We start from the raw sequence: 72,089 nt of genomic DNA on the forward strand, positions 1-72,089 counted from the left end.
AATTGTATGAGAAATGTTTTGGTGTATACTTAATGTTTTGTATATAAAGTTTTGTACAAAATATGCATAACTGTAACAGGTTTTGTTATGTAGCTTTTTTTGTTAAGGAATGCTCAGGTGTAGGTTCTTCTGTTTCATTCCTAGTTAGGCTTGTTTTTTCTCAGTGTTGAGGTTTTTTTGTTAAGTTTTATGTATAACAACATGTAGATTGTATACTGTGTCCTTAAATAAAAATATAAAAAAAAAAATTCCATTGGGGTCCTTGTAATATTTTATTTAAAGCCTAGCTCTAAGATATTAGCTCAGCCAGGCCTCGGAAAATAATATGAAGGTCAATGAAGACAAATTTCAATTACTGCCCTATAGAAAACTCGAGGAAATAAAAACTGAATCAGAATGTAAAACGAATTCCAGCCACATTAGAGCGACAAAATTAATGTGAAGGTCCTGGGAGTGATTATATCAGAGAATCTCACTTTCAAAGATCACAACAACGTCTCTACTGCATTGTTAAGAAAATGATAGGATGGATAATGAGAACATTCAAAACTAGGGATGCCAGGCCAATGATTCTTTTTAAATCGCTTGTTCTCTCTAGGCTGGAATATTGCTGTACACCAAAAGACAGTACCTGATCAGCCGGGCTGTGGTTCGTACGTCGGTTTACGTGCGACCAACAGAAAAAGCCTGGTTGATCTGGCCCTGATCTACCATGAGGTCTGGTCACAGACCAGGCCGCAGGGGCGCTGGCCCCCGAAACCCTCTCCAGGTATTCACTAATGGCCCCTTTGAAGGCAGGCGAAATTGCAAACCTGGAAAATATACAGAGAACTTTCACTGCACGTATAAGTACAATAAAGCACCTCAATTGTTTGGAATTGTTGAAGTTCCTTGACCTGTACTTCTTGGAACACGAGCGATAAAAAAGCTGGGGTGCCACGAGTTTACCTGGAGGGAGTTCCGGGGGTCAACGCCCCCGTGGCCCGGTCTGTGGCCAGGCCTCATACATTAAGAGATAATTCATTAAGTGTCAGGGGCCCAAGATTATTCAACTGCCTCCCAGTATACATAAGGGGGATTACCAATAGATTCCTGGCTACTAAATGGCTTTAAATATACCCATAATTTTTAAAGGGGTGGACCGGTAAGCCAATAGAAGGCCTCAGTCAGATGATCAAAAGCTCCAACGGTGGGTCATCATCTGATTAAAACCCGCGCCAGGAAACACTTGTCCTGTTTCCTGACAAACCTTACCTAGCTTAACCTAGACTCCTGGCTGTCTTCAAGAGGGAGCTGGACAGGCACCAAAAGTAAGTACCTGACCAGTCTGGCTGTGGTTCGTACGTCGGTCTACGTGCTGCCAGCAGGCCCTGATCCACTACGCGGCCTGGTCATGGACCGGGCCGCGGGGGCGTTGACCCCCGGAACATCCTCCAGGTAGGTTCTTCCTGGGTGCATTCTAGCGTATGTGAGTTTATATTCAGTGGGATGCGCTAAATCCTTAGGGGATAAGCAGCACCAGGGAAGGGGACATGCATGATGGCATTATTATGGCTATCATCCAGAATATTTATTTGCACGGTAATTATTTTTGCAAGGTATGGATATCCAGCTTGACTGTATTAAAAGAGATAATGGCCGAGTTCAGAACCGGCCGGAAATATTAGCCATACATTATGTAACTTAAGATAGCCTAATGAAGTCAAATAATTTATCTTATACCCATTAAAAAATCAGAGTAACTTACAAATACCACAGACAAAAGGAACCATAACATTTGTAGTCAATTCATAAAATGTAGTAAGATGAGTGGAAATATGACTTGCAATAGACAATAATAAATGTGACCGGGCACAGAACCTCGATGTAGTTTTTTTTTATTCTTCAAAACAAAAAATGCCCAGATACGAGTAATGTGTACACAGATGTAATAGTTCCAAATGACTCTCAGCATCTACCGCGTGGAACATTCTGTAGAAGACCATGTTCATCCTGTGATAACATCTCTCAATATCCGAAATAAAATCTGATACCACAAATAAGTAGGAAAGTTTGCATTAAGAACGCATTTCAGTGTGAGTTTTTCATTTCAAGCACACTTGCATTTAGCATCAAAAGCTATGCTCTTTTGTTTCAACAGTCGGCCACCAGCCACAACATTCACTGTGTCTATGTTTTCGTCTGCACGGTGTAGAGCATTGGTGCCTTAATTTTTCTCCTGATTTAAAGTGGCGATCAGGACTAAATTTGAATTTTGGCATTTTTTTTTGTAGTACTTGAGAAGGATGTGGTCTGACCAGGAGCTGGTGGAGATGCTCCGGAGCAGCGTGCCCTACTACCTGGTGGTGGCACTGCCTCTTCTCATCCTCATGTCCCCGGTGCCAGTAGATGCCGCTGCTGAATTTACTGTCTACCGTCTCCAGCAATATGACCTCCATGGTTCTCCCCATGGTCGGTACTACTATTTATATTCCTTATACCGTGCCTGCTAACTCTATACCTAGTAATTGCTGTATGACCCTTACGGGTTTAGCGCTTGGTTATGATTATAATAATAATGATAAAATAAAACTAGTAATTAATAAAGTTGAAATCCCTTAAAGCTTCCCTAAACGAGTGGAAATGTTGGGCATGTTTCTTTACCTCTTCTTCCCCCGTTCATATGGCAGTAAGTAGGTACCTGGATGTTAGGTAGCTGGTTTGGGTCCTCCAGGATGCGACCCCAATGGAAATAAATCACACAGTCCATTGGCCATTTCTTCATTGGATTATTCTGGGTTACAACCCTCTGAATTAATCTAAATAAAATCTTTAGTGCTGGTGAAGGCTCTTGATCCAAAGAATTAGATTAACCCTTCCCTTGTGATCAAACCTGATTACTTAAGAATGTCATCATGAGACTGAACTCTCATGGACCATTGACAACAATAAGTAAACCTTCGAGAATGACCCGCCTATTATGGCTTAGGATTCTTACTATCTTTTCAGATGACTTCATTGGGTTATCTCAGATTAAATCTGTGTATTGTAAATTTTATGTGCCCCTAACATCTGTATGCCATTAAGACCATTGTAAAATCATCATATGTATGCAAAGCCTAAATAAAAACTTATTTTATAGAAAGAACTCACACTGATTTCGATAGATTATCCTAGAAGAATACTGTACGTATATGGATTAGAAGTAGCATTATGTGACCCATGTGGGTTTATTGCTTAATTTGAATTTAATAACAATAATAATATGGATTGGTTTCCTGAAGTCTTGGTATAATAACCCAGACTAGCCCAAGCCAATTTTGCTTATTTCATTGGGATCTCTCTCAGTTCTTCCTTAAAGATGCCATCCACAACAGCCAACGAACTCTGTTTGCTGCTAGGTAACAGGCAGCAGGTGTTGGGAGACCTGCCCATACAACTCACCATGCCTAGGATTCAACCTGAATCCTTTTGGTTGAAAGCCAGATTCTGCCACAGAGCTATGAAGCACCATAACTTGGTTTAATCCCCATCATAATTATCTCCAATCAGTGTCTATAACACTTGTGTTCTTCATGCAACCATTGTAAACAGAATTTATATTGTAGTGTAAAACCATTTATAAATAAATTAATTTAGGTTTTAAATGACCCACATTAATTTTTTTATTTTTATCTTTAGATCAAAGGTTTTACATATAATACCAACAAATTGAAGAATAAGACATGTGCGACACCTGGGTATCATTATTGAGAATACCCAAGCATTATACATATATCTTATTCATTATAGGAGTTTTTTAAATATAAAAATAATTAATCTTATATTTTGCCTATATTAATGTGCTCAACTTAAATTGGGATTTCCCTATAATTCCTCAGAAAAAATAATAATAATCTGTTGGTAATGCAAGCAGTGTAGATATTTAAAACACACACAAAAACAATGTCAGTGTTTTTAACCTGAATTACATATAACTTACCTGGTTACAGGATAGGCTGCAGGAGTATAAAAAAAAAAAGTCAGTTTTGCCACCTCATAGCCACACATACAAGTAAGCAGGAAAAAAAAAAGGCCTATGGAAATGTGCATCAATGATCAGTTTCATATGAGTTAGGTAAATGCATTTTCTTAATGGCATGAATTGACTTGTGTTGTGGGTGATACACATATTTCTGTCAGTTAGGTAACCATTTTTCAGCCTGCACAATAATGGTTATAGAAATCTCAACAAGTCATTTCAGGTCTTCCATCTGATACATATGTCCTGTGAACCAGTCAGTGATCACTTGCTATTTTTAATTAAGTACAGTGAAACCTCAGTTTTCGTATGCCCAGGTTTTCGTAGGATTCGGTTTTGACGATTTTTTTTGTTGAAATTTTGTCCCAGTTTTTGTACATCCCCTTGGTTTTTGTAGAGGTGATGATGGTCCGCCGTACCAAACGCGTCCCCCTGCCTGTGCCCACACAAAGCATCCCACACGTTCTGACTCAGTCTGGTTTTGTTTCTCATTGAGTGAGCATTGTGAGAATGTGCCTTCTCCAGTGATTAAGGGCATGTGTGCAAAGTGGAATGAGTTGCAAAGTTTTGTGGAGAAATATCACCCTAACAAAGCTGCTGCAAGCCGTGTCTGCAACATGTTCAATGACAGTGCCTTGTCCCATTTTAGGCAAATCTTAGAGATGCCAGAAACAGACCTCTCTGAACAGATTTTTTGTGCAACAGGGGTCCAGTGAATCTCAAGCTGGTCCTAGTGCCAATAAAAGACAAAGAATGGAAGTAACCCCAGAAAGGGACTTGATACCTGAAGTCCTTATGGAAGGGGATTCCCCTTCCAAACTATAACCTCCTCCTCCCTCTCCCTTCATTTATCCATTTCATTAGTCATTTATATTTATTTTTCATTGCTTTCTGTATGTAAAACTACATATACATTGGACCCTCACCTAACGATATTAACCCGTTCCTGAGAGCTCAACGTTAGGCGAAATTATCGTTAGCCGAATTAATTTTCCCCATAAGAAATAATGGAAATCAAATTAATCCGTTCCTGACACCCCAAAGTATGAAAAAAAACAATTTTTACCACATGAAATATTAATTTTAATACACACAAACTGAAGAAGACATGTACAGTTACATGACACTTACCTTTATTGAAGATCTGGTGATGATTGATGGGATGGGAGGAGGGGAGAGTGTGGCTGGTGTTAATGTTTAGAAAGGGAATCCCCTTCCATTAGGACTTGAGGTGTCAAGTCCTTTTCCAGGGTTATTTCCCTTCTTTTAATGCCACTAGGATCAGCTTGAGAGTCATTGGACCTCTGTCGCACAACATATCTGTCCATAGAGCTCTGTACCTCCTGTTCCTCTAAGATTTGTCTAAAATGGGCCATAACATTGCCATTGTAATAGTCACCAGCATGGCTTGCAATAGCTGTGTTAGGGTGATTTTCATCCATAAAGGTTTGCAGTTCAACCCACTTTGCACACATTTCCTTAATCTTTGAAGTAGGCACAATGGATTCCACAACTGGCATAGGCATCTCAGGGTTAGCCCCAAACCCTTCAAAATCTTTCCTAATTTCCATACTAATTCTCACCCTTTTTATCACAGGGTTGGCACTAGAAGCTTTCTTGGGGCCCATGGTGACTTATTTTGCACGTGCAATCACTAAAAATGCTGTGATAATATGAAATGTTCCAATTGTATGTTTGGATGCAACCGCGGTGGCTGGCTTGTAAACACTGGCACCCACGGGACAAGTGAGGCGCGCTTAGGCCACACGTGGACGCGTCTCGAACAAAACGAATCGCGTTGGGCGAGTTTTTTAGCACTAGCCGAGGCAAAATTTTTGCGTTAAAATGTATCGCTAGGCGGATTTGTTATGCAATGCGTTTGTTAGGCAAGGGTCCACTGTAGTTATTCTCTATAAAATGTATTTTTTGTTAATATTTTTGGGTGTCTGGAACGGATTAATTGGATTTACATTATTTCTTTTGGGAAATATTGCTTCGGTTTTCATACAGTTTGGTTTTCATCAAACTCTCTGGAACGAATTAATCACGAAAATCAAGGTTCCACTGTCTTGATGGTGGTGAAAGGCTTGATCTAAGAAAATTGGAGCTATTTTCCTTTCCTCGGAGCAAACCTGATTGCTCCCTACCCTTTCAAGTGCTGAATGACCATTGCAGTTTAGTGTTTCCTCATGAGCAACAATAATAATAATACTTTAATGTATATTTACATGTTAACAGTAAGATCTGGATAATACTTGTTTTACTAGCAGGTTCTCAGATTGGTTAAAATATAGTTCTTTAAAACATTTTTAAATTATAACAAAAAAAGGCACAATACCGTGACTGGAACGATACACAAATAACCCGCACATAAAAGAGAGAAGCTTATGACGACGTTTTGGTCCGACTTGGACCATTTACAAAGTCACACTAACCAGAAGTGGAGTAGGACGGCTATATATAGGCAGGAAGAGGTGGTGGTAGTAGTAGTAGTAGTACAAGAATGGTATATAATACCGACAAGATGAAATTAAGACACATGCGCAACACCCGGGCATCCCCATCGTAGACGTTTCGCCATCCAGCCAGCCACTGGATGGCGAAACGTCCACAACAAAGACACCCAGACACCGCACATGTGTCTTAATTTCGTCAGTAATAGTAGTAGTAGAAGTAAAAGAGGTAGTAGTAGTGGTAGTGTTAGGCTTGCCGACAATAACAATGCTCTTTTCTATTACGTCAGAGATCATAGCCATCCTATTGACTGGTCTGCTAAAACTGTCTTCCCTACTTCCAACTCGAACAGTCGCCGTCTAGTTGAATCCTCTCTAATACACAACTTTCCTTGTATCAATCTTAGTCCTGGCTTTGTCTCTGTAGATGCCTTCCTCTCCCACTACATTGTAAAATGCTCCAAACTTCAGAACACCCGTGACTTAACCTGACTCCTCATTTTTCCTTTTCTTTTTCTTCTTCTCCCTCCTCCCCTTTCCTCTTTCTTTTTTCTCCTCTGGGTTGTATTTCTCTCTTCTGTCTCGTGTTTCTGTTCCTTCTTCATTTATTTCACCACTTCCCCTTTCATGCACCTCTGTGTGCTTGCTCTCCCTCTGTGGCCACCTAGCTCTCTTGCAGTGCTCCCCTTCCTTTGTTTTGGACTGGCTCGTCCTCCTTATTCACCACTTCTACCACTACCACTACTACTACCTCTTCTACTTCTACTACTACTACTACTGATGAAATTAAGACACATGTGCGGCGTCTGGGTGTCTTTGTTGTGGACGTTTCGCCATCCAGTGGCTGGCTGGATGGCGAAACGTCTACGATGGGGATGCCCGGGTGCTGCGCATGTGTCTTAATTTCATCTTGTCGGTATTAAATACCATTCTTGTACTACTACTACTACTACTACCACCACCTCTTCCTGCCTATATATAGCCGTCCTGCTCCACTTCTGGTTAGTGTGACTTTGTAAATGGTCCAAGTCGGACCGAAACGTCGTCGTAAGCTTCTCTGTTTTATGTGCGGGTTATTTGTGTATTTTTAAATTATTATGATTGATGGCACTAATTTTTACCTACCAGCTGAACCTAAGCCGAAATATATTAATTTAATTAAACAAAAAAAAAATATTTTGTAGAAATAATCTTCATTCACAGAATATCAACCCAATAACATAATAGAAAGTTTGAAGTAATGGGTTCACATGAATAGCAGAAATATTAAACATTAATTAGATAGACAACTTTTTCCTTATGTCATAACTGTTGTTTCAGTGCAGATAAAATTGTACAAATATTGTACTGTAATTAAATCTTGATTTCTGCTAGATTCCATACTAAGAATACTGTATTCGGTATTAATTTCAGGGTTTGTATTTATACTTCTATTACTCTATACAAAAAGAGGAAATGCCCTTCTTTACTTGTATACATGTTTAATGAATTATAAGTTAAGTTGTTTGATATTTTATAAGATTCCTATCCTTTTGGCCTAATATAATGTGTCTCAGTTTGTTTTTTCTTTAGGTACAGTATGTTACATTATATTAGAGAAGTAATTCCTGCTGAAGTGTCATAGCTTTATCCTGCAGTATCAGATGTATTTATATCTAGTAGTTTGTACTGTATGAATAACTAGTGGCTGTTGTAACCAAAGACCATATGGTTCATGTACTAAGTAGTTTTTATGCTTTTGCTACACACAGGCAGTCGGAGCAGTTTAGTTAATGTAGAAGCTCGGAGTTTAGATGCAAGCTCTGTAGCGCGCCGGTGTGTGCTGGCGCGGCTAGCTGACCTTACTCCATCTCACTACCAGAGGGTGGTCAGCCAAGGTGCCGCAGCACTGCTAATTCTCCTACCAGTAAATGTGACTTCTTTCTCTGTGGACCAACGTCAGGTATTAGATACTTTACCCTTTTATCATGTTGAGAATTATTGTAGTTTCATATCTTAGGCTCAAGTGTGATGTTAATAGGGATTTTCTTTTTACTAAAAAATGCTTGTGGGTCTCTTTTTTATAAAATAGCTTTTGTTTTAATATCCTAACAAGATTTTAATGTTTACACTAATATTATTGCCAGTCTTTATTAGTGAGTAAGAATGAAATGCATATGAAATTACCATGTTGAAGTTTTTAAGGTGCTCCTACTTTGAAATAATGTGGATAATACATAGGTAATACATATTTTAAGAAAAAGAGGATAAATGAGTATACAAGATATGATGTAGGGTGAAATGACAGTAGTTTGTTGGATTATGTATTGGTAGATAAAAGACTGTTGAGTAGACTTCAGGATGTACATGTTTATAGAGGGGCCACAGATATATCAGATCACTTTCTAGTTGTAGCTACACTGAGAGTAAAAGGTAGATGGGATACAAGGAGAATAGAAGCATCAGGGAAGAGAGAGGTGAAGGTTTATAAACTAAAAGAGGAGGCAGTTAGGGTAAGATATAAACAGCTATTGGAGGATAGATGGGCTAATGAGAGCATAGGCAATGGGGTCGAAGAGGTATGGGGTAGGTTTAAAAATGTAGTGTTAGAGTGTTCAGCAGAAGTTTGTGGTTACAGGAAAGTGGGTGCGGGAGGGAAGAGGAGCGATTGGTGGAATGATGATGTAAAGAGAGTAGTAAGGGAGAAAAAGTTAGCATATGAGAAGTTTTTACAAAGTAGAAGTGATGCAAGGAGGGAAGAGTATATGGAGAAAAAGAGAGAGGTTAAGAGAGTGGTGAAGCAATGTAAAAAGAGAGCAAATGAGAGAGTGGGTGAGATGTTATCAACAAATTTTGTTGAAAATAAGAAAAAGTTTTGGAGTGAGATTAACAAGTTAAGAAAGCCTAGAGAACAAATGGATTTGTCAGTTAAAAATAGGAGAGGAGAGTTATAAAATGGAGAGTTAGAGGTATTGGGAAGATGGAGGGAATATTTTGAGGAATTGTTAAATGTTGATGAAGATAGGGAAGCTGTGATTTCGTGTATAGGGCAAGGAGGAATAACATCTTGTAGGAGTGAGGAAGAGCCAGTTGTGAGTGTGGGGGAAGTTCGTGAGGCAGTAGGTAAAATGAAAGGGGGTAAGGCAGCCGGGATTGATAGGATAAAGATAGAAGTGTTAAAAGCAGGTGGGGATATAGTTTTGGAGTGGTTGGTGCAATTATTTAATAAATGTATTGAAGAGGGTAAGGTACCTAGGGATTGGCAGAGAGCATGCATAGTTCCTTTGTATAAAGGCAAAGGGGATAAAAGAGAGTGCAAAAATTATAGGGGGATAAGTCTGCTGAGTATACCTGGTAAAGTGTATGGTAGAGTTATTATTGAAAGAATTAAGAGTAAGACGGAGAATAGGATAGCAGATGAACAAGGAGGCTTTAGGAAAGGTAGGGAGTGTGTGGACCAGGTGTTTACAGTGAAACATATAAGTGAACAGTATTTAGATAAGGCTAAAGAGGTCTTTGTGGCATTTATGGATTTGGAAAAGGCGTATGACAGGGTGGATAGGGGGGCAATGTGGCAGATGTTGCAGGTGTATGGTGTAGGAGGTAGGTTACTGAAAGCAGTGAAGAGTTTTTACGAGGATGGTGAGGCTCAAGTTAGAGTATGTAGGAAAGAGGGAAATTATTTCCCAGTAAAAGTAGGCCTTAGACAAGGATGTGTGATGTCACCGTGGTTGTTTAATATATTTATAGATGGGGTTGTAAGAGAAGTAAATGCGAGGGTCTTGGCAAGAGGCGTGGAGTTAAAAGATAAAGAATCACACACAAAGTGGGAGTTGTCACAGCTGCTCTTTGCTGATGACACTGTGCTCTTGGGAGATTCTGAAGAGAAGTTGCAGAGATTGGTGGATGAATTTGGTAGGGTGTGCAAAAGAAGAAAATTAAAGGTGAATACAGGAAAGAGTAAGGTTATGAGGATAACAAAAAGATTAGGTAATGAAAGATTGAATATCAGATTGGAGGGAGAGAGTATGGAGGAGGTGAATGTATTCAGATATTTGGGAGTGGACGTGTCAGCAGGTGGGTCTATGAAAGATGAGGTGAATCATAGAATTGATGAGGGGAAAAGAGTGAGTGGTGCACTTAGGAGTCTGTGGAGACAAAGAACTTTGTCCTTGGAGGCAAAGAGGGGAATGTATGAGAGTATAGTTTTACCAACGCTCTTATATGGGTGTGAAGCATTGGTGATGAATGTTGCAGCGAGGAGAAGGCTGGAGGCAGTGGAGATGTCATGTCTGAGGGCAATATGTGGTGTGAATATAATGCAGAGAATTCGTAGTTTGGAAGTTAGGAGGAGGTGCGGGATTACCAAAACTGTTGTCCAGAGGGCTGAGGAAGGGTTGTTGAGGTGGTTCGGACATGTAGAGAGAATGGAGCGAAACAGAGTGACTTCAAGAGTGTATCAGTCTGTAGTGGAAGGAAGGCGGGGTAGGGGTCGGCCTAGGAAAGGTTGGAGGGAGGGGGTAAAGGAGGTTTTGTGTGCGAGGGGCTTGGACTTCCAGCAGGCATGCGTGAGCGTGTTTGATAGGAGTGAATGGAGACAAATGGTTTTTAATACTTGACGTGCTGTTGGAGTGTGAGCAAAGTAACATTTATGAAGGGGTTCGGGGAAACCGGCAGGCCGGACTTGAGTCCTGGAGATGGGAAGTACAGTGCCTGCACTCTGAAGGAGGGGTGTTAATGTTGCAGTTTAAAAACTGTAGTGTAAAGCACCCTTCTGGCAAGACAGTGATGGAGTGAATGATGGTGAAAGTTTTTCTTTTTTGGGCCACCCTGCCTTGGTGGGAATCGGCCGGTGTGATAATAAATAAATAAATAAAATAAAAATGTACAAATTCAGCTTAAAATAATTCAAGAACTGAGACAAATGAACTATGAACAGAAGGAAAAAAATTCTGATAAATATCTGCATTGGCCAATGGGAAGAAAAAAAGGAAACATGAAGCCTACATCCAGTATACCATAAGATTATGAAAGGATGTAAGAAAATTGACCTGTGATTTTCTAATATTCCTAAGAGGGATGACATGAAACCACAACTGTAAACTTGAGCACAAAAAGGTTCCAAAAGGATGTTAGAAAATATTTCTTCACAAAGGCTGATAGACTCCCATCAGAGAAAATGGCGTTGATAAGAAGAATAAAACTAGTTCTTGTACATGAAATAAATCATCAGTTTTCTATAAATGTTTCATGCAACTTTAGATACAGTGTGTTAAATTGTCGAAGTTTGTTTTGCAGGGCTTGAAATTAATAATAATACACACAGCAGTAATTTTTTTTCACCTATTATTTTTGCAGCTGGTTCATGATGTAGAAGCAGCTATGTTGGAAGCTGACTCCCAGTTAGCAGTCTATGTGGCATATGAGACACAGGAGCTGCTTGATATATATGAAGCTGTTCGGACAGCTACAAACACTGATGCTGTGACATCAGCTGCAGCTGGTAGGTGTGCTCACCATGTTGTGTTTGTTCTAGTTCAGAATGGCACATGACCCCACCTCTTAATTAGTATGCATTATGCCAATGAATACATTGGCACAATATATCAAAGATTATGATATCCTCCAGCTCCTGTGAAGCTGGGTGTGAACCAAATATGCAGTGAGCATTTCCCTCTGTATAGTCATGCTGAGGTGCTAGAACATGAAATTTCATTTTGTCTGCTGTAAAAAATGCAATATTTAATAAAATGATTTGGTTTATATAGGCTTGAATTTGAATTACAGTTGCCCTGTCTTGTAGCTAGTTTTTATAATGATAGTTTTTCCATAGCCATGATGAGTTCTCTGTCTACTGATGGGTACCAGATTGTGGTTGGAGGGAGTCAGTCCAAGCTAATGGCAGATATGACCATTGCTAATGTCCAAGTTAGTCTACATTTCTTTTTTTACTTTTGTATTTTGATGTGTGTGTGTATAGAAGATACTTATGAGATTGAAATAATGAATCTAGAAGCATGGGTGGAAGAGAATGGAGGTATAAGTAAGTGATAGTAATATTTGACGAAGCTTTATTACTTAAAAACTTTATTTTTTATAGAAGTATGTAATGTGAAACTGGGTGAATTGCATGGTAGATCCAAAAGAACTTATTCTGTTTTTTCAGGGTAAACTTAGTGGCTATGGTGTGGAGGAGCAGCTGCCAACTATAGCAATTGTGGCCCACTATGATGCCTTTGGGGCTGCTCCAGTAAGACATTTTTTTATTTAGTTGTATAAGAAATTAGGATCTAAAACTGTATATAGAAGCAATGGAAATATAATCCTTTCATTTTTTGCGCATAATGTATTAAAATATTTTTTTAACACCGGCTGTCTCCCACTGAGGTAGGATGACCTGTAAAAGATGCAATAGGAAATGTTTGACTGATGAAGGCTTTGGTTAATCTTTAAGTATGACTTTTGATAGCACAGTATAAATCACCATTTCAGTACCCTTCCCATGATCTGTGAATTTTTCAAGCATATACTCCATGGGGAAGTGGAACAGAATTCTTCCTCCGTAAGCCATGCGTGTCATAAGAGGCGACTAAAATGCCGGGAGCAAGGGGCTAGTAACCCCTTCTCCTGTATATATTACTAAATTTGAAAGGAGAAACTTTCGTTTTTCCTTTTGGGCCACCCCACCTCGGTGGAATACGGCTGGTACATTGAAAGAAGAATGTACTAAACAGGCAAACTCGGCAGCCTTCAATGGCAAACTGTATATTAAGCCTGCTGAAGGGAAGGGGAGATCTAAAACTAATAGTTCGAACCCTTTATTTATAAATGTAGTACAGATGTGATCTATTACTCAGTAAATAACTATCAATGCATTTAACAGCTCATCATGAATATTATATTAATCATCAGTCATCTTCTCCATTAAAATATATAGTATTCCAGTAAGATAGGATGCTGTCTGTCTTGGTTTCTCCTCTTTCATGTGCAGTGAACATTTTCTGCTGTGTGTAACTAGCATATTCAGTTTCTTGAGCAAATATGAAAAAATATGAGAGAAAATCCTAGGTAATAGCAACCGCCCAGGGAGGTACTACTGTCCTGCCAAGTGAGTGAAACGGAAACCTGTAATTGTTTTACATGATGGTAGGATTGCTGGTGTCTTTTTTCTGTCTCATAAGCATGCAAGATTTCATGTATGTTTTGCTACTTCTACTGGTCATAGACCAGGCCGTGGGGGCGTTGACCCATGGAACTCTCTCCAGGTAAATTCCAGGTAAACACTTAGGTCATGCTACACCTGCATGTACAAGCATATATATACACATCCTGCTGTGTTTTCTTCTATTTTCTTACTAGTTTTTGTTTATTTCCTCTTATCTCTATGGGGAAATGGAACAAAATTCTTCCTCTTTAAACCATGTGTGTCATAAGAGACGACTAAAATGCTAGGAGCAAGGGGCTAGTAACCCCTTCTGTATATATTACTAAATTTAAAAGGAGAAACTTTCGTTTTTTCTTTTGGGCCACCCTGCCTCGGTGGGATACAGTCAGTTTGTTGTAAGAAGAAAAGGTGTGAGAAAGTGATCAAAGAGTAAGCTGCAAGAGTGAACTGATCAAAACAGACTTTTTTTTGTTTTTTTTTTTTTTTGGGGGGGGGGGGACAAAGAATTTAGAGATGACAAAGTAAGTGCTACATATGCATATATTGCAAATATGAAAATATAATGAGGCAACCCTCAAAGAGACAGCAATCAGTGGGAGGTTTGTCTATAATGTTTAGTACTTTGTTAAAAAAAAAAAATATATGTATGTGTGCAGGAACTCTCATGGGGAGCTGACAGCAATGGCTCTGGTGTAGTAGTGTTGTTGGAGCTAGCCCGGATCCTTTCACGGCTCTATGCTTCTCCACGGACACATCCTCGCCTCAACATGGCTTTCCTGCTCTCAGGAGGTGGTTATATTAACTACCAGGTCAGTTTATGTTGTTTTTTTTTTTTAATAAATATTTTCAGCTTTCATCAGTAGACTAGCTAGAGATATGAATTAATCTGAATATCTTTTAATATGAAACTACTGTTCATCTCTTATGTAGGTTACTTAGGTATGGCTGAGATAACATTTTTAAAGGACGCATAGCTATTAAGTAACTTAATAGTTAACAGGAATGCAAAATGTATTTTTTGGTTTTTTACTTTATCAGGGATCAAAACGGTATTTAGAAGACCACCTAGATGCTTCCGATTCTCCCCTGCTCTCTGAGACGCATTATACACTTTGTTTGGACACATTAGGGAGTGGAGACTCACTAAGGCTTCATGTATCTAAGCGACCCAAGGAAACCTCTCCAGGTTACCAATTCTTCCAGGTAGAAGCACAAGTTATGGCTTTCAATTTAAGTTTGTTGGGTATATAAAAAGCTGGTGTAGTGAGATTTCACTGTGCTTGGGCAAGTCATTCTTCACGCATTATATATATTTTGCCATCTTTTCTAACGTCATAAAAACATTGAGAATTCTGTAACGCTTTCCATTGTTACAAACCCTTATTTACAGAAGTGCACATTGGTGTCATTTGCACTGCTTTCTAACCTTGCAAATTTACAAGTTCCTAGAGGTGTGGCAATTTTTCCTTTAAATGTTTTCATTGCATATGAAATACTTAGTTACTTACTTCTGACTCATGTCAAAAATTAGCCTTGGTTTCAGAGCACATCCTTTGAAGCATTTTGTCATTCAAATAGGGGCTAGATCCTAAATATTCATTTGTATCTGTAATTATCCCTACACAGTTCCTCATATGTGTGTGGATTCTAGGCCTTGCAGGAAGCAGGAGCAGCAGTAGGCATCAATGTGGATATGGTGCATAGGAAGATTAACCTTCAGGAGGACACCCAAGCTTGGGAACACGAAAAATACAGCATGCGTAGACTCCCAGCCTTCACACTTTCCAGACTCCTGGTAACTATCATTGGCCCTTACATCTGACGTAGTTTAAATTTTATGTTAATGATAATGTTTTATTTCTCTGAGTCATACAAATAGTAGGCACAAGAGAAAGCCACCAATTATGCAGGCCATTCTAGGCAACTAATCATAATAAGGCTTATGTGCTACTGAAGAATTAGACATAGCCTATCATGTAAGACTTCTTGTGTGGTTAACTACAATCATAAGTACAATAAGAAAGGAAGCTAATGACTAATAATCAGTTACAAAAGAATTGCCAATCAAAATTAATATCGTGTAGAAATTTGGGCAACTCTTCCTCTTAATATTAAGAAAGTACTTCGTACATTCCCTTCTTTGCCTCCATGGATGATGTTTTTAATTTCTTTTTAGTAGGCTATACGGGAAAAAGGATTACTAGCCCATTGTCCCGGCATTTTAGTTGACTTTTACAACACGCATGGCTTAGGGAGGAAAGATTCTTATTCCACTTCCCCATGGATATGAAAGAAAAACACTAAGAACAAGACCTATTAAGATAAAATCAAAGAAAACTCAGATGAGTGTGTATACATAAACGTGTATATGTATGTGTAGTGTGACCTAAGTGTAAGGTAGAAGTAGCAATACGTACGTGAAATCTTGCATGTTTATGAGACAGAAAAAAGGCACCAGCAATCCTACCATCATATAAAACAAATACAAGCTTCCTTTTTACACTCACTTGGTAGGACGGTAGTACCTCCCCAAATGGCTGCTGTCTACCAACCTACTAAGTATAGTGGTGCCAACACTCTTATATGGGTGTGAAGCTTAGATTGCAAATGCTGCAGCGATGAGGCGGCTGGAGGCAGTGGAGATGTCTTGTCTAAGAGCAATGTGTGGTGTAAATATTATGCAGAGAATTTGGAGTGTGGAAATTAGGAGGAGGTGTGGAGTTACTAAAAGTATTAGTCAGAGGGCTGAAGAGGAGTTACTTAGGTGATTTGGTCATTTAGAGAGAATGGATCAAAGTAGAATGACTTGGAGAGTGTATAAATCTGTAGAGGAAGGAAGGTGGGGTAGGGGTCATCCTCGAAAAGGTTGGAGGGAGGGGGCAAAGGAGGTTTTGTGGGTAAGGGATTTGGACTTCCAGCAAGCATGTGTGAGCGTGTTAGATAGGAATGAATGGAGACGAATGGTTTTTGGGACCTGACGAGCTGTTGGAGTGTGAGCAGGGTAATATTTTGTGAAGGGATTCAGGGAAATCGGTTAACCGGACTTGAGTCCTGGGGTTTGGGATATTGGCAGTTTGGAGGGACTTCTGAACTGTCGTATCTGAGCGCCTCTGCAAAGACAGTGGTTATGTATGAGTGAGGTGAAAGTGTTGAATGATGATGAAAGTATTTTCTTTTTGGGGATTTTCTTTCTTTTTGGGTCATCCTGCCTCGGTGGGAAATGACCGACGTGTTAAAAAAATGAAGAAAGTATCTGCATGGGGAAGCGGAATAGAATTCTTCCTTTGTAAGCCATGTGTGTTGTAAGAGGCAACTAAAATATCAGGAGGAAGGGGCTAGTAACCCCTTCTCCTGTATATACATATTACTAAATGTAAAAGGAGAAACTTTTGTTTTTCCTTTTGCGCCACCCTGCTTCAGTGGGATATGGCTGGTGCATTGAAAGAGAAGATTAAGAAAGTATGATTGTTGATAGATAAATGGATATTACTTTAAATGTTTGGAAAAAGGATTTTATGTAAAACTTTGCTATTTATTCTTGGAGGCTCAGTGAATTCTAAATCAGCAAAAATTATTCATCACTATCAGTGGATTGAGAACATCCTAGACATGAATTTTAATACTTAAAGTTTACCTAGTAGCTGCTCCTCATGTATACAACATTAATACTCATGAAGTAAGTCTTTATTGATCATTAATCGATACCTAAGGTACCTAGAACTACCTGCCATTTGCTGATGAGGCAAATTTTATAACTTCGGGCAGCTGCTTCTGTCAGGTGGTGCCAGTGGTCTGATTTTTTTGTGTGTATCTGTGCTTAACTCACTATATATTGTTTACCCATGTAATTTCATTGTTGGGATTACTCATGTACTGTAACATTAATTCTTACAAAAATCAGCATCTGTCTTGTCTGTCACTTGTATACAGTCTGTTGTAACCTTACTTGGCTTTGCTGCTTCTATTTTATATACTTGTTTACTTCACTAAACCTTTATTTGTGATTTTAGGTCACCTTATTTTCACTTTTGTAGTAATACACCTCTGTAGGAAGTAGTGTTTTGCCATCCTGCCATGTGACTGAAATGGAAGCCTGGCAGGATTGCTGGCCTTTTGTGTCTAATGAATACAAACGATAAGTAAATGTTACAAACTTCTGCTTATATTTGGTATATACTTTACTGGCCTACATATTCTTTCTAATAGTTCTCATTCCCGTAATATTTTCTTAACAATTTAGTTGGACTGGTCTGAGACAGAGCCGTGGGGCTGATGATCCTCAGAATCGTTAACATATATTAACATAAGTAGATTTTGTAATAAATCACTCAAAATCTTAATCTATATTATGCTTTCAGGGACCCAAAACTGGGGAACGTGGAAGCATTTTGGACACATCAGAAAATGTAGACTTAACTTCTCTGACTCGCAATACGGTAGTGGTGGCTACTGCGCTTCTCCGACACATCTATAACACTTCTGTAGATGGGATCTTTGACAATGGTTTGGTGAGTAGCTTTTGAGCTATCTCGTTCCAGTAGTGACTCAGCATGTTGCATTTACCGTATATAGTTCTTATTACTTCTACCCCTGGAGGTGGTAAGTACAGTGCCTGTGCTCTGAAGGATGGGTAGGGATATTGCAGTTTGAAGAATCATCTGAAGAGCGGTGTCAGCACACTTCTGGCAAGACAATGATTGTAAGTTTGACATTATTGATCACTAGCACCTTGCTCATTTCTTGTTACTTCTACTCAGCATTATACCCCCATCCCCCTTTTTTTATTTCAGGCTGTGACCAAAAAGAGTGTAAAATCCTGGTTGGATCTGTTGACATCACAACCAAGGTCTCCTCAGCTCCTCTCAGGAAAAAATAACCCACTTGTGTCCACACTTCATCAAATTCTAACTAGGTAGGAAGATTGTAACTCGTTGTTTTATTGTACAGCTTCTCCTCATTTAACGACGGAGTTTCGTTTCTAAGACCACGTCGGTAAACGAATTCATTGCTAAGTGAGGAGCATACTATAATGGTAGTGGATTTGTGTTAATCATATTTCATATTGTTTAATGTCACCTTTGAAGCATTTATAACATATCTGGTATATTTTTAAATGTTTATACTGTAGTGTACTGTATATTGTAATAAACAAAATAGAGGAAATCAGCTCTAATATACATTATTTAGGTGTGCATACTGGTCAGAGAGCCCAGTGTAAGTCCAAGTCGTTGGTAAACGAGTACATTGCTAAGTGAGGAGAGGCTGTACTGTATAATTATTTACCCTTTGAATATTAGTGCTGATGCTGCATTTATAAAAATCTGATAAATAATGCCAAACTCATTTGTTTACCAAAAAAAACACATTTTAGTACTGTAATTTTTTTTTCAACCCATCGACCGTCTCCTACCAAGAGGGTAACCATAATTATATGAATAAATATAAAATATTATTTTAGCAGCATGATGGGAGAACATATGGTAGATGTTCAGTACTGTAGTTGAAAGTCAGTTTTAAGCTTATCTTAGAATTATAAATTGTAATGAATTTTTTTTTTTTTTCAACAAGTTGGCCGTCTCCCACCGAGGCAGGGTGACCCAAAAAGAAAGAAAATCCCCAAAAAGAAAATGCTTTCATCATCATGCAACACTTTCACCTCACACATAATCAGTCTTAACAGAGGTGCCCAGATACAATAGTTTAGAAGCATATACTGTATAACACCCCTCCAAACTACCAATATCCCAAACCCCTCCTTTAAAGTGCAGGCATTATACTTTCCATTTCCAGTACTCGGGGTCCAGTTATTTTCATATAGTCGGACTTGAGTCCTGGAAATGGGAAGTACAATGCCTGCACTTTAAAGGAGGGGTTTGGGATATTGGCAGTTTGGAGGGATATGTTGTGTATCTTTATACGTATATGCTTCTAAGCTGTTGTATTCTGAGCACAAACCATAGCCCCGGCCGGGATTGAACCCGCGGTCATAGAGTCTCAAAACTCCAGCCCGTCGCGTTAGCCACGGGCTGGAGTCATGTTATTCTGAGCACCTCTGCAAAAGCAGTGATAATGTGTGAGTGTGGTGAAAGTGTTGAATGATGATGAAAGTATTTTCTTTTTGGGGATTTTCTTTCTTTTTTTGGGGTCACCCTGCCTCGGTGGGAGACGACCAACTTGTTGAAAAAAAAAAGGTCCAGCTATATAAAAATAACCGATTTCCCTAAATCCCTTCACTAAATATTACCCTGCTCACACTCCAACAGCTTGTCAAGTCCCAAAAACTATTTGTCTCCATTCACTCCCATCTAACATACTTACACATGCTTACTGGAAGTCCAAGCTCCTCGCCCACAAATCCTCCTTTACCCCCTCCCTCCAACCTTTTCGAGGATGACCCCTACCCTTCCTTCCTTCCCCTAGAGATTTATGCACTCTCCAAGTCATTCTGCTTTTATCCATTCTCTCTAAATGACCAAACCACCTCAACAACCCCTCTTCAGCCCTCTACTAATACTTTTAGTAACTCCACACCTCCTCCTAATTTCCCCACTCTGAATTCTCTGCATAATGTTTACACCATACATTGCCCTTAAGACATCTGCACTGCCTCCAACCGTCTCCTCACTGCAGCATTTGCAACCCAAGCTTCACACCCATATAAGAGTGTTGGTGCCACTATACTGTCGTACATTCCCTTCTTTTCCTCCATGGATAACGTTTTTTGTCTCCATAGATACCTCAATGCACCACTCACCTTTTTTCCTTCACCAGTTCTATGGTTAACCTCATCCTTCATAAACCCATCCACTGACAAATCAACTCCCAAATATCTGAAAACATTCACGTCTTCCATACTCCCTCTCTCCAATGTGATATCCAATTTTTCTCTATCTAAATCATTTGATACCCTCATCACCTTACTCTTATCTATGTTCACTTTCAACTTTCTACCTTTACATACCCTCCCAAACTCGTCCACTAACTGTTGCAAATTTTCTTTAGAATCTCCCATAAGCACAGTATCATCAGCAAAAAGTAACTGTGTCACTTCCTATTTTGTGTTTGATTCCCCATAATTGAATCCCACCCCTTTCCCAAACACCCTAGCATTTACTTCTTTTACAACCCCATCTAACCATGGTGACATTACACATCCCTGTCTAAGAACTACTTTTATGGGAAGTAATCTCCCTCTCTCCTACACACCCTAACCTGAGCCTCACTATCCTCATAAAATCTCTTTACAGCATTTTGTAGCTTACTACCTATTCCACATACTTGCAACATCTGTCACATTGCTTCTCTATCCACTCTATCATATGCCTATTCTGAATCCATAAATAAAATGAAAACTTCCCTACCTTTATCTAAGTACTGTTGACACATATGCTTCAATGTAAACACTTGATCTACACATCCCCTACCCACTCTAAAGCCTCCTTGCTCATCTGCAGTCCTACTCTGTCTTACCTCTAATTCTTTCAGTAATAACCTTCCATAGACTTTTCCTGGTATACTCAGTAAACTTCTTCTTTCTTTCAACACACGGCCATATCCCACCAAGGCAGGGTGGCCCAAAAAGAAAAACGAAAGCTTCTCTTTTAAATTTAGTAATTTATACGGAAGGGGTTACTAGCCCCTTGCTCCCGGCATTTTAGTCGCCTCTTACAACACGCATGGCTTACGAAGGAAGAATTCTGTTCCACTTCCCCATGGAGATAAGAGGAAATAAACAAGAAGAAGAACTAGAAAGAAAATAGAAGAATACCCAGAGGGGTGTGTATATATATGCTTGTACATGTATGTGTAGTGTGACCTAAGTGCAAGTAGAAGTAGCAAGACATACCTGAAATCTTGCATGTTTATGAGACAGACAAAAGACACCAGCAATGCTACCATCATGTAAAACAATTACAGGTTTTCGTTGTACACTCACTTGGCAGGACAGTAGTACCTCCCTGGGCGGTTGCTATTTACCAACCTCCTACCTAGCTTTCATACATTTATTAAACAAAAATACCAACCACTCTAACACTATATCCCCCCCTGCTTTTAACATTTGTCATGGTCCCGTCAGTTCCAGCTGCTTTACCCCCTTTCATTGTACATAATGCCTCACACACCTCCCCCACACTCACATCCTGGTCTTCTTCACTCCTAAAAGATGTTATACAGTGGACCCCCGCATAACGATCACCTCCGAATGCGACCAATTATGTAAGTGTATTTATGTAAGTGCGTTTGTACGTGTATGTTTGGGGGTCTGAAATGGACTAATCTACTTCACAATATTTCTTATGGGAACAAATTCGGTCAGTACTGGCACCTGAACATACTTCTGGAGTGAAAAAAAATCGTTAACCGGGGGTCCACTGTACCTCCCTGGCCAGTGCATGAAATTACCGCTTCCCTTTCTTCGTCGACATTTAACCCTTTCAGGGTCCATGCTGTAGATCTACGGCTTTACGTTCAGGGTCCAAACCATAGATCTAAGCCATGAGCTCAAGGTACTCTTCATTGTAAAACCAGTCAAAATCATCTCTGTTTCTGTAGTATGTCTTCCATTCTATAAAATGAGATCAAGAAAACTAGAATATAACAATAAATACCATGCGAAAATACAGTGCAAAGTCGCTGTTTTATTCCAAAAAAATGGTCAAAGTTTTTTTTTTTCTCATTATGCACTGTGTGCTGCAGGATTTTTTTTATACTGCGTACACTGACCACATAGACCCATTCTTTCATATGTAGGCCTACCAGCTTTCTCCCACTAGATTTGAGGGTGCTAGAATTTAGGCGTACTAGTACGTCAAAAACCCTGGGTCGTAAGCCATACTAGTACGGCCGAAACCCTCAAAGGGTTAAATTCTTGGACCCTGGTGCGCGCTTTGAAATTTGGCCTCTGGACCCTGAAAGGGTTAAAAGTTCCTCAAAATATTCCCGCCATCTACCCAATACCTCCATCTCCCCATCTATTAACTCCCCTACTCTGTTTTTAACTGACAAATCCATTCGTTCCCTAGGCTTTCTTGTTTATCTCCAAAATTTTTTCTTCTTTTAATTAAAATTTCTTGACACTGCCTCTCCCACTCTATCATCTGCTCTCCTTTTGCACTCTCTTCACCTTTCTTTTGTCAGCATAGTTGCTGATCCCCTACATGTGTTGTATAGCTTACCTGAGTATCATAATTAGTACCATCCATACATTTTACATACACGACCCCTTTGCTAGGCCTAGTGACTAGTTTGTATGACGTCACGTGATGCGGTATGAGTGCGTGGGACGCACTACCTCAGCCTCAGTTCCCGCATAGTTCTACGCCAGGCAAGACAGGCAGTTTGGGCTCTTCCCCTTCATACTCTGCTAATATATGTGTTACCATCCAACAAGTGTGTTTAAGTCAAACCATCATATCTCCTACGAACCTCCCATGACAAATGGTGGCAGCGATGGGATGGATTGATCCAGTGGAGTGGATGAGGTCTTCCTAGACGACATACGTAACATGACTGAGCTGTCAGCATAGTTGCTGATCCCCTACATGTGTTGTATAGCTTATCTGAGTATCATAGTTAGTACCATCCATATGTTTTACATACACGGCCCCTTTGCTAGGCCTAGTGACTAGTTTGTATGACGTCACGTGATGCGGCATGAGTGCGTGGGACGCGCTACCTCGGCCTCAGTTCCCGCATAGTTCTACGCCAGGCAAGACAGGCAGTTTGGGCTCTTCCCCTTCATACTCTGCTAATATATGTGTTACCATCCAACAAGTGTGTTTAACTCCAACCATCATATCCATATACTATGCTCTTCTTATAACGCTTCTGTTTTGTAAAAACCTCTCATAAGCTACCTCTTTCTCTTTTATCACACCCTTTACTTCATCATTCCACCAATCACTCCTCTTTCCTCCTGCACCCACCCTCCTATAGCCACAAACTTCTTCTCCACATTCTAATACTGCATTTTTAAAAATATTCCAACCCTCTTCAACCCCCCCCCCTCCCCTCACCTTTCTACCAATAGTTGCTTATATCTCACCCTGACCTTCTCCTCCCTTAGTTTATACACTTCCACCTCTCTCTTACTTGCTGTTGCCATTTTCCTTTTGTCCCATCTACCTCTTACTCTAACTGTAGCTACAACTAAATAATGATCATATACATCAGTTGCCCCTCTATAAACATGTACATCCTGAGGCCTACCCATCAACCTTTTATCCACCAATCCATAATCTAACAAACTACTTTCATTATGTGCTATATCATACTTTGTATACTTATTTATCCTCTTTTTCATAAAATATGTATTACTTATTACCAAACCTCTTTCTACACATAGCTCAATTAAAGGCTCTCCATTTTCATTTTCCCCTGGCACCCCAAATTTACCTACTACTCTCTCCACAACATTTTTACCCACTTCAGCATTGAGATCCCCAATAATGAATATACAGAAATAATAATAATATAAATGCTCTCCTGACATAATTAAACAGTTTTTAACCTACTGATTATTTATGGAATGTATTCCATCTTATCTGTCACTTCTGGGAGAAAATTTAATTGACATTAATTGTGAATAATAAATTTTGAAATCATATGAACCAAGAATATTTATAATATATACATATTGGGATATTTGCTTTTTGGAGTGACATCTGACTCATAGTTATAATTAGTTGTAAGTAATAATATGTTTTCTGATTGATATTCATAAGTTTTTTAACTTTCTGTGGAATCTATTGCAACGTATTTTGTTGAAAAAATGTTTACTGATAGCTCTGTGGCTCATTTTGGGCAATGTAATTTCCAATTATGCCCTCTTGTTTTTATTGCATCATGGTAAAGAGCCTATCATTGCCTATCCTGTCAGTGGTCCATAGTATTTTGTATGTCATGACCATGTCCCTTCTTTTTCTTTGCTCTTTCAGTGACATCACACCTAATTCTTGCATTTTTTCATCATATTTCATATCCCTCAGTAAACTCCAGTCTGGAGTTTGTCATGTTAACTTTGTACCTAACTGTTCTTCTGTTATGATTTCAAGTCATTGTGAAATAAAGAAAGAATGTATTTTACAAAATTATCGCACCATAATAAAAGTTTGACTAAAATATCACCCAGTAGCACATTTGAAATATTAAGCTGAATCAGGTTGAAACCTTGCTAAACACTGTATTCTTTTAGACTTTGCTTAATGCACATTCATCTACATACTCTTCCGTGTATCATTACTTTTGAAAGAAGGCTTTGATGTAGAGCTTTATAAATCTTTATATATCGTTTTATACCATTCTAACCCCTTCTCCTGTATATGTTACTAAATGTAAAAGGAGAAACTTTAATTTTTTCTTTTGGGCCGCCCCGCCTTGGTGGGATATGGCCGGTGCATTGAAAGAAGAAAGAAGTTATACCATTCTGCCTTGGTTTCATTGTACAGTGTATATGAGGTGTTGCGTGGCAGAAAAGAATAAATGTTAACACACCCAACATCCAGGTTGGTGAATGTGTTGATTCCTTAATATTTCATCTGTTTGTGGAATGTATAGATGTTGTCTTCTGTGTCTGTAACTTAAGCTCAAAGCCCCAAAGCAAAGTATGGTAACTTGAGCTACTTAGCTCCAGTCTTCCTACATTTTTCTTCAGTGTTTGAATTTGGCGCTTATTCTTTTCTGCCACACAGTGCCTCATATGTTCTAAAATATAAAAATAAAATCAAGAAGACTTATTAACTCTTTCACTGTCGGTTACATAAATCTACATCATTGAGGCCAGTGTCACTTATGCCACTTTATATGTTGCAGTGTCCTCAAATTTGCCGTGATTGGTAAATATTGGTGTAAGCATGAGAGAATTGGTATATTTGACGGGTGTAAAGAGTATAAAATCATGACCCATTCAGTGTATAATTGGGACAGCTAACCTCTTACCTTGTGTTTGGGTTAAAATATCAACTTGAAGACATATTCCTGGCATTTTTTTAATAGTTTTATTGGCTTTCTTGAGGCCAGTTGATAGACTGGAAGACATACTAGTGAAATGGAAAAGATTTCCAAGATTTTATGTAAGACTTCTTGTGTAGTTAACTATAAGCAGAATGTTTTCTGGATTTTTTAGGCTTTCTTTAATATTGGGACAGCTTAAACCATGACCAAGTACAGTGGAACCTCAAATATCGAACTTTCTTCGGTCCAGAAGTCTGTTCGACTGCCTTTACCGAATGAATTTATTCCCATCAGGAATAATGTAAATTAGATTAGTCCATTTCAGACCCTTAAAAATACACTTATAAAAGCACTTACAAAAATACACTTACATAATTGGTTGTGTTGGGAGCAGTTCGATTTTCGAGGTTCCACTGTACGTGTATTTTTTAATATATTTTATTATCCAAAACATATGGAACACTTCGATTTTTTGTGTGGCAACAGACTCAAAATGGAAGGCAAGTGTTATATAGAAGAAGCTTAGAGATGTGATTAATGTACTGAGGAAGAGTTGCTATAGTGGCTAGAATGCCTTCATTGTTAGTTTTAAACTATGTTTTTAAACTGGAATTTGTTGAATTTTGTGTAAAATTGGTTAAATTGCTGATCTCTGGATGCTTTATGGAGTAGTTCTGATGAGTGAATAGGTAGTTCTTTGCACTCAGTAGTATGGATATAGCAAAATAACCAGGAATTGAGTCAATTTGAGCACTGGAATTGGCCCAAAATAGACCTCAAAATGGGCAAAATTGCAGTTGCATAAAGTGTTCCCCAACCTTCATCTTTGGACCTGTGTAATTCTGCAAGTTTTTCATGAAATTTTGCAATTTTCATATCAGCCTTTAGTAAAAGATTCTCTACCTTATTAGAAGAAATATTTTTTTAACTGCAACACTGATGGTACATATAATTTTGAGGGCTACGACAGTGAAAGAGTTAAACGTGAGCGATATCTACACAAGTCATGTTGAGTCCTTTTAATTAACTGATGACCTAAATATTGTGCTATTTGGTCTTCATGGTTATTTCATGATCAGTAGGTACTAGGACAAACCTTTGTTATCCTTATTAAAGATTTGCGAGCGTCTGTTCTTGATTAATTTAAATTCTGTCACCATTTGATCTCATTTTGATCTGATATAAAATGAATAGAATGGGATATACTCTATTATTAATGACAGGAAGCCTGTTGCTTGTCAGTGTTTCCCTACCCAAGGCAGTGTTTATATGGTGATCCCACCCAGTTATTGGATAGACCTAACAGTGCTTAACCTGACTGAAAAATAACATTTGTTTTATCCATTGAGCAAATGCAGTGGCTGGAAGACATTAATATGGTCATATAAATATCACCTTACTTCAGTGGGAAACTGCCAGTGTGTTTAAGAAAATTAATAATCCTAGATTAAATAAAATGACAGACATGAAGAGCTTTGATTTTTCTTTTGTGAATGCACATCACTAGGTACACTTTTGTAATATAGTTTTATTACATTGTATTTTTTTTTTTTTTTTTTTCAACAAGTCGGCTGTCTCCCACCGAGGCAGGGTGACCCAAAAAAGAAAGAAAATCCCCCAAAAAGAAAATACTTTCATCATCATTCAACACTTTCACCACACTCACACATTATCACTGCTTTTGCAGAGATGCTCAGAATACAACAGTTTAGAAGCATATACGTATAAAGATACACAACATATCCCTCCAAACTGCCAATATCTCAAACCCCTCCTTTAAAGTGCAGGCATTGTACTTCCCATTTCCAGGACTCAAGTCCGACTATATGAAAATAACCGGTTTCCCTGAATCCCTTCACTAAATATTACCCTGCTCACACTCCAACAGATCGTCAGGTCCCAAGTATCATTCGTCTCCATTCACTCCTATCTAACACGCTCATGCACGCTTGCTGGAAGTCCAAGCCCCTCGCCCACAAAACCTCCTTTACCCCCTCTTTTCAACCCTTTCGAGGACGACCCCTACCCCTCCTTCCTTCCCCTATAGATTTATATGCTTTCCATGTCATTCTACTTTGATCCATTCTCTCTAAATGACCAAATCACCTCAACAACCCCTCTTCTGCCCTCTGACTAATACTTTTATTAACTCCACACCTTCTCCTAATTTCCACACTCCGAGTTTTCTGCATAATATTTACACCACACATTGCCTTTAGACAGGACGCCTCCAACCGTCTCCTCGCTGCTGCATTTACCACCCAAGCTTCACATCCATATAAGAGTGTTGGTACTACTATACTTTCATACATTCCCTTCTTTGCCTCCATAGATAACGTTTTTTGACTCCACATATACCTCAACGCACCACTCACCTTTTTTCCCTCATCAATTCATTCCATTTCTTTATTACTATTTTGCTGAAAAATGTTTTCTGATATATAGCTCTTTTCATTGTGCCATGTATTATAGTATTATTGCCTTACATTATGGAGGAAAGCATAACAATGGCTCTCGGCAGGTACACCAATGAAGCACGTGTCACCTTCCTGAAAGCTGATAAGAGGGATCCTGAATGGGCTTTCTATGACATCACTCGTGCCACCATGGCTGCCTATGCTGTCAAACCTGCTGCTTTTGATTTTCTTCTTACAATGGCTATCCTAGCATACTTAGGTGTTATTTATGTGTTCCTTCAGGTAAGTTTAATTCTTAATAGAGGAAAAATTACTGTAAAGAAATCCAGAGGTCGTAATGTGATGTGTAATTGCCTGATTATTATCTCTGGATAACAATTAATGTCTATTGCAGGCTTATTCATTAGGTTAGGTTCCAGGCTACTGCTGTAAAGCAAAAGTGAAACATAGCCTTTTTTTGTTTTCAAATGCATATAAAAGCCTGATAACATGTTTACACTATCATATATTAACCCTTTCAGGGTCAAGAGGCCCTCTCCTAAACTCGTTCTCAGGGTCGAAAATTTTTTGGGAAAAAAAAAAATTCTTTTTTCTTATGAAATGATAGAGAATCTTTTCCCGATCATAATGACACCAAAAGTATGAAATTTGATGGAAAACTTAAGGAATTATGCTCTTGTGAAGTTAGCGGTCTTGACGATGTTTATGCATCGGCGATTTCGCCCACTTTTAGCCCTATTTTCGGCCAATTCCAGTGTACTAATCAACAAAAATCATATCTATTTCGCTAGAACTACATTTTTTCTATTAAATGAGTACAAGAAACCACCCATTTACCGATTCCAACAATCCATTAAAGCGGTCAGAAATTGGCAATTTTTGCCAATTTCACACAAAATTCAGATGTCAATTTCCAAATAGGGTCCAGAATAAACAAGACAGACATTCCTAGCACTAAAATAACATTTTCTCTGTTCATTAGTCAAGCCCCCAGACCTCTCTTACATCTCTTTTGCTTTCCACTTTGAATTTTTATTCTCACAAAAAATAGAAGATTTACTGTTATGCAGACTACTACATTGGTGTAGAAATGGTATAAATAATATCAGCGCACTTGTGAAAGAATATTAGACTCACCAATTGACATGTATTGGACGCTTGGCATGATCTGTTTACTTTTGAACTTTGGTAAAAATCGAACATTTCTGCTACTTTGAGCTCGATTTCAAGGTACTTTTCTTTATGAAACCAATCCAAATCATCTCAATTTCTGTAGTATGTCTTCCATTCTATAAAATGAGACCAGGGAAAACTAAAATACAACCATAAATACCATACGAAAATGCACTGCAAAGTCACTGTTTTAAACCAAAAACATGGTCGGAGTTTTTTTTTCTCGTGCACTGTGTGCTGCAGCATTTTTTTTATACTGTGCACACTGACCACCTAGACCCATTCTTTCATATGTAGGCCTACCAGCTTTCTCCCACTAGATTTGAAGGCACTAGAATTTAGGCGTACTAGTACGTCAATGTCCCTGGTGCGTAAGCCGTACTAGTACGTCGGAAACCCTGAAAGGGTTAAGTGAGCAGTAGAACTAGGACTAAAAAATGCATATACAGTACATACATTACTTACCCTAAAATATTTTCATCCTTAGTTTATAGTAAGTGGTGAACATATTTATTGTAGGAAGTCTAAATAAATGAAGAATGGGTATAATAAAAAAACTGCTGCATTAACGAAATGCTCTAAAGCAGGGCCCTTCTGTATTCAGAATTTGTGGTGAGTGTGGTGAAAGTGTTGAATGATGATGAAAGTATTTTCTTTTTGGGGATTTTCTTTCTTTTTTGGGTCACCCTGCCTCGGTGGGAGACGGCCGACATGTTGAAAAAAAAAAAATACCTAGTATTAATTATAGTTGTACCAATGATCCATACCCTGATGTGGTTTGCACTGGCTTCCCTTTGTAACATAAGTTTGGTATGCATATCCTTTTTTCTTGTTTTTTTCATTACTGTCCATTAATTCGCAGTAATGCAAAAAGAGATGGTTTTTGTTATATTTTGCTTACAGCTTAATTAGTAATAAGCATGTATGGTATTACAGTCCCCATCCCTTTATCCGAAACCCTTGGTGCCAGCAGTGTTTCGAATTTCAAAATTTTTTGAATTTCAGAATGAAGGTGGGGTTTAGGCCAACAGGCCTACTGCAGTGTTTCTCCTTTCATATGTTATGTACCCATGACACCAATCATACCCAGCCCTCCCACTCATATATTTGTCCAATCTCTTTTTAAAGCTACCCAAGGTCCTTTCTTTCTTTCTTTCAACACACCGGCCGTATCCCACCAAGGCGGGGTGGCCCAAAAGGAAAAACGAAAGTTTCTCCTTTTTTTTTTTTTTTTTTTTTTTAACAAACCGGCCGTATCCTACCAAGGCAGGGTGGGCCCAAAAAGAAAAACGAAAGTTTCTCTTTTTAAATTTAGTAATTTATACAGGAGAAGGGGTTACTAGCCCCTTGCTCCCGGCATTTTAGTCGCCTCTTACAACACGCATGGCTTACGGAGGAAGAATTCTGTTCCACTTTCCCATGGAGATAAGAGGAAATAAACAAGAACTAGAAAGAAAATAGAAGAAAACCCAGAGGGGTGTGTATATATATGCGTGTACATATATGTGTAGTGTGACCTTATTGTAAGTAGAAGTAGCAAGACGTACCGGAAATCTTGCATGTGTATGAGACAGAAAAAAAAGACACCAGCAATCCTACCATCATGTAAAACAATTATAGGCTTCCGTTTTACACTCACTTGGCAGGACGATAGTACCTCCCTGGGCGGTTGCTGTCTACCAACCTGCTACCTAGGACCCAAGGTACTATCAAAGCTAAAACCTTGGATAGTTTCAAATTTAGATTGGATAAATACGTGAGTGAGAAGGGTTGGATTTGAGGGGGACTTGCACATGAGTAAATAGAATTATCAAAGCTTATTACTTGGGTAGCATTGAAAATTGAGTTGGGCAAATATTCTGTTAGTGGGATGCATTGTGAAGGACCTGCCTAGTATGGGCCAACAGGCCTGCTGCAGTGTTCCTCCTTTCTTATGTTCTTATGACACAACTGGCGGCGTTGGAGTTATGTAGAGATGACAGATGTTCCACACTCCACGAAAAAACTTCGGTTTTCAGAACTTTTCGAATTTCAGAATTTTGGATAAAGGGATGGGGACTGTAATGGGAAGATTTGTTATAACTTACTCCATTGTGTTTTGTATGTTACAGGAAATACAATTTAGCTAATTATAATTAGCAAACCTTGAATCATTGTGAAGTTACCACTGTCAGTGAATATAAAGTAACTTGTTTTATATCTATGCACTTTCTTTATAGATGGTGAATATTAATGCTTTTTTTTTTTCTTTCAGTACTTTCCCAAGCTGTATGCAATGATGGTCAGACTTGCCTCGCCTCAGAAATCCAAGACACACTAGTCTCTTATGGATTCTGAAAAAAGTGCAGTACATTGTATGTCTATTATAATGTTCAGACAGCTTGAATCTGCCTTGAAAATGCAATCAGTATTTTGTACAATATGCTTTTACCTACTGATACCAAGACAGTTAATTAGCATAATTTCATATTTATGCATATTGCTAACTGGAATGCATGTGTGGCTGTAAGAGAGTACAATATTTTCACTTGTTGAAGTCAGACTGCCGGTGCATCTAACTGGACACTGACCTCAAATCTCCTTTTGTTCTCAACATGTTCTTGTGAGCATTACAACTATCTATAATTATAATAACTGAGAGACTACTAAGCATACAAAATACTCAAGTGAATCCCCATTTAAGCTTCATGTTTTCCGAGAAAATGGTAGTTGTGTACTGAGCAGTGTTCTTCATTTATACAACACTTGATAATGTAAGAACTATGGAGGGATATAAGTTATTTGGTACTCTGTAGCATTTAAAGTAGTGGGCTGAATTGTCTTCTCTAGGAAATCCTAACTCCTTATAGGAAACAGATTAATTGAGAACCTTTCAGCAAATTTGTGAACTTAATTATAGAAAGTACTTTGATTTTTGCATCCACATATTAGCATACAGTAGGTTCCTGACTTGCGATATTCCAACTGATGATGTGCCACACTTGAGGTATTGACACTTTGGAACCAATTCATTACATACTTATGAACACTGATCTTCAGTTACGATCATTGCAATTATTCAAACACTAATTATTTTACATAGATAATTTTTCTCATTTTTTTTTTTACCAAATACATTGGTATTGAATATGTTCTTTTTTTGTGCATGTGTGTAGAGTGTTCGTGAGTTTTTTGTAGAGCAGTATAGATTAAATAATTACTTTGTTCTGTTGGTCTGTGGTAGCTGCTGCTAGCTGTTGCCCATGTACTGGGCATGTCCAGTGGGTATGGAGTAAAACAGTGGGAGCTCATGCCACACCCTCTCACAGTTAACCTCACCACTACCTTCCCATAATTTCCTGGCACATAATACCCTTGCCATAACAGTGAGGGAGTGGTAAGTATACATAAAGAGTCTTGGGTTATGATGCATGACAGGGTGTGAGTGAATAGGAGAGAGAGAGAGAGGGAGGGAGGCAGTCCAGCTGCTTCCTTCCCTTATATATCTGTCACTCCATTCTTCCTACACAACACACTTACAGTAACAAGTAAATATTGAGCATATGTAAGCAAGGTTGTGTTAGATATGATGCAAGAGAGGGCGGGAATAAATAAGAGTGAGAATGAGAAAGACAGGATGACAGTTCAGCTGCTGCCTACCCTTATACATATGTGCTGTATTGTATACATGCTGTGTTGTAACTTCTGCTGAAATCTTTCACTGTCATGATTTTTCAGAAAAAAATAATAATTCTATCTTCTAAAATGGTAGAGAATCTTTTTCTGAAGGTAATGACACTTACAATATAAAATTTGATGGAAAACTTATGGAATTACACAGGTGCAAAGTTCTTGATGCCTGTTTAAGGCTGATTACATTGCTTAAATTCACCAAATTCCTAGTAATTTTGCTAGTATGCTTTCTGTTCTAACAATTGAGCATATGAGGTTGCCCATTCAACTATCAGAACTGTGATAAAGCATGATAAGTTGATAATTTAGCCAATTTTACACAAAATTCAACAAACTGCAGTTTTAAAATAGTCCAAAATAAACACTGCAGGCATTCCAACCACTAAAGCAACCTTTCCTCTGTTCATTAGTCACATACTTAGGCCTCATGAATCATCACAATAAATGTATATAAATTTTACCCTATTTCTCAGCTACTAAGCAGTGCTGTATGGCCCTTGTGGCTTAGCACTTCTTTTTTTATTATAATAATAATAATCTCAGCTACTAAAATATACCCAAGAATGATTTAGGCCTAGTAAAAAGCTCAGTAAGACAGATGGGGGGTGGGAGGGTTGTGAGGTACCAACCCTTTCTCAGGAAAATCGAATATTTCAAACCACTTTGAGGCCTATTTAAAGCCACTTCTGGTCTGAAACTGACCAAAGTAATCTCCATTTCACTAGTATGTCTTCCAGTCTATCAACTGATACCAAGAAATAGCCAAGAAAACCATGAAAAACCACTAAAACATGCCTCAAAGTTGTTATTTTAAACCAAACACAAGGTCAGAGGTAATTTCTTCCCATCATTCACTTTGTGGAGCAGAATTCTTTTTATACTGTGCACACCCACCAAACCTATTCTCTCTTGTCTAGGCCAAAATTTACCCATCAAAAAACAATAGAGGGCATTTTAATTATAATGTAGCTCTATGTGAGAGACTGAAAGGGTTAATTAACATGTACAGTATGCATCAGCTAAACAATGTTTAATACTATTGGTAAGGGAAGAGGAACAGTGCAGAATGTATATTGGATTGATTTCTTTTAGTTAAAAAACATATGAAATTATATGCAGAATATTATGTATGGGAATATACCTCCAATTATAGCATGGATATCTAAGGGGACACTGTGTTCCAAACTCTTAGCAATTGACTTCCAAAAACCAAAAAAATTTCAGGAGGACCTACTGTAATGCTAGGGAGGCAACATCTTCCATGAATTAGAATAATGTTTATGGTATAAAATACCTTAGAATAATTATTCTTATAGCGTGAGGGTTTAAAAGTCAGACTGATTTTGACAGTGTAAAATTACTATTACTTAGGTATTGCAAGTTTTTTAAACAAAACCTAAAAGTGCTTCTTAAAATCTTGCCAGGACTTTCTTACATTTTAGGTGGTTGCCACTGAAGGATTTTTCCCAAGCCTATGCACTGTAAATGTTTTTGTGAATTTGAAGGACTTTGTAAGTGTTAATAGAGACTGAATGTGTGTAAATTCTTGATCAACCTCTTATGGGTTACAGTAGAAATATTTTCAGTGCTACGAAGGTAAATTAAAACAAATGTATTACAAGAAGAATGGGAAACATATATGACTTTATGATGAAAATTAAATTTTATTTTAAATTGTATTATATTTTTTCTTTCATAAGTATTTTCTGAAGTCCATAAACACACTGGAGGTGCACTATTGTACAGTATTCTCAGTTTGAAGATGTGCTCATAGTCACCAACAGTGCATGACTGTAAATGGTCACTTCCATGCAAAAGGCATCAATTAATGACCTTCATTTGCCCAGTAAAATGGAACTTTATATTGTCAGAAACTGCTTAAAAAACTAATAAATAAATTTTGTTTGTCATTAAATGCAGCTTATTAACTTTGTATAGGAATGATGATACTTAAATTGATAACAAAAATTTTTGAAGCCAAATTTTGTTTTGAGACAAGGTATATAAACTTTCAGTTTGCATTTATGAAATCATCATTTGCATATTTTATTTATAAAGCAAGTGCCATGGTTTTGATTGTGAAAAATATTTTTTTAAAGAAATGATAAGTAAAAACAAAGAAAACTGACAAGAAGAAGAAGAAGCCAATACCACATGCCCTTGACTAGCTTGTTCTTTGCTCTTCCATCTTTCATAGGCACGATATACAGGTACTTAAGTGTCACTAAATGCTGCAGGGATTGTCCACTGGAAATTCAAAACCAGTATATTGACTGCATTAGCAGAATGCATAGGTATATTATTACATTTTGTGTTTTTTTTTTTTTTAATTCTAAATAGTGAATGCAACCAAAATCTGAATTTCGTAAATATAAAATTAGTAAATCATGGAGCACTCTAGGACAATATCTGATATTTTTGGAACTTAACACCCTACCATTTAACCATTTCTTCATGAGAGGTCTAATAGGATGATATTTGCATCGAGCACTTACTACTTGCATGGACCACAGTTCAAGGCTCTACCGTTTTCTGTTTATTCATTGACAGTTGTTCATTATAGCTTACCTTGGGTTTATAGACTATAAGGCTTTGAGGGGTATGAGAATACATGTGCCATGAAACTGTGGGGGTGTGAGATGAGATAGTAGTACCACAGTTGGTGGTGGATGATACAACTTTGTCACAAGTGCTGGCTGTAAAATTATTCTATTTGAACCCTTGTGACTGAATGGTTGCAGTGCTGGGCCTGCTACTTGCATGGACCATGTGAATGATATATACATACTTTTTGGGGGTGCCCCTACTGCCGTTATTATTAGATAATTAATTTTCTGTCATGAGGCCTGCAGAAATCATATACTGACTTCTTTAGACTAGTTCAAGAGGTCAGTCATTTAATTTTTGAGCTAAGAAATAAAACTTTAAGAAATTCTTGTACTCTGCTGATTCCAGACACAGTATGTCTACTTGATATATTGTGGTTATTATCTATCTCTGAAATCCCAAAGAATAATTATTGTCCTGTGACAGTAAAATAACTTATCATAATTATGACCTATAGGTCAAAGTGCTAAAATTTACAGAGGTGAATTCAGAGCATTGGATAACCATGAACACCAGATTTGAATATATTTGGTAATGGTAGGGTGTTAGGCATTGGGTGACTTGCCTTTGAACTTCCCTTGCCCTTAAAGGTAAACTACATGATTGAGTGGTAATTATTTATTACCCTGAGGTTAGTAGCAGCAAAAACAATTGTGGACGGGGTTGCAAAACCCTTCCATAATATGCAAGACTTCACCTATTCGGTTATCATATACATAATATATTGGTTTTAGCTCATCTTGAATGAAGGTTATATATACTGTATTTTTCAGTGAGTGCGCTCAAGTAATGAATAAGACACTTGTGCAACATTTGGGTATCTTTATTCTGGAAATGTATTGTCACACACTGGCTTCTTCAGTCAAGTGCAGAGAAAGGTGGAAAATAAGGAGTTTCAGGTAATCAGTCCCTCAGATGTGTTCAGTCCATCACTCTTGAGAAAAGTCAAGATTGATGGACTGAACATATCAACTCCAGGTTGAGGGACTGATTAACTGAAACTTCTCGTCTTCCACCTTTCTCTGCATTGAACTGAAGAAGTCACTGCGTGGCAAGACGTTTGGAAAGTATAGATACCCATGTGTTGCACAAGTGTCTCGTTTATCAACTTGTCAGTTTTGTAAACCATTTATTGGCACTCAAGTAATGTTTGATACTATTCCATTGTCATGTAAAGAAAAGTATATTTGCCAAATGGTTACTAGAGTATAAATTTGAAATGAATTTTATGCATCTCTCAAGGTGTATAATAACCTATTTGCTAAGATGTACTAAAAAATCAAAAGCTTCCCAACTTCGTATTTTTTTATCTTGTGAAGCAGCACATACATACATACCTATATACACACATACATATACACCCCCCTACATATGCACACATACATACATATACACCCCCTACATATGCACACATACATATACACACATACATTCATACATGCACATGGTATATACATATACGTACATATACACAATGTTCTATTCTATGCATGATGGACCACTCAGAATCTTCTAATTCAGCTTTAGTCTTCAGGAGGATAAAGTACAAATTGATGTGCTTAGTCAAATGCACAAGGCTCGAAAAAGAACAATTAGTTTTTGATTTTAATGTTTGGAGGCCTTACTTTTTTTTTAGATGTTTTCTTTCCTCTATGATGAAACTCATACACATTTTATTAAAATGCCAATTACTGTATATACAGAGTGCAAAATTTTGTCCTAACTTACTAACAAAACATCTTCAAGATATTATCGTGTGTTTTACATTATGACACTGACTCTTAAGACATTAAGAACATTACAAAACAAAGAGATCATCTCGTGATATTTCCAAACAGCTATCAGCGGTGGTTTTTTTGGGGGCTGTGAGCATTGCCTTTTGTATTTTATTTTTGTGTCTAGCAGGAAATAATATTGCTGTAACAATTTTTCTAGTTGCTATGCTTACTATGATGTGATCACCTGTATTCTTATACAGTAGAATAATCAGTATATTTCTAAGTATTGATACTTCCCTAAGACTCCATTTTGTCTTGTAAATACTATTACTTTAAGCAATAAAGATTATTTGCATATAATAAAATGAGAGATGGTTTTTGCCAGAGGCTTTGTTATGTTTGTAAAATTTACTCTCGATTTCTTTTAATAAAAAATATCCATGAGAATTTATTTATTAATGTTGTTTCAAATACTATATCCTGTGTAATTATAGTGGGACTCCAAATACAGTGGAACCTCAGTTTTTTAATTAATTCATTCCAGATGTCGACTCGACAACCAAAATCAGTGACAATCAAAGTGGCTTTTTCCACAAAGAATAATGTAAATAGAATTAATCTGTTCCAGATACCTTTTTTTTTTTCTCCCACTGAGGCAGGGTGACCCAAAAAGAAAGAAAATTCCCAAAAAGAAAATACTTTCATCATTCAACACTTTCACCTCACTCATACATAATCATTGTTTTTGCAGAGGTGCTCAGAATACAACAGTTTAGAAGCATATACATGTATGTAGCATAAAGATAAACAACATATCCCTCCAAACTGCCAATATCCCAAATCCCTCCTTTAAAGTGCAGGCATTGTACTTCCCATTTCCAGGACTCAAGTATGGCTATATAAAAATAACCGGTTTCCCTGAATCCCTTCACTAAATATTACCCTGCTCACACTGCAACAGCTCGTCAGGTCACAAATGCCATTTGTCTACATTCACTCCGTCCCCTCAAGGAAGGTTCCTTGATGTTGGTGAGGGGCTCTTGATTTAGGAAATTGGATCTGTGCTCCAGTTCCCCGAATTAAGCCTGAATGCCTTCCCCCCCCCAGGTGCTGTATAATCCTCCGGGTTTAGCACTTCCCCTTGATTATAATAATAATAATACATTCACTCCTATCTGACACGCTCACGCACGCTTGCTGGAAGTCCAAGCCCCTCGCCCACAAAACCTTTATAATGTGCTAAGTACTACATAAAAAAATTATAAAATTATACAGCACAGGGAAACTGTAAAAATGAATACTAAATGAAAATTTAACCAAAATACTGTACAGTAAATAAAAATTTAACTGCCCCTTACCTGTCAGAAGAGAGCTAATGGCATACTGGAAGCCTGTACAGTGAGGTTTGTTTCACGCTCTGCTGTATAGTCCTTGTGGCTTAGCGCTTCTTTTTGATTATAATAATATTATGTTTCACGCTCTGTTTTAACACTTTTCTAAATTAGGACATTACACTGTCATTGTACATGTTAAGAGATATGGATGGCCACTGCTTTGGATGGTAATTTTTAGCAAACTGCTGCACTTCACACCATTTAGCACACATTTCCTTGACAAGAGCAATGGGCATATCATCCCTTTCCTCTTCCTCTGATGACAGTTCCTCCTCTGCAATCTCCCCTCAAGGATGGTTCCTTGATGTTGGTGAGGGGCTCTTGATTTAGGGAATTGGATCTGTGCTCCAGTTCCCCGAATTAAGCCTGAATGCCTTCCACATCCCCCCCCCCCAGGCGCTGTATAATCTTCCGGGTTTAGCGCTTCCCCCTTGATTATAATAATAATAAAATCCTCTGCAATCTGTTGCTGCTGCCCCTGAAGGTCTAGAAGTTCTGTGGCGAGTTCAATTCTATGCTTCTCCTCCAACTCTTCCACATCATCTTCAGTCACCTCTAGGACCAAGGTCTTTCCCAGGAACACAATATCCTCTTCTGGCTCAGGCTTATCTTCAAAGCCTTCAAAATCTCTGACTGCCACAAAGTCAGGCTGCAGTTTCTTCCATGTTGACTACATGGTCCTGGTTTTGTCTATAAGCCTCAAGCAGGTGAGGATACTGAAATGGCCTTTCCAGAACTTCCTGAGGGTTAAATTTGTTTGTGAAGTGACTTTAAAGCACCTTTCAAAAAGTGATGTTTACAGCATGCAAGTTAGTGGCTATACTGACTCATACTCATGCTCTTGACCCATTGTCCAGTGTGCATTCTGTGAGCACGTGACCCCTCAAGGAAGGTTCCTTGATGTTGGTGAGGGGCTCTTGATTTAGGGAATTGGATCTGTGCTCCAGTTCCCCGAATTAAGCCTGAATGCCTTCCACATCCCCCCCCAGGTGCTGTATAATCCTCCAGGTTTAGTGCTTCCCCTTGATTATAATAATAATAATAATGTGAGCACGTGACCTGAGCCACTTTGTCCCATTCTGTACACATGAAAACTTGTCTGTCGACAACCAAGAGAACGTACAAAAACCAGGACATTCTTTTCTCCAACACCTCATTCAAAACCAATTTATTCAAGTAGTGCAATTAACAACTGAGGTTTGACTATCTAAAATGGTTGAGACCTAAACCATTTAATAAACCTGGTGTTTGTGAACTTTGAATCTGACTTAAGAAAAAATTATACAAAAAATACATTGTTCTTACACTAGCATGCAAATATAATGCTGTATGTACCAAAAATCATGTTATTTTTTAACTTACAGCACCTGACTCCTGTAGGCTGGAGTTAAATGTAATAGGTGTTGAGTGTGTGCTGCAGGTTGATTATTCAAATTTTTTTTTTCTTCATCCCTTAACAGGCATTGCAATTTGTTCGATTTCATATCTTGAGCATAAAACTGTGCAACTAGCCTGCCAGTCGTGGAAAAATAATACTCTTATGCCAGTGCATTGGATACTACTCACACGGTCATATCATAGAGTGGTTCCCTGAGCTACTTTGAGAGTTGTCAGGTCATGCAGATGGTGTAATAACTGGATCGACTATATATATTTATATATTTCAGATGCCTTTTTCCACATTGTCCTTATATGACAGTTCCATCTTTAATGCAGCCTCACTATGACATCAACTGACACTTGAAGATTTTATAACTGACACCTATTTGCTACATTAACTGTAAACCCATTCTTTCAGCTGATATCCTTCCCTCAATTCCATATTCTTACCTAAATTCCCTCCTCTTTTTCATTCATCTCTGCCATGAAATGCTGTTTAACCCTTGAGGATCTTGCTATTTCCATGAATGCAATAATTAACTGCCACAGATTTGCTACATCATCTATCCTGTCCTCACCTCTCCCACCTTCACCTCTTTCAATCTACCATTTCTTCACATTTGTTATGCAGGTCTGAATGGCTTATGGTTATGTCACTTTTTTCTTTTTCTTTGTTTAACACTGGCCATCTCGCACTGAGGCAGGGTGACCCTAAAAAGAAGAAAAAAGTTTTTCTTCTTTTTACATTTAGTAATTTATACAGAAGGGGTTACTGGCCCCTTGCTTCCTGCATTTTAGTCTTCTGCTACAGCACATGTGGCTTGCAGAGGAATGATTCTTCTCCACTTGCCCATGGAGTATTATGGCAATTTCTATGAATATAATTATTTGACGGTCCTACCTTCAGTGTTGGTACTTGGTACTCTATTACATATTTCTTAACTGGCTTCAATTTTTCTTTAATTTAGGGCTTTTTGCCTCCCTCTTTCTGCTGGTGGTATATGACCCATATGGTTTTGGTACATGGTTTTAAATATATTAGTATTTATTTATACCAGTATCCTTCCCTCATTATTTCCATTACCTTTTACATCTGTTGTGTAATGCTGAATGACCCCTATTGGTTTAACACTCCAGAAATATAATGTCTGTGTGAAGTTAGGTGACTATTACATATTGTCTGATGGAAAAAACCTGCTTTCTCATATATTTAAACAGACTTCCCACCCTTCTCTCTATCTCCCAATCTCTCTCTCCCCCACCCTCTCTCTGCTATTCTTTTCATGGGGGGTTGCAATGATGCTGGCGAAGGGATTGATCTCTCAAAACAATGAGCTACCACCCCACATTTTTTCCCATAGCTTGGATGAAGCCTGATTACCTCCTATTCACTAGATGCTGTGTGAACCCTATTGATTTTATTCTTTCTCATAAATGTAGTCTTACAGGTAGTAGGTTGGTAGACAGCAACCACCCAGGGAAGTACTACCGTCCTGCCAGATGACTGTGAAACAGAAACCTGTAACTGTTTTGCATGATGGTAGGATTGCTGGTTTCTTTTTCTGTCTCATAAACATGCTAGATAACAGGGATATCTTGCTACTCACACTTTGGTCACACTTCACAGACACGCACATGCATATATATATATACATACATCTAGGTTTTTCTCCTTTTTCTAAATAGCTCTTGTTCTTCTTTATATCTTCTATTGTCCATGGGGAAGTGGAAAAGAATCTTTCCTCCGTAAGCCATGCGTGTCGTATGAGGCAACTAAAATGCTGGGAGCAATGGGCTGGTAACCCCTTCTCCTGTAGACATTTACTAAAAAAGAGAAGAAGAAAAACTTTATAAAACTGGAATGCTTGAATGTGCATGGATGTAGTGCGGATGACAAGAAACAGATGATTGCTGATGTTATGAATGAAAAGAAGTTGGATGTCCTGGCCCTAAGCAAAACAAAGCTGAAGGGGGTAGGGGAGTTTCAGTGGGGGGAAATAAACGGGATTAAATCTGGAGTATCTGAGAGAGAGCAAAGGAAGGGGTAGCAGTAATGTTGAATGATCAGTTATGGAAGGAGAAAAGAGAATATGAATGTGTAAATTCAAGAAATATGTGGATTAAAGTAAAGGTTGGATGCGAGAAGTGGGTCATAATAAGCGTGTATGCACCTGGAGAAGAGAGGAATGCAGAGGAGAGAGAGAGATTTTGGGAGATGTTAAGTGAATGTATAGGAGCCTTTGAACCAAGTGAGAGAGTAATTGTGGTAGGGGACCTGAATGCTAAAGTAGGAGAAACTTTTAGAGAGGGTGTGGTAGGTAAGTTTGGGGTGCCAGGTGTAAATGATAATGGGAGCCCTTTGATTGAACTTTGTATAGAAAGGAGTTTAGTTATAGGTAATACATATTTTAAGAAAAAGAGGATAAATAAGTATACAAGATATGATGTAGGGCGAAATGACAGTAGTTTGTTGGATTATGTATTGGTAGATAAAAGACTGTTGAGTAGACTTCAGGATGTACATGTTTATAGAGGGGCCATGGCTTAGCACTTCTTTTTGATTATAATAATAATAATAGAGGGGCCACAGATATATCAGATCACTTTCTAGTTGTAGCTACACTGAGAGTAAAAGGTAGATGGGATACAAGGAGAATAGAAGCATCAGGGAAGAGAGAGGTGAAAGATAAGATAAGATAAGATTTCGTTCGGATTTTTAACCCCGGAGGGTTAGCCACCCAGGATAACCCAAGAAAGTCAGTGCGTCATCGAGGACTGTCTAACTTATTTCCATTGGGGTCCTTAATCTTGTCCCCCAGGATGCGACCCACACCAGTCGACTAACACCCAGGTACCTATTTGCTGCTAGGTGAACAGGACAACAGGTGTAAGGAAACGTCTCGAAATGTTTCCACCTGCCGGGAATCGAACCCGGGCCCTCCGTGTGTGAAGCGGGAGCTTTAGCCACCAGGCCACCGGGCCACAAGGTTTATAAGCTAAAAGAGGAGGCAGTTAGGGTAAGATATAAACAGCTATTGGAGGATAGATGGGCTAATGAGAGCATAGGCAATGGGGTCGAAGAGGTATGGGGTAGGTTTAAAAATGTAGTGTTAGAGTGTTCAGCAGAAGTTTGTGGTTACAGGAAAGTGGGTGCGGGAGGGAAGAGGAGCGATTGGTGGAATGATGATGTAAAGAGAGTAGTAAGGGAGAAAAAGTTAGCATATGAGAAGTTTTTACAAAGTAGAAGTGATGCAAGGAGGGAAGAGTATATGGAGAAAAAGAGAGAGGTTAAGAGAGTGGTGAAGCAATGTAAAAAGAGAGCAAATGAGAGAGTGGGTGAGATGTTATCAACAAATTTTGTTGAAAATAAGAAAAAGTTTTGGAGTGAGATTAACAAGTTAAGAAAGCCTAGAGAACAAATGGATTTGTCAGTTAAAAATAGGAGAGGAGTTATTAAATGGAGAGTTAGAGGTATTGGGAAGATGGAGGGAATATTTTGAGGAATTGTTAAATGTTGATGAAGATAGGGAAGCTGTGATTTCGTGTATAGGGCAAGGAGGAACAACATCTTGTAGGAGTGAGGAAGAGCCAGTTGTGAGTGTGGAGGAAGTTCGTGAGGCAGTAGGTAAAATGAAAGGGGGTAAGGCAGCCGGGATTGAAGGGATAAAGATAGGAATGCTAAAAGCAGGTGGGGATATAGTTTTGGAGTGGTTGGTGCAATTATTTAATAAATGTATGGAAGAGGGTAAGGCACCTAGGGATTGGCAGAGAGCATGCATAGTTCCTTTGTATAAAGGCAAAGGGGATAAAAGAGAGTGCAAAAATTATAGGGGGATAAGTCTGCTGAGTATACCTGGTAAAGTGTATGGTAGAGTTATTATTGAAAGAATTAAGAGTAAGACGGAGAATAGGATAGCAGATGAACAAGGAGGCTTTAGGAAAGGTAGGGGGTGTGTGGACCAGGTGTTTACAGTGAAACATATAAGTGAACAGTATTTAGATAAGGCTAAAGAGGTCTTTGTGGCATTTATGGATTTGGAAAAGGCATATGACAGGGTGGATAGGGGGGCAATGTGGCAGATGTTGCAGATGTACGGTGTAGGAGGTAGGTTACTGAAAGCCGTGAAGAGTTTTTACGAGGATAGTGAGGCTCAAGTTAGAGTATGTAGGAAAGAGGGAAATTATTTCCCAGTAAAAGTAGGCCTTAGACAAGGATGTGTGATGTCACCGTGGTTGTTTAATATATTTATAGATGGGGTTGTAAGAGAAGTAAATGTGAGGGTCTTTGCAAGAGGCGTGGAGTTAAAAGATAAAGAATCACACATAAAATGGGAGTTGTCACAGTTGCTCTTTGCTGATGACACTGTGCTCTTGGGAGATTCTGAAGAGAAGTTGCAGAGATTGGTGGATGAATTTGGTAGGGTGTGCAAAAGAAGGAAATTAAAGGTGAATACAGGAAAGAGTAAGGTTATGAGGATAACAAAAAGATTAGGTGATGAAAGATTGGATATCAAATTGGAGGGAGAGAGTATGGAGGAGGTGAATGTATTCAGATATTTGGGAGTGGACGTGTCAGCGGATGGGTCGATGAAAGATGAGGTGAATCATAGAATTGATGAGGGGAAAAGGGTGAGTGGTGCACTTAGGAGTCTGTGGAGACAAAGAACTTTGTCCTTGGAGGCAAAGAGGGGAATGTATGAGAGTATAGTTTTACCAACGCTCTTATATGGGTGTGAAGCATGGGTGATGAATGTTGCAGCGAGGAGAAGGCTGGAGGCAGTGGAAATGTCATGTCTGAGGGCAATGTGTGGTGTGAATATAATGCAGAGAATTCGTAGTTTGGAAGTTAGGAGGAGGTGCGGGATTACCAAAACTGTTGTCCAGAGGGCTGAGGAAGGGTTGTTGAGGTGGTTCGGACATGTAGAGAGAATGGAGCGAAACAGAGTGACTTCAAGAGTGTATCAGTCTGTAGTGGAAGGAAGGCGGGGTAGGGGTCGGCCTAGGAAAGGTTGGAGGGAGGGGGTAAAGGAGGTTTTGTGTGCGAGGGGCTTGGACTTCCAGCAGGCATGCATGAGCGTGTTTGATAGAAGTGAATGGAGACAAATGGTTTTTAATACTTGACGTGCTGTTGGAGTGTGAGCAAAGTAACATTTATGATGAAGGGGTTCAGGGAAACCGGCAGGCCGGACATGAGTCCTGGAGATGGGAAGTACAGTGCCTGCACTCTGAAGGAGGGGTGTTAATGTTGCAGTTTAAAAACTAGTGTAAAGCACCCTTCTGGCAAGACAGTGATGGAGTGAATGATGGTGAAAGTTTTTCTTTTTCGGGCCACCCTGCCTTGGTGGGAATCGGCCAGTGTGATAAAAAAATAAAAATAAAAAAATGTAGTCTCTAAACCACTCACATAAAATCCTATTTAACTTGTCAGATTTTTTAGTTTGGATGCATTACATTATTTTTCTTGAATCTACAGCAGTCTCTTGATTGTGTAGGAATAAACATAATTTATCTCTGTTATACCCTCAAGGGAGATGCCTTGTGCTGATATGGGGCTCTTGATCCCAGGAATGGGACTTCTCTTTCTCTTCATTGGATCGAACCTGATTGTCCCCCATTCCCCAGGATTTATACGCCGAGTGTGGGTTTAGCACTTTCCCTTGACTAAAAGGGTTAAAAGAAAATGATCTCTTGTTTCATTATCCTCCCTCGATGCCAGTGGAGGGCTCTTGATCCAAAGAATTGGAACCACACTCCTTTAGATGAAATTTGATCCCAATTTCCTTGGATTGAACTTAACTGTCTCCCATTCCCACAGGCATTGTATGACCCCTATGGGTCTAGTGCTTCACCCACGAATACAATTCACTTTAGCACGCACATTATTATTATTATAATAATAAAAAAAAAAAAGAAGCGCTAAGCCACAAGGACTATACAGCATTAGCACGCACAGATGACCATGACGAACACTTGATATTCTCATGACTTTCCACTGCACAAACTTCAGCATTTCCATATGAGTTTAGTGCTTCAAGAAAATTATTTCAATATCTGGATGATCATGCAGTTCCTTGCATCCTTCAGTTATTTTTCTCATTTGCTTCAAAGGGGTCTTGATGTAGGTGAAGGGCCTTTCATCCAAGGAACTGGAACTGTTCCATGAGATTAACCCCTCAGGGAAGGTTCCTTGATGTTGGTGAGGGGCTCTTGATTTAGGGAATTGGATCTGTGCTCCAGTTCCCCGAATTAAGCCTGAATGCCTTCCACATTCCCTCCCAGGCGCTGTATAATCCTACGGGTTTAGCGCTTCCCCTTGATTATAATAATAATAATTCATGAGATTAAACTTGATTCTCTTTCCTTAAGCGCTGTATATGGCTTTGACATTATTATTATAAACATGGGGAGCGTTAAACCCGTAGGATGGCCTTGACAGGTTAGCGCTATCCCATAAATATAATAATAGTGTATTGTTCTTTTTGCACAATTTGTGAACACTGTCATGCACTGTTCTATACCTTATTGTACCCTCAAGAACTATATGACCTTTGTAAGTTAAGCACTTCTTTTTTATTATTATAATAATGTACCCTCAAGGGAGGTTCCTTGACGCTGGTGAAGGGCTCTTGATCTAGGGAATTGGATCTGTGCTCCAGTTCCCTGAATTAAGCCTGAATGCCTTCCACATCTCCCCCACAGGTGCTGTATAATCCTATGGGTTTAGTGCTCCCCCTTGATTATAATAATAATCCTTAACTTGGATTGGACATGACTGCCTTCCATTCTTCAAGCGCTGTATGACCCCCTATGGTTTTAGTGCTTCCTCCTCATAAAAGTAAATTAAAAAATAGACAGGTTCATAAGTTTATTTTAACAAATTTTAGCACACCTGCAGTGCACTGCTGCTTTATTCTAAGACAGTCAAATTGTGGGAACCAAAACTTTGTTTCCCTTTCATAATCTTTCATGCAGGATGGCGGTGCTTAGTTTTGGTTATAATAATAATCGTGCCGGAGGGGTTTCTTACAGAAATGAAATCTGTCGACTGGTGAAGGGCTCTTGACTAAAGGAAATGGAGCTATCTTACCTGATTATTTCCCATTCCTCACTCCTGAGGGAAGTTCCTCAATGCTAGTGAGGGGCTCTTGAAATGGGTATTTGTACCTGATCACCCCTTCCTCAGTGAACCTGCTGTCTCCTATTTTCCCAGGCACTGTATGGCCCCTACCCCCCCTCAAGGGAGGTTCCGTGACGCTGGCGAGGGGCTCTTGATCTAGGAAATTGGATCTGTGCTCCGGTTCCCTGAATTGAATCTTAATGCCTTCCATCCCCCACATGCACTGTATACACTACCTAACAGAATACTCCATTCGACTGAATGTACAGCAATGCAAGCAACCATATGACCTGTCTTTGTAATACTCATTTGTGCTTTATAGTTATCTGTTTACAATAATGTTTTATCACTGATTTCATCATTGCTTAGTTAATCTTAAGTTAATTTTAAGCCAGCCCGTAATGCTACGCATATAAGTGGCTTTGGCATGCTGCTCTTACCTGTAATTTTTGTACCTCTGTATGTATGCTTAAATTACTAAATAAATAAATAAATAAATAAATAAAAAATAAATATGTAATCCTACGGGTTTAGCGCTCCCCCATAATTATAATAATAATATTATGACCCTTTTGGGTTTAGCGTTTCTCCCATGACTAATAATCGTATTCCCAGGTTTACCTGGAGTTTACCTGGAGAGAGTTTCGGGGGTCAACGCCCCCGCGGCCCGGTCTGTGACCAGGCCTCCTGGTGGATCAGCGCCTGATCAACCAGGCTGTTGCTGCTGGCTGCACGCAAACCAACGTACGAGCCACAGCCCGGCTGATCAGGAACTGACTTTAGGTGCTTGTCCAGTGCCAGCTTGAAGACTGCCAGGGGTCTGTTGGTAATCCCCCTTATGTGTGCTGGGAGGCAGTTGAACAGTCTCGGGCCCCTGACACTTATTGTATGGTCTCTTAACGTGCTAGTGACACCCCTGCTTTTCATTGGGGGGATGGTGCATCGTCTGCCAAGTCTTTTGCTTTCGTAGTGAGTGATTTTCGTGTGCAAGTTCGGTACTAGTCCCTCTAGGATTTTCCAGGTGTATATAATCATGTATCTCTCCCTCCTGCGTTCCAGGGAATACAGGTTTAGAAACCTCAAGCGCTCCCAGTAATTGAGGTGTTTTATCTCCGTTATGCGCGCCGTGAAAGTTCTCTGTACATTTTCTAGGTCGGCAATTTCACCTGCCTTGAAAGGTGCTGTTAGAGTGCAGCAATATTCCAGCCTAGATAGAACAAGTGACCTGAAGAGTGTCATCATGGGTTTGGCCTCCCTAGTTTTGAAGGTTCTCATTATCCATCCTGTCATTTTTCTAGCAGATGCGATTGATACAATGTTATGGTCCTTGAAGTTGAGATCCTCCGACATAATCACTCCCAGGTCTTTGACGTTGGTGTTTCGCTCTATTTTGTGGCCAGAATTTGTTTTGTACTCTGATGAAGATTTAATTTCCTCATGTTTACCATATCTGAGTAATTGAAATTTCTCATCGTTGAACTTCATATTGTTTTCTGCAGCCCACTGAAAGATTTGGTTGATGTCCGCCTGGAGCCTTGCAGTGTCTGCAATGGAAGACACTGTCATGCAGATTCGGGTGTCATCTGCAAAGGAAGACACGGTGCTGTGGCTGACATCCTTGTCTATGTCGGATAAGGTGCTGCATGATCCCTACATATATGACCCCCTGCTGGTTAAGCCCTGATTAAAATACGTAAATACATCACCCTTATGGGTTTAGCGCTTACCAATAATAATAATATAAGCCTTAATCATCTGAATAAGGTCAAACATTCCACTAAGGCTTCTGCTATGGCAGCTTTTTCCTTCAATAAATGTACCTTTTTAATACCGCATAATAATTTTTCCTTCAATGGAGGTGTCTTGATACTAGTTGCCCTCGTGAGTTTAGCACTTCGTTATCATTATAATAATAAGTGATACCAGTAAAGGATTCTTGATGGAATTAGAGGTATGCTCCGCTTCCAATTCGTTTTCTCAGTAAGAATGAGCGAGACTGTAAAATTTAAATGCTCTTAGAATTTGCAGTCCGAGTCATTCAGATCAAGAAGGAATCACCTTGAGGAAACGTTTCAAGGGTGCATAATAAACATATTAAACTAACTAAGGCATAAGGTTAGCGCTGTACAACCAATACGGGTCTAGCGCGTAATTTGATTATGTTATTTTCAAGGCCAACTAATAATTTCTACATGTAAGAAGTTAAAACAAAGGACAATATCAAAATGCGCTGCTTGTACCATTATCACGGACACACAGATGATGATCAAATTAAATGTAAATTATGTGATCAGGCATATGGTCACTCTCTTGAACACTAGATTTTTTTTAGATTTTGCCACCGAAGTGGCTAGTTTATTGTGCACCCCATATCCATCCTGTGGACGGTGGGTCTTGAACACTATGTGCTTAATTGTCCACTTATTGAGGAATACAGAGACAGACAGTATAATAACCTATGTGACATGTCAAGATATCTTATTAATGAAAATAAGATACCAGATATACTAAGCAAATTTCCTAAATTTGCTTGTAACAGATAAGTGAACTATAGATATGTAGATATAAATCCATATGTATTCCTGTTAACCCTTTGGGGCCTAGTTCCTGGGCCTTTTGTGTATCCACATGCTCTCGCGCTACCGTCCACAGGATGGATATGGGGTGCACAATAAACTAGCCACTTCGGTGGCAAAATGTAATCTAATCACGGTCTAACTCACATTCCCCCTCAAGGAAGGTTCCTTGATGTTGGTGAGAGGCTCTTGATTTAGGGAATTGGATCTGTGCTCGAGTTCCCCGAATTAAGCCTGAATGCCTTCCACATCCTCCCCCAGGCGCTGTATAATCCTCTGGGTTTAGCGCTTCCCCCTTGATTATAATAATAATAATAACTCACATTCAATATTATCTCCCGCTCAGATTTTTTCTTACCTCAATTGACCTTTGTAGGTTTAGCGTTAAGTTATGATTATAATAATTTCTTACCTTAAACTAGGTAACACCTTTCCTTTTTATTATTATAATCAAAAAGAAGCGCTAAGCCACAAGGGCTATACAGCAACACCTTTCCTTAACATGAAAACCCGGTTACCATGGAAACGCCTGCTATCTAGTACTGGGCAGTTTCCATAAACGGGTAAACGTTTTGCCTCTTAGAAATACACATCAACATAATGGAATAACAGTGCCTCTCACTGGCATCAAGGCACCTCCTCACCTTGATGTTGGTGAAAAAATGCTCATATTAACAAAATCGCTCATCCCACTGAAAACAAAGCAACAAAAAAAAGGTTTTAGTATCAAGTTAAGAAATGAAAAAAATATCTGCTTAGGGAGAGAGAGAGAGAGAGAGAGAGAAAGTAAGAAAGAATTATTTAAATTAATATCATAGTCTTGCTATAAAATCGATGCAGTTTTGAGTCATTTCGACCTTCTCTGGCTTGGAAAAACACAAGTGCTGTAGTGTGCTATATTGAAAGTAGAAAAAAAAACATACGAAAGTATGTTAGTGCTGTTCTCTGGTGCTGCAGCAGTGTGAGTGCTGTTCTCAGTTGCTGAAGCAGTGTGAGTGCTGTTCTCAGTTGCTGCAGAAGTGTAAGTGCTGTTCTCAGGTGCTGCAACAGTGTAAGTGCTGTTCTCAGGTGCTGCAAGTGTAAGTGCTGTTCTCAGGTGCTGCAACAGTGTGAGTGCTGTTCTCAGGTGTTGCAGCAGTGTAAGTGCTGTTCTCAGGTGCTGTAGCAGTGTAAGTGCTGTTCTCAGGTGCTGCAGCAGCATGAGTGCTGTTCTCCAGTACTGCAGCAGTGTGAGTGTTGTTCTCAGATGCTGCAGCGGTGATGGAGCAGTGTAAGTGCTGTTCTCAGGTGCTGCAGCAGTTCAAGTGCTGTTCTCAGTTGCTGCAGCAATGTGAGTGCTGTTCTCCAGTGCTGCAGCAGTGTGAGTGTTGTTCTCAGGTGCTGCAGCGGTGATGCAGCAGTGTAAGTGCTGTTCTCAGGTGCTGCAGCAGTGTAAGTGCTGTTCTCAGGTGCTGCAGCAGTGTGAGTGCTGTGCTCAGGTGCTGCAGCAGTGTGAGTGCTGTGCTCAGGTGCTGCAGCAGTGCGAGTGCTGTGCTCAGGTGCTGCAGCAGTGTGAGTGCTGTGCTCAGGTGCTGCAGCAGTGTGAGTGCTGTGCTCAGGTGATGCAGCGGTGATGCAGGTGGCGGCATGCAGCAGTGTGAGTGCTGTGCTCAGGTTCCGCAGCGATGATGCAGCAGTGTGGGTATTGACTCTAGCTTGTAGCTGCTTCAGGGCCTCGGGCTCTGGGCCTTCAGATATTCCCACATTTTTTTAGTACGGACATTATAAAGCAAATGGGAGTGGCTGAATCAAAATGTCAATTGTATGGGTTATGTCTATTTGTTATTATTATATTCTTAAAAGAGCGCTAAATCTGTCTCCGTAGTTAGTTACCATCAATCAAAGGATCTTCAACACTTGGCCTTGGTGTGTGCCTGTACTTACCTATTTGTGGTTGAAGGGGTCGAGTTACAGCTCCTGGCCCCGCTTCTTCGCTGGTCAGTACTAGGTCCTCTCTTTCCTTGCTCCATGAGCTTTATCGTACTATGTGTACTCACCTAATTGTGGTACAAGGGTTCGAGTCACAGACCCGTGTGTACGCTTGCTTACCTTTCTGTACTTACCTATATATGGTTGCAGAAGTCGAGTTTCAGCTCCTGGCCCTGCCTCTGAACTTGCCTCTTGCCAGATTCACTCCTACCTAGCTTCCGAGACGGGGATCCACTTATTCCTTAACCCCAGCCCCGATTCACATTATTATTATAAAGCGCTAAACCGACAAAGATCATGCAGGATTAACACAAAAGAAACAGTACGAAGTGCGGCATAAGTTTCTACAGTTGTTAAATATTAGCATCGATGTTTTGGAGCCAGTCAGAAGAGATATTATCCAGTTATTGCTCGGAATCCATTGAGTCCAAGTTTATTAAGTCTGAAAATTTGCAAATTTGCATCTATACAACCTGTTTTTATTGGGTACCATCTTGTTCAGAAAAGGCATACTCATGTTATTTCATTGAAAATAATACTACACCATTTTAAAAATAAAATTCGCAAATTGTCACATACAGTCATAACACAAGAGAATTCGTCAAATCATCGCACAGAAACAAGTCCGGAAATATCTATATAAAACTGACAAGAGGGCACCTACCCATGCTAATAGTTGCAGGAATCTTCTCCTTCTTACAGTACACTACCTTCGTAAATTTGAAGCCGATCGTATGAGGCGTTCGAAACTTATAAACAAAAACCTAGAATGAAAAAAAATCAAGTAAGCATTCAAGATATATCTTTTCAGGGCGACCTAATGAAAACTTATATACGAGATTAAAGTATTAAAACACGTTAGAAATAAGTTAAAAAGAAAAATATTTGCATATAGGGAATATGACAGAGTGCAATAAATTAATCATTAACTTTGATAAAATTTAAATACAATATATGAATCCGATTTAAAATTTGTTGGAACTTTGAACACTTACATATTCCCGTTTTAATGATGTATTTTTTTTACATTATTATCACAAAGTCTCCCTCACACCAAGCTGTGGCACCTTTACGTGATCAATGTTTTTATTAACATCATTAGTACAACCGCACTGCGCAGCTCCCCTGATATATATGACATTTTACAAGGTTATAGCAAGAACTATGTGAAGGAGGCTCCACGAACTGTGCTTGGGAGACCTCTTACCCAAGCTTAGTCCATACAGGAGAGTCAGCGTTTGTCATAGCTTGGATAGTAGTTAATTGGTTTATTTAGTTAAACCAAACTGAAGTCAACTACATGAGGGTCATTAGGGCTCCATAACATGTACACCACTTGTCAAAATTAATTAATAAATTGGGGATTAAAGCTACCTGTTAGAGTATATACACTGAGACACCTCTCGGTATGAATACCACGGTGAGGGGAAGAGTTAAACCCGTAGGTGTGATACAATGCCTGAGGGGAGGGACTGAAAGGCTTTCAGATTCGATCTAAGGGAGAGGAGAGGTCCAATTCCTGAATCAAGTGACCTTCACCCCCCGTCGCTTGGGAGGTGTTAAAGCCTATCGATTACCCGAGGATTATTATTAATAAGGCTGCCTGTTCACCACCAGTCAAGGATACTTAAAACCTAATGTAATGATAATGTTATCTCTAACTGTGTGTGTGTTCGTATCTCTTGATATGTATGCGCTTAAAACAATAGTATATATATATATATATATATATATATCTATATATATAAATTATATATATATATATATATATATATATATATATATATATATTTTTTTTTATTATCACACCGGCCGATTCCCACCAAGGCAGGGTGGCCCGAAAAAGAAAAACTTTCACCATCATTCACTCCATCACTGTCTTGCCAGAAGGGTGCTTTACACTACAGTTTTTAAACTGCAACATTAACACCCCTCCTTCAGAGTGCAGGCACTGTACTTCCCATCTCCAGGACTCAAGTCCGGCCTGCCGGTTTCCCTGAATCCCTTCATAAATGTTACTTTGCTCACACTCCAACAGCACGTCAAGTATTAAAAACCATTTGTCTCCATTCACTCCTATCAAACACGCTCACGCATGCCTGCTGGAAGTCCAAGCCCCTCGCACACAAAACCTCCTTTACCCCCTCCCTCCAACCCTTCCTAGGCCGACCCCTACCCCGCCTTCCTTCCACTACAGACTGATACACTCTTGAAGTCATTCTGTTTCGCTCCATTCTCTCTACATGTCCGAACCACCTCAACAACCCTTCCTCAGCCCTCTGGACAACAGTTTTGGTAATCCCGCACCTCCTCCTAACTTCCAAACTACGAATTCTCTGCATTATATTCACACCACACATTGCCCTCAGACATGACATCTCCACTGCCTCCAGCCTTCTCCTCGCTGCAACATTCATCACCCACGCTTCACACCCATATAAGAGCGTTGGTAAAACTATACTCTCATACATTCCCCTCTTTGCCTCCAAGGACAAAGTTCTTTGTCTCCACAGACTCCTAAGGCAGAACTTGCGTTCTTGGCTTAAATAGCAACGTTCATCTTGCCGTATAGTACAAGTGAAAATTTGTGTATGCAATAATTTCGCCAAAATCATTCTGAACCTAATAAAAAAAATATATTTGATTGTGTTTGTTTAGTATTAAATTATTGTAAACGTATTTAAAATATATTTAGTTGGGTTAGGCTAAAATAAATTGCTCTTGATATAATAAGGTTAGGTAAGTTTTCTAAGATTCTTTTGGTGCAAAATTAAAAATTTTTACATTAACATTAATGAAAAAAAATGTATCTTTAAACGTATAAAAGAAAATTTTAGAAAGGACTTAATTTTAAATGAGTTCTTGCTAATTGACCAGTTTTACATATTCGGCTCGACATATATATATATATATATATATATATATATATATATATATATATATATATATATATATATATATATATATATATATATATATATATATATATATATATATATATATATATATATATATATATATATATATATATATATATATATATATATATATATATATATATATATATATATATATATATATATATATATATATACAAATTATCCCGCTTTAATCATGCAATAGATACTTTCAGCAATTAATGCACGCTTTTCCTATATTTTATTAACATCATTAGATACGTCGAATTGTCATATACAAAATAAATAAGCAGAAATATGTAATATAATAGTGATGTCTGCATGAGTGAGGTTATTATAGCAGTGGAAGCCTAATGTAAACAACATATTTACAGCCTGGCTGGCTTGCTACAATTTGTGTTGCTGCAGTATTATCACCGCTATCTTGCAGTCCCCACTCACGGCAAGGAAGGTAATATATCTTGCAGTCCCCACTCACGGCAAGGAAGGTAATATATCTTGCAGTCCCCACTCACGGCAAGGAAGGTAATATATCTTGCAGTCCCCACTCACGGCAAGGAAGGTAATATATCTTGCAGTCCCCACTCACGGCAAGGAAGGTAATATATCTTGCAGTCCCCACTCACGGCAAGGAAGGTAATATATCTTGCAGTCCCCACTCACGGCAAGGAAGGTAATATATCTTGCAGTCCCCACTCACGGCAAGGAAGGTAATATATCTTGCAGTCCCCCGCCCAGGGCGAGGAAGGTAATATATATTGCAGTACACCCACCCACGACAAGGAAAGCAATTTATCTTGCAGTACCTCCACCCACGACAAGAAACGTAATATATCTTACAGTAACCCCCACCCACGACAAAGAAAGTAATATATCTTGCAGTATCACTCGCAGCAAGGAAGGTAATATATCTTGCAAGTTCATACCCACGGCAAGGGAGATAATATATCTTGCAGTCTCTACCCACAGCAAAGGAAGTATATACGTATCTTGTAGTCCCACCCATGACAAGGAAGATATCTTTCAGTCCTTTTCCACTTCAAGGAAGGTAATATTTCTTGCAGTACTAACCCACGGCAAGGAAGGTAATATATCTTTGTAGTACCATACACCGTGCTGAATAGGTAAAACTGGTCACTTAGCAAGAACTCATTTAAAATTAGATCCTTTCTAAAATTTTCTCTTACACGTTTAAAGATATATATATATTTTTTCATTTATGTTAATGTAAAAATTAATAATTTTGTACCAAAAGTACCTTAGAAAACTTACCTAACCTTATTATAACAAGCGCATTTAATTTAGCCTAATCCATCTAAATATATCTTAGATAAGTTTACAAAAATTTAATAATAAATGAACGCAATGAAATATATCTTTTTTCGTTAGGTCAGAATGATTTTTGCGAAATTACTGCATACACAAATTTTCGTTTGCCTTATTCGGCAAGAAGACCGTTGCTATTTAAGCCTAAATCGCAAGTTTTTACCTATTCGGCACGACACACACACACACACACACACACACACACACACACACACACACACACACACACACACACAGATACAGAGTTTAGAAGAGGAACTAAAAAATCTGAAACAGCCTAAAGAACTAAAGACCATTTTGGGATTGACAACAGTGACTGCTACCTCAGCCACAAATAAGGGGACAGTAGGGAAAGAAGGGGCACAACTGCATGGAGAAGCTCTATCAGAGGAGACTGTAGTAAATGAAAGAGCTAAGCTTTATGTGGAGGCCCTAACAGACAACAACAGAGCCCAAGGAAAACAGAGAAGGAAAAATGACAGGCCACTGAGCCCAAGTACATTAGCCAGTGAAACTGATGAAAGGAAAGCTGCAGTGGAGGAAACCAAATTAAATGAGGGAATACACAGGGATATGCAGTGGGAGAATGAAAGGGTGAGGTCAGTCTTTGTGTATGGGCTCCAGGAAGTTGAAGGGGAAACATATGAAGCAAGAAAACAAGGAAAAAAAAGCAATTGAAAGCATCACGAAAGCAATAGGAAAAGACGACATGACCCAGCTGGAAAATTTTCGGAGAATAGGCCAGTGAAAGTGACCTTCAAGGCAGAAACGACTCGGACCAGGATCCTGCAGGAGAAAGCACGATTAAGGGACATGCCGGCATACAGGAAGGTGTATCTCGACCACGACAGAACACAAGAAGAAAGGCAGAAACTGAGAGAGATGGTACAAAGGCGAAAGGAGGAAAGAGAGGGGATGGAGAAGACAGACAGGAGATCCCAGACCCAGGAAGAAGATCAAATACAGCCTCCCTCACAACTTCCTATAGAAGCCTCCCAACCAGGTCAACCCCAGTGCAACCAAACACTCTAAATCAAAGCACCCATGCCACATCCAATGCCCCCACCCACTACATTACAAACTCCACCCCCACAGCAACAACCCATAGTTCCTTACCAGGTCTCCCACTTCCCCAACCCCAATATACCTCCCAGACCACAGTCTTAGAAAAGAAGTTGAGGGTGTGGTATTCAAATGCAGATGGAATAACAAACAAATATGAGGAGTGGCACGAAAGAATCAAGGAGACATCCCCAGACATAATAGCACTCACAGAAACCAAACTCACCAGAATAATAACAGATTCAATCTTTCCATCCGGATATCAAATCCTCAGGAAAGACAGAGGGAGGAGAGGGGGAGGAGGAGTTGCACTGCTCATTAAAAACCAGTGGGGTTTTGAGAAAATGGAAGGAATGGATGGCACGGGCGAAAGGGACTACTTAGTAGGAACAATCCAGTCTGAGGGACATAAGGTGATAATTGCAGTAATGTACAACCCACCACAGAACTGCAGGAGGCCAAGAGAAGAATACGATGAGAGCAACAGAGCAATGATCGACACACCTAGCCGAGGTGGCCAGGAGAGCACACATGGGGGGAGCAAAGTTACTAGTTATGGGTGATTTCAATCACAAGGAGATTGACTGGGAAAACCTGGAGCCCCATGGGGGTCCCGAAACATGGAGAGCCAAGATGATGGATGTGGTACTGGAAAACCTCATGCATCAACATGTTAGAGACACTACCAGAGAGAGAGAGGAGAGGATGAACCAGCAAGACTGGACCTTGTATTCACCTTGAGTAGTTCGGACATCGAGGGTATCATGTATGAAAGGCCCCTGAGAGCTAGTGATCATGTGGTTCTGTGCTTCGACTACATAGTTGAGCTCCAAGTGGAGAGAGTAGCAGGAATAGGCTGGGAAAAACCAAACTACAAAAGGGGGAACTACTCAGGCATGAGGAACTTCCTTCAAGACATTCAGTGGGAGAGGGAACTGACAGGAAAACCAGTACAAGAAATGATGGAATATGTGGCAACAAAATGCAAGGAGGCAGAGGAGAGGTTTGTTCCCAAGGGAAACAGAAATAATGGGAAGAACAGAACGAGTCCTTGGTTCACCCAAAGGTGTAGGAAGGCAAACACTAGGTGTACTAGAGAATGGAAAAGGTACAGAAGACAGAGAACTCAGGAAAATAAAGAAATTAGCCGAAGAGCCAGAAACGAATATGCACAGATGAGAAGGGAGGCTCAGAGACAATGTGAAAATGACATAGCATCAAAAGTCAAGACTGACCCGAAGCTGTTGTACAGCCACATCAGGAGGAAAACAACAGTCAAGGACCAGGTAATCAGACTGAGGAAGGGTGATGGAGAATTCACAAGAAACGACCAAGAGGTATGTCAGGAGCTCAACACAAGATTTAAAGAGGTATTTACAGTGGAAACCAGTAGGACTCCAGGAAATCAGAACAGGGGGGCACACCAGCAAGTGCTGGATGAGGTACATATAACCAAGGAGGAGGTAAAGAAGCTGCTATGCGAAATTGACACCTCAAAGGCGGTGGGACCAGACAACATCTCTCCATGGGTCCTTAAAGAGGGAGCAGAGATATTGTGTGAGCCATTAACAAAGATCTTCAACGCATCATTTGAAACTGGGCAACTCCCTGAGGTATGGAAAATGGCAAATGTAGTCCCAATTTTTAAAAAGGGAGACAGACATGAGGCACTAAACTACAGACCTGTATCACTAACGTGTATAGTATGCAAGGTCATGGAGAAGATCATCAGGAGGAGAGTGGTGGAGCACCTGAAAAGAAACAAGTGTATAATTGACAACCAGCACGGTTTCAGGGAAGGAAAATCCTGTGTCACAAACCTACTAGAGTTTTATGACAAGGTGACAGAAGTAAGACAAGAGAGAGAGGGGTGGATCGACTGCATATTTTTGGACTGCAAGAAGGCCTTCGACACAGTTCCTCACAAGAGGTTACTGCAAAAGCTAGAGGATCAGGCACACATAACAGGAAAGGCACTGCAATGGATCAGAGAATACCTGACAGGGAGGCAACAACGAGTCATGGTACGCGACGAGGTGTCAGAGTGGGCGCCTGTGACAAGCGGGGTTCCACAGGGGTCAGTCCTAGGACCTGTGCTGTTCTTGGTATATGTGAACGACATAACGGAAGGGATAGACTCAGAAGTGTCCTTGTTTGCACATGATGCGAAGTTAATGAGAAGAATCAAATCGGATTAGGATCAGGCAGGACTACAAAGAGACCTGGACAGGCTACAAGCCTGGTCCAGCAACTGGCTCCTTGAATTTAACCCTGCCAAATGCAAAGTCATGAAGATTGGGCAAGGGCAAAGAAGACCGCAGACACAATATAGTTTAGATGGCCAAATACTGCAAACCTCACTCAAGGAAAAAGATCTGGGGGTGAGTATAACACCGAGCATATCTCCTGAGGAGCACATCAATCAGATAACTGCTGCAGCATACGGGCGCCTGACAAACCTACGGATAGCGTTCCGATACCTCAGTAAGGATTCGTTTAAGACTCTGTACACCATTTACGTCAGGCCCATACTGGAGTATGCAGCACCACTTTGGAATCCACACCTAGTCAAGCACGTCAAGAAATTAGAGAAAGTGCAAATGTTTGCAACAAGACTAGTCCCAGAGCTACGGGGATTGTCCTACGAAGAAAGGTTGAGGGAAATCGGCCTGACGACACTGGAGGACAGGAGGGTCAGGGGAGACATGATAACGACATATAAAATACTGCGCGGAATAGACAAGGTGGACAAAGACGGGATATTCCAGAGAAGGGACACAGACACAAGAGGTCACAATTGGAAGTTGAAGACTCAGATGAATCAAAGGGATGTTAGGAAGTATTTCTTCAGTCATAGAGTAGTCAGGCCGTGGAATAGCCTGGAAAGTGACGTAGTGGAGGCGGGAACCATACATAGTTTTAAGGCGAGGTATGATAGAGCTCATGGGGCAGGGAGAGAGAGGACCTAGTAGCAATCAGCGAAGAGGCGGGGCCAGGAGCTGTGAATCGACCCCTGCAACCACAAATAGGTGAGTACAAATAGGTGAGTACACACACACACACACACACACACATATACATATATATATATATATATATATATATATATATATATATATATATATATATATATATATATATTATATATTTATACATTATATGTATATATATATATATATAATATATGTATAACATATATATAATATATATATATATATATATATATATATATATATATATATATATAAAATAATATATATATATATATATATATATATATATATATATATATATATATATATATATATACGTTGCAATAGACTTTGGTAAATTTGTATACATGGAATGTGAAAAGGTAGATTCAAGCGTATTTTTGCAGATTAGAATAAAGCAAACAGTTACTCGACATTCATACTAGGGAAATGATAAAAAACTAATGGAATAGTTGTTATATATCTACCACAATGGAGCTGAAGGCTCCACGGACAGTTAGCAAATCAGCAGTGAGGCGGATTCTTTGCTTAAGTTTGATCCCCACTTTATTTTTGTCAGGGGAGCGCTGAACCCGTAGGGGGTCATATAGCGCCATGGGGAATAAGAGGCAATATGCTTCGATCCTAGTGAAGGGAGGGTAGCTTCATTTCTCTAGATCAAGAGCTCTTCACCTGCGTCACGGCACCGCCCTTTGGGGGTTGATTCCCAAATTATTGGTATATTCCTGGGGAAGCACTAAATACGTAAGATCCATATAGTGCGTAGGAAATGGAAGACAGTCAGGTTTGATCCAAGGAAGGGGAGATGGCTTAAATTGTTGCTTGGAGGTTTAGCAGCGTGATGGCCTGGCAACTTCTGTCAAATTTAGTGTAGAGTAACGCAGACGATGAAGCTTGACGGAGACTCATGGATGTCTGACCTTTATTAACACTGGCACACAGGTTTTGGTAGCTATGGTCGAATCAGTAACACCAGGTGAGTTGGCGCTGTGGTCAGACGGACGCGGAGAATAACCCTAGGCGGATTGAGGTGATCCTCATATAAGTACCCATGGGTTCCCACAGATGTCATTAGGTTGAGGGGCACTGGCGGGGGAAGGGGTGAATCAAGAGCCCTTCGCCAGCATCATCGCCCCCCAACATTTTCCTTGAAGGGATTCTCACAACAAAAATATACATCGATCGGTAGATGTAACAACAAAACAAGGAGATAGGATTTCGGCGAAATTACAAGGCAAGGCACCTCTTCCCCCAGCAGAAGTAAATAACGTTGCTTTACTTTACTGGGTTATAATTAGTAATTTTCATGTATGTTACTATATACAGGACAAGTGTAAAAATCTAAACTTATGTAAGGAACCTGAATAAAACTTTCTTAAAAGTATCTGGAAGTATATGGAGGTGATAAGGAATGCTTGATTCAACTGGGTAGCCGACTCGCACGACCTGGCAGCAGTGATCGTAAAAGCTTTGTATACAACTTTATACGTACAGCTTACCGATTATGTACAATGGTACATAATGAGTTCAAGAACTGAGCCTCAGTATTCTGTTAGCTAAGTGCTACAATTATAATGAAGTATTTACAACAATAATGTATTCAGTTGCAGTAAAAAGGGATTGAATACACAATAACTAGTCATATATATATATATATATATATATATATATATATATATATATATATATATATATATATATATATATATATATATATATATACACACACACACACATTGCAGTGAAGTATATATAGTATATTTCAGACAATTTTATGTAAGGGACTGGCAAATGTACTCTTGATTACGTAAATTACGCGAGAAATACCATCTCTCAGGATGGCCTATCCAGTCACAGTTATGATAATCCTGTATGGAAAGCTGTCCAAATATATGAGATACGAAAATTTGTTCTGTGCACCATTTTCAGGCCGCTTTACGAGATTCTTAATAGTTATTTTGGAGGCGGAATGCTCAAGTGCTTGACGAGCAGATTTCAAGTCACAGATCTCGCTCAGTACAAACTAGTTCTGTTAATCCGATGTTAGTACTCTTTGTACACTTATCATTTTGGAATACTTTGCAGTGTGCTGCAGTGCGGCCAGTCGATGATGCCGAGGGAGAGGTGTCGGCCTCCCATCAATGGAACACAAATGCATGAACAACTATATGAAGATCACATCACACATTCTCCGAAGCCAGAAATGTGATTATTAGTTTTAATCCCAGAGTTTTTAAATATCAATCAATCAATCTGAATATCAGGTAAGACCCACAAGTGGGTGAACGGAGAAGTGGGGACAGACGAAGAATAATATTAGTATAATTATGAGGGAGCGCTAAACACGAAGTATTATACAGCGCATGGGGGGGGGTGGAAGGTATTCAGGCTCAATTCAGGGAACCGGAGCACAGATCCAATTCCCTAGATCAAGAGCCCCTCACCAACGTCAAGGAACCTCCCTTGAGGGGAGACGAAGAATAGCCGGTGAGAGGAATGTCTTGAGTTGTAGATAAAGAGCCAGGCTAAACCCAGCAGCAATTTTAAATAAAAAAAATGACTTGGATTAATATAAAATTCGAGGGTGTTAGATTTGATTTACTATCTCATAAAAATGAAAAATATATGATAGAACCCTTGGTCTGATCTGAGGGAGGTATGATTTTTTTCATTTATTATTTTATGCTTCTGACTTCCGCTAAATACAATACAAATTGAAAATTATATTGAAAAATAACAAAATTAAACAAAATGTTAGTAAAATACATTTATTTATGTTTTCACAAGTGTGCATATATTGAGGTATGCAAACACTTCAGGGTGTGTACACTCCGGTATGTAAACGCCAAAGTATGTGCACAGTGAGTGTAGTGAGGTATGAACATTAAAATGGTATAAAATACCGACAGGTTGTTAGGTAAGACACATATGCAACAGTTAGGTATCTTTATTTCGAAACGTTTCGCCTACACAGTAGGCTTCTTCAGTCGAGTACAGAAAAGTTGATAGAAGCAGAAGATACTTGAAGACGATGTAATCAGTCCATCACCCTTAAAGTTTTGAGGTGGTCAGTCCCTCAGTCTGGAGAAGAGCATTGTTCCATGGTATGAAACAATATGGAGATGAAGCGACAGGATGGAGCCTTATATATAGCGCCAAGAGTTGAGACGTAGGTCACTAGGAGAGGTAAGAACTCAGATGTTGGGAGGACAGGTCCCTCTCAAATCCAGCCGTTCTCACTAGTAGAGGTTGTCGAAGTTGATTGTAGGTCTGTACCAAGATACCCTTGTGTTGCAGTGTCAGACAGATTGAACATTTTATACCATTTTAATGTTCAATCTGTCTGACACTGCAACACAAGGGTATCTTGGTACAGACCTACACTCAACTTCGACAACCTCTACTAGTGAGAACGGCTGGATTTGAGAGGGACCTGTCCTCCCAACATCTGAGTTCTTACCTCTCCTAGTGACCTACGTCTCAACTCTTGGCGCTATATATAAGGCTCCATCCTGTCGCTTCATCTCCATATTGTTTCATACCATGGAACAATGCTCTTCTCCAGACTGAGGGACTGACCACCTCAAAACTTTAAGGGTGATGGACTGATTACATCGTCTTCAAGTATCTTCTGCTTCTATCAACTTTTCTGTACTCGACTGAAGAAGCCTACTGTGTAGGCGAAACGTTTCGAAATAAAGATACCTAACTGTTGCATATGTGTCTTACCTAACAACCTGTCGGTATTTTATACCATTTTAATGTTCAATCTGTCTGACACTGCAACACAAGGGTATCTTGGTACAGACCTACAATCAACTTCGACAACCTCTACTAGTGAGAACGGCTGGATTTGAGAGGGACCTGTCCTCCCAACATCTGAGTTCTTACCTCTCCTAGTGACCTACGTCTCAACTCTTGGCGCTATATATAAGGCTCCATCCTGTCGCTTCATCTCCATATTGTTTCATACCATGGAACAATGCTCTTCTCCAGACTGAGGGACTGACCACCTCAAAACTTTAAGGGTGATGGACTGATTGCATCGTCGTCAAGTATCTTCTGCTTCTATCAACTTTTCTGTACTCGACTGAAGAAGCCTACTGTGTAGGTGAAACGTTTCGAAATAAAGATACTTAACTGTTGCATATGTGTCTTACCTAACAACCTGTCGGTATTTTATACCATTTTAATGTTCAATCTGTCTGACACTGCAACACAAGGGTATCTTGGTACAGACCTACAATCAGCTTCGACAACCTCTACTAGTGAGAACGGCTGGATTTGAGAGGGACCTGTCCTCCCAACATCTGAGTTCTTACCTCTCCTAGTGACCTACGTCTCAACTCTTGGCGCTATATATAAGGCTCCATCCTGTCGCTTCATCTCCATATTGTTTCATACCATGGAACAATGCTCTTCTCCAGTCTGAGGGACTGACCACCTCAAAACTTTAAGGGTGATGGACTGATTACATCGTCTTCAAGTATCTTCTGCTTCTATCAACTTTTCTGTACTCGACTGAAGAAGCCTACTGTGTAGGCGAAACGTTTCGAAATAAAGATACCTAACTGTTGCATATGTGTCTTACCTAACACAGTGAGGTATGTAAACTATAAGGTATGTGTGTACACTGAGGTATTTGTACACTAAGAGGTGTATAAACAAGAATGGATACCTGAAGGACGTTTCTAGGGGTCATTGCTCCCGTGGCCCGGTCCCAGATCAAGCCTCTTGGAGGCTGTTACTGCTGACCGCACCCAGTCCAACGTATGAACCACAACAGGGATGGCCAGGCACTGATTTGAGGGACTTGTCCGGTTCCTTCTCAAAGACCGCCAGAGGTTTGTTGGTAATTTTCCTTATGCATGGAGGGAAGACGTTGAAGAGTCAGGGATCTCTGACACATGAGTTTTAAGTGTACTCGACGCTTCCCTAAATTTTAGTGAAAGTGTTTTGCACCATCTGTCAAGTCTCTTGTTATACGGAGTGATCTCGGTGCTGAGGTTTGGGACCAGTCCCTCAAAGATTTTCCAGGTGTAAATTATTATGTACCTTTTCTCTCTTACGTTCCAAGGAATACAGTTGAAAGAACTTCAAGCGTTCTCAGTAGTTCAGGTGCTTGACTTAGTATGAAAGTGAGTGTTTTCTGTACGTTTTCCAGTTCGGCAGTCTCGCCTGCCCTAAAGGGGGCCGCCGGAATACAACAGTATTCTGTCCTGGAGAGAACAACTCAGAGTATCATCATTAGCTCATTATCTTTAGTCTTGAAAGTTCTAATTATTCAGCCTATCATTTTTCCATCGGTAGCAATGGCTACATTGTTGTGATCCTCGATTGTGACATCTTCCGACATCGTTAATCATAAGACTCGCATTTGGGACGTTCGCTCTGTTTAATGATCGAAAATTGTCCTGTACTCCCTTACAGTCTTTATTTCTTATATTCTTTCATAGCGGAGCAATTGAAGCTTGCCCTCGTTAAACATCATATTGTTATCTGAGGCCCACTGGAAGACTTTATTTATATCCGTCTGAAGATTCGCTGTCTTCGACGGACGCCATTCTCGTAAGAGATTCTGGTGTCATCAGCAAAGAATGCTATGGTCAATGTCAACATCAAATATAAGAATGAGAAAGTGGGGCGAGTACCGTGCCTTGTGGAACAGTTTTTCAGTATGGAAACCTTCGACTTTACTCTGTTTACTGCTACTCTCTGGATTCTATTTGTTAAGAAGTTAAACATTCAAGTAGCAGGCCCAACGCTATAACCAATCAACCACAGAGCTTACAATAGCATGCTTTTTTTTTATTGTACAACCACACAGTAACTAGTACCACTTACTGCTAAATTTAACAATTATGTTTCCTTATTAATAATATTATTATGAATTAACTGATTACATTTTAAGCATAGTAAAGGCTAAGTTTGCATGAGATGTCATGCATTCTTTGGGCCTTTAGTTTTTTGTATCCTGTGCAATAATACTGAAATTTAGATTAGTGTCTGCATGTTTCTGACCAACATTCGTAATAACCATAAATATGATGGCAAATTGTCTTATTAATTTTAAAACTTCCAACAAATTGTACTTGCAAAAATTTCACTGATAATTCTAAGTTATTTTAAGGCTGCCCAAAATTCTCTGCATATCCATGGGCTTTCTATACAGCATGTCAATAATATCACCATTTCCGTATCAAATGTAAACCAGTCTTTATAAAAATAAAGTTTATTATTTATCATTTTATCACTTTTTTTTATCAGCATTTCTGTGACATGACTGTATCAGCAGCACCAACTGTGCCCTACTGTCTCATCCCACAGCCTCAGGAACTTTCGTAGTACATCTATTTTTATTCCCTTTTCATACCCTTATGTATTGACAGGCGTTCATTGCGACTTGGATTGGGTTTATGGACTGAGGTATGTATATACTGTGAGATTTGTATACATTATGAGGTTCATAGACACTGTAAGGTGTAGATATGCTCGGAGATATGTATTTTTATGTATATACGGTATGAGGTGTGTAGCTATTTGTATATGTGCAGAGGTATATATATATATATATATATATATATATATATATATATATATATATATATATATATATATATATATATATATATATATATATATGCAATAAGATCACAGTAAACAGGTGATTTTAAATTCTGCAAAACAACCACTGTGAAAGAGTAGTGAAATTCCAAGCGCTTTCGTGACTACTCACATTGTCAAGGAACTATGAAAGTAATACATCAAAGGAAGGCAATAAAAGGGCTTAGACCACACCTCACAGTCAACTCCCACAACAAAGAAACACCTGACGCGAGACAATACCGGACTCATAAGAAAAGAGGAACACTCCAGTAGGTCCGCTGGTCCAACTAAACAGGTCCTCATGACAACCCACCAACAAATCATTCTACCCAAGAAATAAGGTTTATTATTTGTCCAATGTATTATTAAACTCTAACCAAATTTTATTAATTATAAATGAATCTAATTTATACAAACCTAAGGAAATATTCATATTATTTTCAAAACTGCTTTTTATGAAACAAGATTCAATTATATTTCTGTCAACCATGGACTTGCTTGATACAACTTTCTCAACTTTTTGAAAATCAATTGGATGGTTAAAGTCTCTCACATGAATAAATAGAGCATTGGAATCTTGTCCAGTTCTAATGCTATATTTATGTTGTTTTAATCTAAGTTCGAGACTTTTACCAGTTTGACCGTAATAAACTTTATCGCAAATTTTACAAGGAATCTTATAGACACATCCGTCAGCATTCTGGGGGGAATTCTTTATCAAAAGTTTTTTTACTGTATCAAGATTTTTAAATAGAACTTTAATATTAAAAGTCTTAAGAAGATTAGATTAGATTTTGCCACCGAAGTGGCTAGTTTATTGTGCACCCCATATCCATCCTGTGGACGGTAGCGCGAGAGCATATGGATACACAAAAGGCCTAGGAACTAGGCCCCAAAGGGTTAACAGGAATACATATGGATTTATATCTACATATCTATAGTTCACTTATCTGTTACAAGCAAATTTAGGAAATTTGCTTAGTATATCTGGTATCTTATTTTCATTAATAAGATATCTTGACATGTCACATAGGTTATTATACTGTCTGTCTCTGTATTCCTCAATAAGTGGACAGTTAAGCACATAGTGTTCAAGAGAGTGATCATATGCCTGATCACATAATTTACATTTAGTTTGATCATCATCTGTGTGTCTCCCAAACTGCCAGAAGTACTTGTAACCAAACCTAAGCCTGGCCACTACAACATCAGTCAGTCTGTTCATATTGCAAGTTGCTCCATAAGCATACTTATCTACGTTTATGTTATCATAGTGGGTTATAGATCTACTCAGGCTTCTAACTGCATTCCTATAACAATCATTTTCATTATTTACTTCTCTCCTAATATTATTCCTAATGCTAGACACAGTTATACCAAAGTTATATTCTACATTCTCCTTCTGGGTACTCTTCTTGGCTAACATATCAACTTTATCATGAAGGAGTAATCCAATGTGTGATGGGATCCATAGCAATTGTACATTAATTCCTTTGTCCCTAATTTTTGAGTATCTATACCTGGCTTCCCCAATGAGCATGTTGTTGGAGTCATTATATGAGTCAAGAGCCTTCAATGATGACATAGAATCAGTAATGATGATAGAGTCAAGCTCAGTGTCATAGGTTAGCTTTAGCGCCATTAGGATTGCAAACAATTCAGTTTGCAGTGTAGACGCCCAGTTGTTAATTCTTATGCCTAACTCAACAAATTTATTATCGTTCTTAACTAGGGAGGTGGCAACAAGAGCAGATGCAGCCCTGCCAGAAGACTCCTGTTTAGATCCATCAGTGTATATAACTTGTGATAACTTATTACTACCGGCTAGGTGAGAAATTTCTTCTTGAGCAGTTGCTCTAACAAGAGATTTAAGGAAGGGATTACTAGCAATGAGCTTCTTGGGAGGGACTTGTAGGTATGTGATATTAAATGAACACATCTTCCATGGAGGGGTGAAATGCTCTTGTTGCCTACAGTGATACAGTTCATGTAGGTTATAAAACTTAATGCAATTGCACATTTTCACAGTCCATTTAGATCTGTGTGTATTTACCTCTAGACACTTGGTAAGATTCACTGTGACAGTGTCTGGTTAGTTTCTCAACATTCTAATACCGAGTACAGTGTTAATTTCAACAATCCTATCACTGATACTAGAAATACCAAGCTCCTTCCTCATGTTAAGAACTTTTGTAGATCTGGGACAGCCAAGAATAATCCTGAGAGCTTCATTTTGCATTAACTCCAAGGGTCGGAGAGAACTTTCTCTAGCTAATATCAACATGGGAGCAGCATAATCAATTAAGGACCTAACATAGGCTATGTACATCATTCTCACGATTCTCACATTAGCACCATAGTTGGGATTGTAGCCAGCAACAGCTTTGAGAGCATTTAGCCTAGCTTTGCATTTCTTGTTTAGTTGTGGTATAGTGGATTTGTTAAAGGGTACATCTACACCAAGATATCTGTAAGTTTTAACGTAGCTAATGATTTCACCCTGCAAATAAATGGGTGGGGGATGTCGTTTGCTTGTTAATATCTTTGTTTTAGAGGAAGATATTATGAGGCCTAGTCGATTACAAATTGCTTGAACTTCATTAAGAATGGTATTCATCTTCTTATGCCCTGTTGTATGGATCATGATATCATCAGCATAGCTTATAGCTATATGTTTAGGTGAGGCAGGTAGAGCATTTAGGAGAGCATTAATCAGAATATTAAATAGCATGGGACTAAGAACTCCTCCCTGCGTGTACCTAAAGACATTTCTTTAGAATCACTTCTGAAGCCTTGGTAAAGGACAGAGGATACTCTATTTGACAGGTATCCTATTATCCAGCAGAGTAAGCTACCACCAATATTCATTTTGGCTAGTTCATGTAGTATAACGGTTCTGTTCGCAATATCAAATGCAGATTTTAGATCAAGAAAAGTGGTAAAACTAGTAGAGGTGTGTGCAGTGAGAAAGGTGGAAATACAGTTCTGCACACTTTTACCTTTCATGAACCCATAGAGGTAGGGGGAAAGTTGGTGTCTGATTCTGTAGTACAGTCTGTTAAGCATCATTCTTTCAAAAGTTTTACAAAGACAACTAGTTAAGGAGATCGGCCTAAATGTATCAGGCTTGTGGGGCTTAGGGATAGGCAAAATGAGACTATTGGTCCAGGAAGTAGGAAGAACGCCCTCAATGTAACTGAGATTATACAGTGCCAACAAAGGGTTATCAGGCACGTGCCTTATAGTTCTGAGAATATCATAGGTTATACCATCCTCTCCAGGAGCAGTTGATCGACCTTTGGTTAATGCATTATCTAATTCATGCTCGGTAAAGAGGCAATCACTCTCATCAATATTTTGGCTCATAAAATTAATCAGTTTCAACATTTCTTCAGAAGTACTCTCTAAATTTTTTCTAATATGAGATGGAAGGCTTTCATGCCTGGATGTTTTGGACCAGTCATTTATGAGGTCATTTGCTTTTTCAAGAGGAAAGGGATGAGCAACATTGCCAGTCTTTTTCCTGGTTATTTTATTTATACCTTTCCAAGCCAAACTCAAAGGGGTGGACCTATTTAATCCACTAACAAACTGTTCCCATTCCTGTTGCCTAAGTTCTTCCTTTCTATTCCTTGCATTTGTTAGTGCAGCTTGGAACGTTCTGAGCAGGTCTGGGGTTCTACATTCACGGTATGCTTTACCAATCCTCCTAGCTGCATGTGTTAGATTGCGTAGCTGTGGATCATTATAGTATTTACATTGGTTTTTATTGTTATTTATAGTGGAGGGTCTTTGTTTCCTATTCCTGCCCACTTGATCTGTGAGAACACTCTCAATAGTGGTAATTAAATCATCATTAAATTTTTGTGTGCCAATGAGCTCGTAATTCTTATACCATTGATCCAAGTGGTTAATAAAGTTGTCTCTGTGTTCTGGTTTGAGAATAAGTTTCCTCCTTCTGTATTTAGCTCCTTGATTGCTGGAGATGTGATCAAGATTGACAGTTGTTAGTCTTGGGAAGTGATCAGATAGAAGATCATCAACTATGACAGAGTCATGCATCGTATATGATGTATTAAATCCAAGACACAGATCTAGTATGCCACCATATATGTGAGTAGGCTCAGTAATGCCCACAATTCGAACATTATCATGCTCATTTAGCAATCTCACTAGTTTAGTTCCATTGGTGTTTGTTATAGACCCACCAATATTCTTATGTCTGGCATTAAAATCTCCAAGAATGATGGTAGGTTCACTATTGATGCGATCTGGTAAAGCATCAGGTCGAAGCTGGTTCGCTGGGGCATAGAGATTAAAAATGTTTATGGAAAAATCACCTTGAGAAGAGAAGGCATATCAACCAAGTTTTCATGGTAAGGGAGAGCCAACATATTTTTAGTTGAATAAGGCTGGTTGTCCCTTTTTGGATTGTAAAAAGTATTTCTAGCAATTTTAAATGATTTATCAATTACATTCCTCGGATATTTCAGATCAATGGCTATTTCATAAATTTTGGATATTTCTTCATCTATGAACTCTGGACTACAAATACGTAAATCTCTCAAAAACATTGATGAATGTAATTGATGAATGTAATTGATAAATCATTTAAAATTGCTAGAAATACTTTTTACAATCCAAAAAGGGACAACCAACCTTATTCAACTAAAAATATGTTGGTTCTCCCTTACCATGAAAACTTGGTTGATATGCCGTCTCATAAAAAGCAGTTTTGAAAATAATATGAATATTTCCTTAGGTTTGTATAAATTAGATTCATTTATAATTAATAAAATTTGGTTAGAGTTTAATAATACATTGGACAAATAATAAACCTTATTTCTTGGGTAGAATGATTTGTTGGTGGGTTGTCATGAGGACCTGTTTAGTTGGATCAGCGGACCTACTGGAGTGTTCCTCTTTTCTTATGAGTCCGGTATTATCTCGCGTCAGGTGTTTCTTTGTTGTGGGAGTTGACTGTGAGGTGTGGTCTAAGCCCTTTTATTGCCTTCCTTTGATATATTACTTTCATAGTTCCTTGACAATGTGAGTAGTCACGAAAGCGCTTGGAATTTCACTACTCTTTCACAGTGGTTGTTTTGTATGTATATATATATATATATATATATATATATATATATATATATATATATATATATATATATATATATATATATATATATATATATATAAATACAAACAAGTCACCGCCTTACCCTCTTGATGGGATGGTGCTCGAAGTGACTACCAGCAAGTTTCCTCTCAGCTCTGGTCGAGATTGACTCAGGATAACCCAAGAAAAATCTCGAGGAACAGTGCTCAGAGTTGCTCTGATCGAGAATTACTCAGGATAACCCAAGAGCAGGAACGAAGACGTCTTCTCTCCACGACGGCTGCACGGCAACCTGTGTATCTCTGTGAATCTGGTGTCTCTAAACATCCCACCTGGCTCTAAGGTACAACTAACATTGGTAAGTATAACAAATTGTTGCTTAGTTGTGCCCCCCCCTCTCAAATTATGTGGATAAAATATTTCAGGAATTTACGTGTGAACCTCGTCCCCATAATTTCCCACAATATTTGTGTATATGCACTATGATGTGTATCTTT

The 72,089-nt window shown here is 39.1% G+C and overlaps 1 protein-coding gene across 2 annotated transcripts; it reads left to right on the plus strand.

The window, feature by feature from the left end:
• The first annotated feature begins 2,156 nt into the window (after positions 1-2,156).
• LOC128694549 (BOS complex subunit NCLN) lies at positions 2,157-32,128 on the plus strand. 2 transcript variants are annotated; one of them, XM_070095832.1, is made up of 12 exons: positions 2,157-2,451; positions 8,205-8,395; positions 11,791-11,935; positions 12,266-12,360; positions 12,599-12,682; positions 14,254-14,406; positions 14,636-14,800; positions 15,249-15,392; positions 17,956-18,105; positions 18,388-18,509; positions 28,071-28,248; positions 31,394-32,128. In XM_070095832.1, the coding sequence occupies exons 1-12, from the start codon at positions 2,286-2,288 to the stop codon at positions 31,457-31,459; spliced, it is 1,659 nt and encodes a 552-aa protein (XP_069951933.1). In that variant the 5' UTR covers positions 2,157-2,285; the 3' UTR covers positions 31,460-32,128. The 2 variants fall into 2 exon arrangements, with proteins under 2 accessions (XP_069951933.1, XP_069951934.1); XM_070095833.1 differs by lacking the exon at positions 28,071-28,248 and having other exon boundaries at positions 31,394-31,561.
• The last annotated feature ends 39,961 nt before the right edge of the window (positions 32,129-72,089 follow it).

This window comes from Cherax quadricarinatus, chromosome 51 (genome assembly GCF_038502225.1).
Source record: "Cherax quadricarinatus isolate ZL_2023a chromosome 51, ASM3850222v1, whole genome shotgun sequence".
NCBI lineage: Eukaryota > Metazoa > Arthropoda > Malacostraca > Decapoda > Parastacidae > Cherax > Cherax quadricarinatus.

What these genes read in the sequence shown, in the direction of transcription:
- LOC128694549 (XM_070095832.1), top strand. Translation starts at nt 2,286, where the DNA reads ATGTGGTCTGACCAGGAGCTGGTGGAGATGCTCCGGAGCAGCGTGCCC. An exon ending in GTGGTTATATTAACTACCAG is followed by an intron (nt 14,407 to 14,635) that starts GTCAGTTTATGT and finishes TTACTTTATCAG; the next exon opens with GGATCAAAACGGTATTTAGA. An exon ending in CTTCATCAAATTCTAACTAG is followed by an intron (nt 18,510 to 28,070) that starts GTAGGAAGATTG and finishes GGCTCTCGGCAG; the next exon opens with GTACACCAATGAAGCACGTG.